The sequence below is a fragment of the Mizuhopecten yessoensis genome, unplaced genomic scaffold (assembly GCF_002113885.1).
Source record: "Mizuhopecten yessoensis strain PY_sf001 unplaced genomic scaffold, ASM211388v2 scaffold1579, whole genome shotgun sequence".
Classification (NCBI taxonomy): Eukaryota; Metazoa; Mollusca; class Bivalvia; order Pectinida; family Pectinidae; genus Mizuhopecten; species Mizuhopecten yessoensis.
The window spans coordinates 700,723-772,811 of NW_018404117.1; the positions used below are offsets into that span (position 1 = coordinate 700,723).

Consider the following 72,089-nt stretch of genomic DNA (forward strand, 5'->3'; position numbering starts at 1 on the left):
TAAAGTCTTTTAAATCTTCAAATCATCAAATATTGACGGACTGACATATTTTTTATATCATTGTGATCAGAAATGTCTCTAGATTTTGAAATCATAAAAATCACAAAATTGATTTGTTACTGCTTAAGGACCCTAATCCCAGCCGGCGGCTCATATATATCAGTATTTTCATATACATACATGCACGTGTCTATCCTGCCATATTTTAAAGATATGAATTCATGTACATGTACCTCATGTTACACATTTTCATGTGTCTTAGTGTTGGAAATAAAATCTGAAATCCGAAATCTGAGTAACACTTAATGTCCTTTTCATTATGCGTCGGAAACGTATGGTTGTGAGACATAGATAACAAAGGACTTAAAGGGATTAGGGGGTTAGATAAGTGTTTACTAATTTGAAGTTACGCTATAATTTTATCTGAATGTGCTTTATGTATTTTTTATCAACTTAATTCAAATGAAATTCAGATCACTAGTGCTGTAAAAGTTTAAAAAAAAATGTGTGGGGGAGGAGTTGGGCGGTCAGTATCTGACGAATGACGGCAACATTTCTTTTAAAACATTTCTTCTAGCATACATAATAGTTTTATTTTCTAGAAATTTCTTTCTTAAATCTGCAACAAAGAGTTTTTTTGATAGGAAATAAAATATATCATTTATATCTTATAATTGGCACAAATATGTCCAGTATAATATAACACCGTCCTTTTGTATGGTGACTATATGTAACTTCTTTCGGAGATACGATTAGCAACTGATACGTGTGTCAAGAAGTTGAATGAGTTTAGTATTCATTCCGAATTTCAAAAGCACAATTTAAATTTTCTTATTTTTTAATTTCTTTTATATCTCTAAGCACAAATTATTCTACTTAAAAATCATAAATTTATGTTTCTAGTTGTAGCTATTTTATGATAATTTCAGCAAAATCACAATGTTAATCCTAACGTATGAAGTCATCTTATATCAAATCCTTTTGCTAATTCACCTGGATATGTAAACCAGATCAGACCGGCGTGTTAGTTACGACGACCATGATCGCTATCAGGGGTGGCCTTAGCTCAGCGGGACTGCACTACCTCTCACCGGTACTTCACGTTTAGCCCCCTGGGCATCCCCATTTCAGTAAAGCCAGAGCACTCGCATGTACTGTTCTATCCTATAATATAGTAGTCTGCTATATATGTAGGTATGTCATGTATACAATGCTAAGCTATGTCATGTATGCTTTGTTATGATATGTATGAATGTTATGATTTGCTATGCTATGCAAATTATGTTTGTATGTGTGTAGGTAGGCTATTATATGCATTTATGTATGCTAATATATGTATGTAGGTATGTGAGCTATTATATGTATGTATTTATGCTATTATATGTGTGAATGCTATATGTATGTATGCATTCATGCTGTTATATGTATGTATGCTAATATATGTATGTTTGTATGCTATAATAGGTATGTATGTATGCTATTTTATGTATGTATGCTATATGTATGTATGTATTTATGCTGTTATATGTATGTATGCTATATGTATGTATTCATTTATGCTGTTATATGTATGTATCCTATATGTATGTATTCATTTATGCTGTTATATGTATGTATCCTATATGTATGTATGCATTTATGCTGTTATATTTATGTATGCTTATATATGTATGTGTGTATGCTATTATATATATGTATGCTATATGTATGTATGCATTTATGCTGTTATATGTATGTATGCTAATATATGTTTGTATGTATGTATATATGCTATTATATGTATGTATGCTATATGTATGTATGCTATTATATGTATGCATCTATGCTGTTTTATGTATGCATGTTTACTGTTATATGTATGCTGTTACATGTATGTAGGTATGCTATTATATGTACATTTGTATGCTTTTATATGTATGCATGTATGCTGTTATATGTATGTATGCTAATATATGTATGCATATATATATGCTATATGTATGTATGCTATTATATGTATGCATTTATGCTGTTATATGTATGCATGTTTACTGTTATATGTATGCTGTTACATGTATGTAGGTATGCTATTATATGTACGTTTGTATGCTATTATATGTATGCATGTATGCTGTTATATGAATGTAGGTATGTATGATGTTATATATTTGCATGTGTGCTGTTATATGTATGTATGTATGCTATAATATGTATGTTTGTATGCTATTATATGTATCTATGATGCTATATGTATGTATGATACTATATGTATGTATGGTACTATATGTATGCATGCTACGATTTGTTTAAAATTCACCAATCTTTCCAGTTAGATTGACCTCCTGTTACACACGAATTATGTGCCTGAAGTGATTAAAAAATCTTGAAAATCTTGGTAGGTCGTCTACTGTTTTCATTATGTCAAGGAACTGTGTGTCACTGTCCTGCATTAAGAACCCCTCTAAAACATCACAGGCTTGATTTCGCAAATTATATCTTAAATTACTGTACAGTTTGCACTCAATTATGAAATGTTTTTCGTCTTCGACTTTATCCATGTCACAATGGATACACTCTATCATGAAGTTGAATGGGCGGCCTGGCATATCTTCCAGTCTCCACTGCTAGCGGAAGACATCCGGCGCGAAACTGGGCTAGGTATCGCCTGTTGGTTCGTGGAATGTCCGATTTCACATAGTTCTCTGTGCCGATATCATTTTTGTATTGCCTATATGTTCTGAGTTTATTTCCGTTCACGTTATTATTGTCGTTCCATAGAACTCTTTGCCACTCTGTACTATCTGCAGCGCGTAATTAATTCACAAGATTTCTTATGACAAATTGTGTAGAAAAATTCACATTATTCACTAGATTGTCCGTATCTATATTGTTCCTAAAGTTGTTAACCGTGAAATACCATCCCTTCCGATATGTGGATGATCATCTCGTGATCCTACTGATTAGTTGACTGTCGTCGATTCTTTTGATTTTACACATCAGCCTTAAGCATGTAATCTTTTGTTTTGCATGATAACCATCCCATGTCTCCGCGGGTAGCTGCGTTAGATGCATATTTTCCAACAGCTAAAAAGAATCTGCAAGCNGCATGTGTGCTGTTATATGTATGTTTTCATGCTATTATATGTATCTATGATGCTATATGTATGTATGATACTATATGTATGTATGGTACTATATGTATGCATGCTACGATTTGTTTAAAATACACCAATCTTTCCAGTTGATCTGCCAATATAAATGTATTCGAAGATTGACCTCCTGTTACACACGAAATATGTGCCTGGAGTGATTAAAAAATCTTGAAAATGTTGGTTGGTCGTCTACTGTTTTCATTATGTTAAGGAACTGTGTGTCACTGTCCTGCATTAAAAAACCCTCTAAAACATCACAGGCTTGATTTCGCAAATTATATCTTAAATTACTGTACAGTTTGCACTCATTTATGAAATATTTTTCGTCTTCGACTTTATCCATGTCACAATGGATACACAGTCTATCATGAAGTTGAATGGGCACCCTGGCATATCTTCCAGTCTCCACTGCTAGCGGAAGACATCCGGCGCGAAACTTGGCTAGGTATCGCCTGTTGGTTCGTGGAATGTCCGATTTCACACAGTTCTTTGTGCCGATATCATTTTTGTATTGCCTATATGTTCTGAGTTTATTTCCGTTCACGTTATTATTGTCGTTCCATAGAACTCTTTGCCACTCTGCACTATCTGCAGCGCGTAATTAATTCACAAGATTTCTTATGACAAATTGTGTAGAAAAGTTCACATTATTCACTAGATTGTCCGTATCTAAATTATTCCTAAAGTTGTTAACCGTGAAATACCATCCCTTCCGATATGTGGATGATCATCTCATGATCCTACTGATTAGTTGACTGTCGTCGATTTTTTTGATTTTACACATCAGCCTTAAGCATGTAATCTTTTGTTTTGTATAGCATGATAACCATCCCATGTCTCCGCGTGTAGCTGTGTAAGTTGCATATTTTCCAACAGCTAAAAAGTATCTGCAAGCTTTGTTCTGTACCATATTTATTGCTGCATGTTCCTTGGTAACCCCAAATGGCACTTCCATACATAAGAACCGGTTTCACTACCGTGTTGTATAGTTTGGTGAATACATAAAATGACATTCCTCCCAGAGAGATATGTTTTCCAATGAGTGCACCAAGTGCTCTACTTGCAGATTTTGCGAGCTCTTTCACAGCTTTTTTCATATAAAAGTGCTCATCCATCCATATCCCCAGATACTTATAGGAGTCCACTATTTCCATGTCCTGTGCACCACAGTGAAACACAGCGTTTGTACAATTTACGCGGTATTGATGGATTTTGGAAATGGACTATCTTTGATTTGGCTGGTTTTACGTATAGTTTCCATTCGTTGCACCATTGAGAAACGATGACGAGTAAACGTTGAAGTTTGGCTTCGTCCGGCTCGATTACACATATATCATCTGCGTAGAGAAGTATACTAAGGATGACGTCATCCACTGGGATTCCACATCCTGCAACATTGATTTTTTTCAGCTAGATCATTGATATACACAGAAAATAAACTGGGCGAGATACTACAGCCCTGTTTCACGCCCGACTCCACATCCAACCATAGGGTATGGTCGTTATTTACTCTAACTGTACTTTTTAAGTTAGTATATAATGACTGAATCGCCGATAGAAACTTCCCATGTACTCCGGCACGACGTAGCTTATACCATAGGATATTACGTTCCACTGAGTCAAACGCTTTGCGCATGTCGATGAAGCATACATTTTCCTAGTGTTGATTACGGAAGATAGGGAGTGAAATGGCCCTCGCAGCTTCTCCCTTTCCTGAATCCATTCGTCGCATAAAACCTCACTCTGTTCCATCCAGGTGCTCAATCTGGCACTTAAAACATAACAATAAATCTTGCACGGTACTGAAATCAGAGCAATATATCTAGAACATACAAGATAGTGTTTCCTTCTTTGTTTAACTCGAGCGGTTGACATTTTATCTCCAGCGTTCTATTTATTTTCCCGAGCGGATATAACCGACGGAAAAAACCCGCCGTCTATATCCCCTGTAATCATGATTACGAACAATACATATTACGAAGCTTTATATGATAAACAATAATATGGAACGATCTGGACTACTTAAACATAAATTAAATATTCATTATTGAACAAATTCCTAAATTTCGTGTTTTTTTTTAAAAAGTAGACTAACATTGAAATATAGAAGAAATTTATTTGAAAAGAATTTTAAATGCAGGTTATCGAATACATAATGTTCTCATGACGAGCAATACTGTATATAACTGTTATACATGAACTGAAGCTTTGTCCACTCTTTCTAATTTACAAACTTCCATAGTATTTTATAGTAAAAAAAAAAAAAAATATTGAGAAAAAACTTGACGATTTTTATATGGATTTGTTTTTGAAAATCAAATACTTAAAGTAGGAAGCACAAACTTTAAGTAGGGTTTGGCTTTGGCATGAATTTTATATTTGTCATTTTTACGATTGTTAATCCATTTCAGATAACACAATGAACCAATAAGGAAAAAATTGACACATCGTTATAAACAGCCTGGAATTATATTAGTGCAAGTATAATCCTGCCATTTCCATGTTATACACGTAATTTAAATATAATCTAAATCCCCCTCCCCTGATTCAATAGCATTTAAGACCAATTTGGGTTTCCCTTGTTTTAGCCATAGCATATTCTATGAGTCGTAAAAGGACAAACCAGCTGTAAGGTGTAGTGTAATTAATTTTTGAATACCTGATCTATTTACAACAAATTCAAAGGTGTAATCACATGTGTGTCTTATTTCCATATTTCCCTTATGAAATAACCAGACAACTAGCAAATATAAGCATTAAATGAGATACATGAATGCAAAATTAAAAGCAAAGACAAAAACAAAGTACTGCAACTCTTAATTCGAGATTTTTGTTTTGGTTTGTTCAAAAAGGGGGTTCAGAGGGCCACCTAGCATTATTTTAAAGTAAATACTGAGATTATTTAATTACAAGAGCAATTGAAAAATATAGTCTTCACTAAACTTCGGACAGAGGAAAACTATTTTGTTTCAATATTCGCAAACAGAAGAATCACATAGAAATTATATTGTCCCTATACTTTCTAAATGAGTAAACAAACATAATTGTGGTGCCATTTCAAGATACATGAAGTAAAAATACATGTTAACGAAAGTACAAAACATATATAGAACCAAAGCAGTCTTATAAATGTCAGAGATGTTAATAAGATGCGACCGTTTTTTGTTGTTGATAAAATGCCTTTATTTCTTCTTCAAATCAGTGACGACAATAACAATATCTTTCCAAAACTAAGGCGTCTTTATGACGTGAAACACAATATGACTGTCCGGCATATTTGTTTAAGCGTAATATATCACCAAGCAGGATGAACTCTTGTTTAAAGTATTGAACATTTGCCTCGAATACAGCATTACTCGGGATAACCGTGACCTGTATCACAAACTCCTCCTTTGATGGAGAGTTTATAATTACTTTCCGAGAACTTTTGTAAAATGATCTCCACGCATGACGAATAGTGCTCAGAGTCAAATTGGAACATAAATGTGACACATTAACAAGATTTGTGTTGATTTTTTTGACTAGCCAATTTGACATATCCTTTACAATCTGTGATTTAGTTGAATAATTCTCAATTAGTGATTGACAGACACAGAAGTGACTCGGTATTTTAAGGTCACCACAAGTTCGGTTCGTACTAATATCTCTGAAAAGACTGGTGCCATATTTTCCGGCAACCCTCGGTGTCACGTGACCTCTGCCAAGTTCAATGACGTCATGGAGAGTGGCATAAACATCAACGTTACTGGTTAATTTATTTTTATTGGCTTTAAGGTTTTCATATAAATCACTATGTTCTTTACGAAACCAGTGTGGAAGAGAGACATAAAATGCAGGTAAATTTTCCTCCAGTCGACCCTGAAATGTATTCCTAATTGGCCCATATCTGCTGCCATGGTCACCGAATATCATCAGTACGGTATTATTGAGTAATCCACGTGTATTGAGATCAGTCAATGTCCTCATCAGTGGCAAGTCTACAACACCTAGCCCGTTAGGGTTATCATGCGTCGGATTACTTATAAACGTGAAAGTAAACTGAGGAACATCGTGGTAGGTTTCGATGAAATCAGTCAATTTATCAAATATTGACTGTAATACAAGAGTGTTCCCTGAGCAGAGATGACGGTTTACGTTGGTCCCCTCCAAGCTCCTTACGAACGGCCGCATGTAGTAGTCCACAGGGGCCCTTTTGAAACCCTTACGTAAATATTGAAATACTGCGGTCGAAGACGCATCCTGTCCCAGTAGGGTAACGTAGCCGGCTCTCATAAAGTCCTTCCAGATCAATGGATACTCGTCATAGAACCCTCGAGTGTCGTTCATTTGTTCTTTTGTAATTCCCAACAACATAGCAACTAGGTTCGGAAACGTATTCAGCCCTACTTTGTTATACCCTATCAGTTCCACGGCCGCCATTGCATTTTGAAGAAAATTCTTTGTAAAATTCATATGCCGGATGAAATTCAAGCGAGATGTGGATTCCAAACCAATCATTACCACATTCATTCGTCTTTTTGCTGATAGGTTCATTCCATCAGTGATATTACTGACCTCCTGTCTTAATCTTATTAAAGTTTCATTTCTGATCACAAACGCAAAATGTTGTTGTGTAAGCTTCGTGTCGTTCGTATCAACGCAAATTACCAAACAAAATTCATCAGTGACTTCAATGAATTCGGTAAAACTTAAAAATTTACCTTGCAAAAATTTCACTTTTCTGTCAGTACCAATCTGTTTTACGTAAGGCTGATATAAACACTTTGAAAATGTTTGATAATGTTTCTCGATAACGGTTCTGTTAACGGTAATTTTAAAATCTTTCTGGTACGTGATCAGATTCCAGTGTTGACACTGATGGTGCTTCTGTACTCTAATGAACTTTTTGACGGTAGGTCCGTAAGGATCCAAGTTGGGGACGCGACATGTCTCCTTAGTGACAGGGAAGACAGGGGAGGCGTCATTGCTAGCAGTAACATTACGCACCATGGATTTCACTTTGACCGAGACAATATCTGTATTGGTTTGTCTCTGGTTCGCAGGCAGAATATGTGTATGTCCTTGGTACATGTACATTACAAACGTTAGCAAGCTTCCAGTTAGTGTGACGTAGCCAAACAAACGGGTTCTTGATTTCGAACACGCCATCTTCAAAGTCAGTTTTACTGAAAAGAAACAAATTAAAATATATTAAATGCATTTTAAAGGCAAAAAACATGTATGTTCTCGTATTTTTTCATAATTGTTTTGAATATTCCAAATATTAAATTTCCACAGTCATTTTTTGTTATAGATATGTGTATATACTTATATATACATTGCTTGTAAGTGTAGATATACATATTCATATATAAATACTTTGATAGGGGCTGCCAGTATTATGATACTGGTGTCCTCACACAGGAGGGTTCTTATTTAACATAAATCATCCACTCTCTTCTGAATTTAGTTGATACTATAATGTTTCCATGATACATATTTGTACCGATTAGAAAAATAGGGAGACTGATTGGAAATAAAACATTTGCAATGGAACACAGGACAAGAACACAGAAATACTTCCTTAAAATCATATATAATATACAACATTTAATATGGCGCCCTATCTAGACAACATACGCCACTCTAAAGCGCTTTACAGTACATAGATATACAATTAATACAATTAGCGTAAACTCCACATACAAAATGATATCATAAACACTCATTTTTTTTAAAAAATAGACAGAATACTAGTGTACACGATTACATAATACACATGTTGATCTACACCTACACACATACACCCATACATACGTACACACATACAAACTAAATCGAACGTACGAACAGACTGACAGACAAACAGACAGACAGACAGACAGCTAAATATTCTCGAATATTCGAGGAGTCAACAAAAAACCCCAGACTTATCTAGACTTTACTTCTGTGCAAACCCGTCTAAACGACAACATAATTCTAAGTTAAATATCAACATCTTTCGTTTAAGTTTTTAATATCATAACAGTGAATCGACGTAAGTGTGAAAACAGCAACATTATGGCATGGTGCGGCGTCCGTCGCCCGTCCGTCGTCCATCCGTCGTCCGGCGTCAACTTTTTACTTTAAACAACTTCTTCACAGTAACCAAAAGGCCTAGGGTGATGATATTTGGCCAGAAGCATGCTGGCATGAAGGGCTACCAAGTTTGTCCAAATAAATGACCTTCATCAATTTTCAAGGTCATATATTAAAAATGGCTGCCATGTAAGACACACACACATGTTGGTGCTCTGACAAAAAAAGGATAAACTTATGCTGTTATTTACTAGCTACAGTGCTAACTTTTGGCAGAAATGTGTGTAAGTATTATGCCTACACATTGACTGGAAAAATAATTGGGAAAAATATCAACTTTGACAGATTTTGATATTTACATGTTTTGGACATTCTGGTGGAGTAAGTAGTATTCACATACCTGAGGTGGTTTCCCTGTATAGAGTGTTGGGGCATACCTGGACACCCGGCCAGTGAACACTACTTTGTACAACTCTGTATACTGGAGGACACATATTTCTTACAAAATGTCATCAGGAAAATTAACCTCATAAGTAAAACCTGCAACAGCAGCACGAGGTGACTCAAGTGCAAGAACGACGAGGAGTACCTCAAATGTTGAAGGGGTGGAAAATAGTGGAATGACAGAATTACGACAGAAGTTGACAGAGATAAAAGACACATTGTGCTCTATACTAAGTAAGAAAGACATCAAAGACCTGGTCACATAAATTGTTACATCTATTTTGGCTACCATTAAGAATGACATGTCCACACAAATTGAGGAGGAGGTATCACGGAAAACAGCTACGATGAGACAGGAGCTTGACTCGATGAACTTGCATAATCATAGACTACAGGAGTCAGTTCAATGTAAAGAAAAGAAAATCACAGAACTAGAAAATGGGATGGATGAGATGAAGAAGGAAATGGTAGACGCACAGAGGGATGTCGCACATAACAGAGATCTTTGCATGGAGGGACTAAGAATGGCAAATTAAAATGAACAATATAGTCGACGAAACAACATTAAGGTATTTGGCATGAAGGAACTGGGGGAGGAGGCAGAAAAAATAGAGACCTAACACAGGTCTTCTTTGATATTGTAAATAAAAAGGAGGGCATCAACATCAGTCCACAAGACATTTTAGCTGCACACAGAGTACCCAAAAAATCACTGGATGGGCCGAGGCCGATAATTGTGAAATTCCTGAGGAAAAATGTACGAAGGCAGGTGATGATGAAGCGAAAGGAGCTAAATGTGAGGTGTACAGACGATGTGACAAGTAGGAATGTGGGACTTATAAAGAGACTAGAAAAAAACAGAGACGTAGAGAAGGCCTGGTACTTTAATGGTAGTGTGTTTGCCAAAGTTGGAAACCTGACAACGAAAGTGAATCTTTTTGACAATGTTCATGAAGTGTTTGTGGACAAAACAGGAAATGGACAAAATAAAAGGTAAACATTTCACCTTATATTGCTACAGGGCAAAAGAAAAAACCAAAAACATTGATCTCTGACATATATCATACTAATGTAGCGTAATATTCAATTATGTTGATTGAATTTCTTGATTGATATAATTGCTGCATTTATATGTGCTTCATAAGCAAACAAACATGTACTATGTGCATAATATAAACTTGGTCATTTTTGGATAGAGTGCTTGCATGTAGCTGTGCTTACACTTTTTGGTATCTGTATGTTGGTGTGTGTGTTTGAGAGTGCTCGCATACCAGTGCATGTACTTCATTATTCAACATATTTTCAAATATCTGAAAGTAAAAACCCAATCTGCCATGTTAGATAATAATAATTTTTCATTAAAAATCAGCCATTAATAAATGAGATATGGCACTGAAGATGTCTATGTACACACCTGAAATATAACAAATAGGAAAGAAATGTGGTGTATGGAATAAAGGGTGTGTACAGAAAATAAAAAAAAAACCACATAATAATACTCAGGTACACTAAGTCGTTTGTTTTGTGATTATGCTGATACTCAGATTTGAGAATATAATGTATTATTATAGTCATTGCATTTTCAACCATATTCTTATTTATTTTGAGATATCTACAATGGAGAAGTGGAATCATATTTGTTCATTTGTATACATGGCTGCTCATGTGCACACGTACATGTGTACACATACCTATATACATGTAGTGTACATGTGCTACATGTACACCTGTATTTGTTTACGGACATGTTTACATGAGTGAGCTATATACCTATGTATAGTGTTAGAATAATAATGGTTGATTACTAACAACACGTGTATATATGTATATAAATGCTTGTTTGTATGTGTGTGTCTGTATGCATGTGTACATGTACACATGTTATATGTACACCTGTATTACCGGTAGTTCGATATATGGGATGGGAGCATGCATAAGTATAAATGTGTGGCTGGACTTGTGTCAATAGGTCAAATGTAAAAAGAGCAAGAGTACATGTTCATGGCTAATAGGTAATTATACACATGTGAACAAGAGCAGTATATGTGTTTGTTAATAAAAAAATATATCCTTGTATAATTCTGTTTTTGTGGGGGAGTGTTCGTACGCATGTGTACATATGATGTACACATACTATGTACACCTGTAATGTATCTGCGGATGGGTATGCATATGTACACATAGTTTACTTATCTGTCAATGTAAGAAGGTAATTACATGTATTTAAATTGATAGAGGTGTAGTTGATCGCTTATACTGGTGTTTATTGCTATATATATAGCTAATAGGTATGTATATTTACACATATGTGTACGTGTGTAACTACGTACTAACCTGTTTATGAATAAAATATAAACACAGTATGGATATATATATAAGGTCATATATGATGTACATATTTGTTATTCATTTGTAGACTGTAATATGTAATTGCAGGCATGCCACATGGGTTCATATATGTAAAATAAGATTAACATTTCAATATCATCAGGACTATATACAAACAATATCATGTGTAGCCAGTGAGTAGATATTTGTGTGTATCTTCTTCACACATGAATTAATAGAGTTGATATATGTATGATCTGTAAAAGCAGGTTCACATGTGCATATGGATATGGTTGGATCTATATGTATACAGGTAAAATGTAATAAGAGTGCATGTAAGTTGTAATTATTTAAATGTATGGTAAATAGATGTAAGAGGGTAGGTGTATGTACACATGTGTATATATATGTAGCCTGATCTTTGTAAATACTTTTAGGTATAAAGCGTACGTGTCAATTAACTTTTACCAGATAACTGTCTAAAAGGTAATTACACACATGTACACTATTGTCATGTTCATGTAACAATGTATTTTATTATTCTTATAATAAAAATACTGGAGCTTAGTGTAATATATACAATTGTTGTCAGAGCACCACACATGTTCTATCCCATGAGTAAGAATATGTGTGTTGCCAATACGCTATTTTTTCTCGCATCAAATTCATTTTATGTATTTTTTGTGTCTCTGTCTCTTGTAGGTACTTCTTGTACCAATGTTGTTTTGTTTTTGTTCTTTATATTTGTAGGTGTGTATATTTTTGTAACCATCTTGAAAGGTAGGAGTCTTAGTGTGAGTAATAATTTTTCCTTTTTGAGCCTTGGTCGTAGAAAGAACTAGAGTATTGTCCTTGAATTGTCAAGGTTTGGGTGATATCAATAAGCGTAAGGAGGTATTTTCATACCTGAGAACAAAACAATATAATATCTACTGTATTCAATATACACATTTCACAGAAAAAACAGAAAAATTGATTAGGGCAGAATGGGGATTTCACTGTTATTTTAATTCTTAAAAGTCTAATTCTAGAGGGGTAGCCTATTACTTAATAATAACTTTGATGTGAAAGTAACAAGAGAGAAACAGGATTTTTCAGGAAATTTTCTTGCATTAGATTTAGAGGTAGAAGGCTAAAGATAACACTGATTACATTATATGGTCCAAATATTGATACCCCAGTTTTTTATGATAAAATAGCAGAAACAATAAATGAATTTAATAATGAGTGTTTTCTCATATGTGGAGATTTTAATTTAGTACTTAATCCAAGAAAAGACTACGATGAAAATTACAGACAAATAAATAATCCTGAATCTAGAGATAAACTTCAGGAACTTATTGAGGAATTTAACATGGTAGATATCTATAGGGAAGTTCAATAACTCTTTACTACAGGAATTTGAAGACTTTGATTTTGTCAAAAAGTCTATAGAAGAAATTAAAGTGCAATGTGCTATTCCAGTGTACTCTTTACTACAGGAATTTGAAGACTTAGATTTTGTCAAAAAGTCTATAGAAGAAATTAAAGAGCAATGTGCTATTCCAGTGTACCAAATTGATAGCATTAATCTCATTCCTGATACAGATATCCAATTTATAGTTAATGAACAGCTGTTTTTAGAGACACTTTTGATGGATATAAGAGGCAAAACAATATCATACTCTTCATACAGGAAAAAACAACAAAACGTTCGAGAAAATAATCTTAAAGATGAGATAAAGAATATTGAAGATTCAGAAAGAATAGATTGGGAAATGTTAGAAAGGAAGAAAAGAGAACTAGAAAGTATTCGACTCCATAAACTAAAAGGAAGCATAATCAGGTCTAAAGCAAAATGGATAGAAGAAGGAGAAAAACCGACTAATTATTTTTTTAATTTAGAAAACAGAAATTTTACATCCAAAATTATACCAAGAATAGTCAAAGAAATGGCACTTTAATTTCTGATCAAGTAGACATTCTGAACGATTTTTTTTTTATATAAAAATTTGTATAATAATGATGATACCATAGAGGATGTTAACTTAGACAATCTATTTGAAAATATTGATATTCCAAAGTTAAATGTTACAGAATCTGAAAACTTAGAAGGTCCTATCTCTATAACTGAGGCATCAAAAACTCTTTATAATATGAAAAATAATAAAAGTCCTGGCTCAGATGGATTCACAGTCGAATTTTTTAAGTGCTTTTGGAAACAGTCAGGCATTTTTGTACTAAGATCTATTAACAATAGTTATGAAAATGGTGAATTATCTGCAACTCAAAAACAGGGCATAATTACTTGTTTACCAAAGGGAGATAAGCCACGTCAATTCCTAAAAAACTGGAGACCTTTTTCTCTTTTAAATATAGTATATAAAATAGCTTCTGGAACAATAGCAGGTAGAATAAAAACAGTCTTAGATAAATTTATTAATACTGATCAAACAGGTTTTATTTCTGGCGATCCATTGGGGAAAACACCAGGTTAATCTATGATATAATGCAATTTACAGAGGAAAATAATATACCAGGGATGTTACTTATGATAGATTTTGAAAAAGCTTTTGATTCTGTATCCTGGAAATTTATTGATGAAGTATTGGATTTCTTTAATTTTGGACATAGTATCAAAAAATGGGTAAAAACTTTTCAAAAAACTCTAATTCGGCAATTAATCAGGGGGGGAATCTGTCAAAATTCTTTGATATAAAAAGTGGTTGCCGACAAGGTGATCCGATATCACTTTATATTTTTATCCTCTGTTCGGAAATTTTGGCAATCAAAATAAGAAAAAACAAGAATATCAAAGGCTTAAAAGTACTTGAAGCTGAACAACCTATTTTACTTTCACAATATGCAGACGACATATCTTTAATTCTGGACGGATCAGAAACATCACTTAGAGAATCTATAAAAGAATTAAAATACTTTGAAAAAATATCCGGATTAAAAAATTAATTTGGGAAAAACCGAAGTAGTTTGGATAGGGAGTAAAAAATGTAGTGATGAGGTTATGGCTAATGAACGGAATTTACAGTGGGGGCGTACAAGGTTTACACTTCTGGGCATTGATTTTCATGTTGATCTACATCGTATTCCAAAAATAAATTTTGATAAAAAACTAGTAAAACTTAAAGCTTTGATGAAGACTTGGAGTAGGAGAATTCTAACACCAATAGGGAGAATAAATATAATAAAGTCTATCCTAATTTCTCAATTTAATCACTTATTTATCGCTTTACCAAATCCTGATAATACATTTGTCAAAAAGATAAATACAGAAATATATAACTTCCTCTGGAATAGTAAGATTGATAAAATTAAAAGAGATGTAATTATTAAAAACTTTTCTGATGGTGGTCTCAAAATGATTCATATTAAATCATTTATAGACTCATTAAAACTAACTTGGATAAGAAGATTACTCTCAACAACAGAAACATGGCAAATTATTTTTTATTCAACTATTGATAAAAACCTTCTTGTAAACTGTGGATCAGACTATATTTCCTTTTGTCATAATAACTGTAAAAATATTTTCTGGAAAGATGTCTTTCTTGCATGGAAAAATCTTACTATTCTTGAGGAAAAATATACAGATTCAAAACAGATCTCTGACATGCCTATACGGTTAAACGATTTTTTTTTAGATAATAATAGTGTTTTTTATAAGGATTGGTATAGGAAGGGAGTTGTAGTAGTTAATGACTTAAAAAAGGATAACAACAACTTCTTCAGTTTTTTTGAATTAAGAGAAATATATGGTGTTAAGGCAAATTTCTTACAATATCACGGAATTGTTACAGCTATAAAGGAGCTTTGCAGTCGGTGTAACTTGACCCATCCAAAAATAGACTATCCTTTTATTCCAAGAAAATTACAAATATTTGCTAAAAAACGGAAAGGTACAAAAAGATTTTTTATAATGTGCTTAGTAAAAATGATATAATTGCTAGTGGAACAAAAACATTGGATGAACAATTTGAATTTGATGAATGTGATTGGAAAATGATTTTTAAACTCCCTTTTTCTGTAACAAAAAATACAAAATTGCAATGGTTCCAATTTAGAGTTAATCACCATATTCTAACAACAAATTCGTATTTATTTAAAGTTGGGTTAGTAGACAGCCCTTATTGTTACATTTGTAAAACAGAAATTGAAACGATAGAGCATACGCTATGGAACTGTGAAAAAGTTCAAATTTTACTTGTTAACTTAGAAAATTTGTTGAATTCACTGTTCATTCCATTTGAATTTAATAAGAAATCTTTTCTTTTTGGTACATATCGTCAGAATGGAATAAACAGAAAAGTAGATAATATGATCATCTTTACAATAAAACAATATATCTACAAATCAAGGTGCCTCAAGAACGAACTCTGCATTATTGCCCTGAAAAATACACTAAAAGATACATATACATATACATTGCTAGAAGTAAGGAAGAAAGCTACTTAAACCAGTTTCAAAGAGAATGGGCTAAATGGCAAAAAGTTTTTTGAAACACCCAAACTTGAAATTACGACTGATTTACCATATCAATTTATAAATATAATTGTTATATTGAATAAATGTAAATATTGATTACGCTCACGCTGACAGCTAGCTTAGAAATTCAAAATGTAATACAAATTTTCAACAATCCTACCTTTCCTTTCTGATAATTGTATTGATGTTTGTATGATAATACATGCGTGTGTGTCTTTATATATATGTTTGTGTTATGTCATGTTATGTATATATATTGTAACTGTATTGTATACGAATGTAAAAATTTGATTTTTTTTTCTTTTTCTTTCAAGGTCACAGGGGTCAAATATGTTCAAATCTTTAAACAACTTCTTCTAAATAACCGAGAGGCCTAGAGTGATGATATTTAGCCAGTAACATGCTGGGGTAAAGGGCTACCAAGTTTGTTCAAATAAATGACCTTGATTTATATTCAAGGTCACAGGGGTAAAATATGTTAAAAACCTTTAAACAACTTCTTTTGAATAACCGAGAGGCCTAGGGTGATGATATTTGGCCAGTAACATGCTGAAATGAAGGGCTACCAAGTTTATTCAAATGAATGACCTTGATTTATTTTCAAGGTCACAGGGGTCAAATATGTTTAAAACCTTTAAACAACTTCTTTTGAATAACCGAGAGGCATAGGGTGATGATATTTGACCAGTGACATGCTGGATGAAGGGCTACCAAGTTTATTCAAATGAATGAACTTGACTTATATTCAAGGTCACAGGGGTCAAATATGTTAAAAACCTTTTAAACAACTTCTTCTTAATAACCAAGAGGCCTAGGGTGATGATATTTGGCCAGTAACATGCTTGGATGAGGGCTACCAAGTTTTTTTGAATAAATGACCTTGATTTATTTTCAAGGTCACAGGGGTCAAATATGTTAAAACAGTTAAACAACTTCTTCTGAATAACCAAGGGGCCTAGGGTGATGGCATTTGGCCATTAACATGCTGGAATGAAGGGTTACAAAGTTTGTTCAAATAAATAATCTTCGCCTATATTCAAGGTCACTGGGGTCAAATGTGTTTAAAACTTTAAATGATTTGTTATGTATGAACAAAAAATCCAGAGTAATGATATTTTGCTAGAAGCATGCTGGGTTGGAAGACTATAAACTCTGTTCAACCTAATGTCCTTGTTTGACATTCAAGGTCACGGGTGTCATATGCTTAAATATTTTAATTGGTTCTTATTAATCAAACACTGACATTCTGCCTTTAGTTGTATTTTAGTCCACTTTTAAGATAACAAATGTGAAATTAACACCAGGTGAGCGATTCAGGCCCATTGGGCCTCTTGTTTTAAAATCACTGCACGAAGCCCAAAATGATATGCATGTTTTTACATTTATATATCAATGTATAAACCTACAAACTTGATAGGCCAGCTAACAAATTTAAATGGATTGAGGAACTGTATCAAAAAGATGATTGTTGTGAAATGCTAACAACAGGAGCAAAGTAAAGTTGGACAGTTATTCGTTATTCGTTATTGAATAACGAATAACTGTCCAACTTTACTTCACGGGGGGCGGAAGTAAAGTTGGACAGTTATTCGTTATTCGTTATCCGTTTTTACTTTCCAGTTATTCGTTATTCGTTAACTTAACGTAAAAAGTGTATACAGGTGGTATCACAGCATTAATTTACACTGTGTTAAATTACCACCAACAGATGTCCATTTTGAATGTTGATAAATTGTTATCGCCACTTATGGTCTGTAGTTACGCATATCGAATTTGGGATCTGACATGAAAACAAAGATGGCCGATAGGCGGCTACATGTTTTTAGCTAACCTGGTCCGAAGGACCATGGTGAGCTTATGCCATACCGCAGCGTCCGTCGTCCGTCCGTCAACTTTCCCTAAAAATCGATACTAGTCATGAACGACTGAGCAGATTTTGACCAAATTTAGTCAGAAGCATCCTTGGGGAAAGAGGAACAAATTTTGTATAAATGGTGGTCTGGCCTCCCTGGGAGCTGAAGGGCGGGCCCCAATAGGGGATATATAGCATTTTTTTCTTTAAAATCCTTCTTCTTCTGTAGAAATTAAAAAGCTTTGTTCCATATTAGGTCAGAAGCATCCTTGTGGGAAGGGGAACCAATTTTGTATAAATGGTGGGTCTGTTCCTACGATATTTTTAGTACTCTCAGGGCTGTGGGAGTGGGGCCCATAGGGGAAATAGAGGTAAACCTTAAACATCCTTCTTCTTCCTGAGGTATTTAGGGATTTCGTTCCAATTTACTCTGGAGCATCATTGGGCCAAGGTAACTCAATCTTGTTAAAATGGTGGGTTTGGACCCCCTGGGGGAGAGGGGCGGCCCCAATATGGGCAATAGAGGTAAAACCTTTAAAACCCTGGTTCTACCGTAGGGATAAGGGTATTTTTTATCCGAATTTGGCCTGGAGTATCCTTGGGCAAAAAGGACTTGATCTTGTATAAACGGTGGGTGTGAACCCTTTGGAGGCAAAAGGGCGAAGCTCAAAAGGGAAAATGAGATTTAATTTAATCTTTAAAAATACCTTCTCCTTATGTACCATTATGTACCATTTGAGAGATTTTATCCGAATTTGGCCTGGAGTATCCTTGGGCAAAGGGGTTTTATTTATTTTTATAAATGATGGGTGTGGCCCCTTTGGGTGCAGATTTGCGGGGCTCAATAGGGGAATTTGAGGTTTATTTTTTTAAAATACTTCTTATGTACTATTGGACGGATTGTTTGTAATAGGAATAATTTCCAACGGTTGCTTTATTATTCAAGTGCCCTCTGGGCCTCTTGTTTTATTTTATCTCAACACCTTTGACTTAAAATGGTATACAAAGATATGTAGCACACACAGATTTAATGTATTAGCATGCGTGATTGTACAGAGGGATACAAGTATCATAGTAATAGAGGTGTACTGCAGTTACATATAATACATGTAGTCACTAATGATATTCGATGTTAAGTTTCCGAACAGATCTAAATCATGGTCTATCATTTGCTGAGTCATTTCAGGCCATAACAATTTCTGTTCTGATTTATAGACCACAATAAAAGACGTTTATTAAATATTTTAATCGTGTTCTTGAAGATGGGAACAAATGCCAACATTTTGCGCAAAATGGCTGCTGCAGACTTGCTTCTGATGAGTCGAAATTTATGCATTGTCGAATATACCTATGTAAAAGTGTACAAGGTCACTACGAACACTACTGCGATCTGCGTTGATTTTTTTTTATTTGACAAAATGTCCGTGTTAGGTCAAGTCCCGATTGGTTGACATTTACATATTGACCGATGCTATAGATTTGGTATGTAGATTATTATGTAGGGTTGTCATTGGTTAGCCGGTTAACCGGTTGCTCGGTTGAAAGACCACGAACCGGCTACCAAAATCCTTAACCGAAACGTCGGACATTTACTTACCCCTTTTGGGAGCCCCATGTTGCCCTGGCTTAGACCTACAAACTATCTGCATATGTATAGATGCGACCAAAATTGGATAGTTTTGTAATAAAAACAGTGTTCAGGGATTACATGTTAGTGTTAATTTTGTACTCTAATTTAAATACTGAAAAGTGATGACGCAAACACCATAAAAAAATCTGAACAGTTTTTAAAAGGAATATTAACTTTCTGAGATAGAACGTACCTTTACATGCGAGATGAAAAGGTAATCTAAAGAGTTTTTAAAAGGAAGCCAGAATACAAAGCTGAGAAATATTAACTTTCTGAGATAGAACGTGTCTTTACATGCGAGATGAAAAGGTAATAAACGATATTTATGCATATGATTTCGAGTACAGATAACTGTAATGGAATCCGTCTTACTGCATTCCTAGTTTCGATGTCCATAAAATATACTTACTGAGGTTACATGCAACTATTTCCTGTGTTAACCTTGAAATACACGAGTGAACTATCATGCTAATTAATATATACATGTATGTTTGTGGTGTAAATACGTTTTAAATAGAACATTTTCCAAACATATAATGTATTTGTTGCTGTTTATTATTTGACTACCAAATTGACTGATTAACCGGTCACTCGATCGGTAGAAGAGTAACCGGTTACAAAAATAAGACCGGTTGGACAACCCTAGTATTATGGCATTGCGATCATTTTCTGATGCATCACTTGTGGCTACTGGGTTAGTTTCGGCACCTTATGGTGTAACGGTTCTTGTTACGATTAGATATCGTTAAACTTTATAAAAAAAATGAAATGTATGTACCCTTCCAGAGCAATGATTTCACATCTGCTTTAGTAAGTTCATGTTGTGTAAAAATGCGTGTCCTTCGTTCCTTTGGCCAAAGAAAGGTGTCCTTTGTTACATATACTATACTCGCAAATTGTCTTTTGAAAACGTCTTTATATTTAGGATATTTAGTGGAATTAAAAATATAAGAATAATAGATAAATAGATAAATATAGGTACTGCCATCAAAAGAACATTTATATAGCGCCCTGTATAATTTGTAAAAATACTCTAAAGCGCTTTACATCATATGGATAATAGTATTATATATAATTAGTTATAATAAAAGGCTTACAATCACTTTTATACATTAAGCAAGCAGATAATCATCGCAATGTGCACATAAATGAATAAATGAAGGGGGTATTTACATTACATCTTTTGCAAAGAGCCTAAAATTCAGACATGAAGAGGTAAGTTTTGATGTCTTTCTTGAATTTGACCAGGGTATTTGACTTTCTAATAGCAGATGTTAAGCTATTCCACACATGGCCGAAACCTTCCCAAAGCACCGGTTTCCATAGTCAAAGTACGATATTTTGGGACACACAACAATGATTCTGACTCCGACCGCAGTGATCGTGGCGGCGATACAGTGTAACAATAGTTTGATTTTTTTCGTTCAGATTCTTTTAATAGCTCCTGTAGGTACTGGGGAACTTTTCCATTCAGTGCCTTGTATGTGTACACCAAAATTTTGTACTGCGACTTGTATCGTACAGGTAACCAGTGCAATGCATATAGCACAGGTGTGATGTACTCTCTCTTTCGAGTACGAGTAACCAGCAGTGCTGCAGTGTTCTGGACCCTCTAGATCTGCAGACGACTAGTTAATTTGTCAGATATACCACAGAGCAGGGCGTTAATATAATCCAAATGAGAGGTAAGAAGTGAAAGCACCAAAATATTGCATGTATCTGTAGTTATAAACTGCCGGTTACAGCCAATGTTCCTGATCCGGTAGTAACATGATTTGGCTATAGCGTTCACTTGTTTCTCCACGTTCAGTGAACTATCAAATTACAATTTTTTAACAGCTGGGACAGTCTCAATAGATTTGGCATCGACCTTGAGCTGGAGAGCCATTGTTTGCTGACACTTTGGGGAAAAGACGATTAGTTCAATCTTTTCCTGATTAAGCTTTAGCATGTTGGCGTTCATCCAGGTACTGATATCTGTCGTTGTTCACTTAGATAAGACTGTATCCAGCATAGTTCGGTATCAGTCACTCCATAAGAGTACTCCAGACGTTTCTAAAGTATGCCATAGTCGATGACGTCTAATGCAGCTGTCAAAACTAGCATGACAAGCACCGCTTTGCACTTGTTATACAATGCAGAAGCTATGTCATTATGAACACGTAGGTGGGCCGTCTCAGTAGTGTCCAGGGCGGTAGGCCGATTGCAGGTTGTCATGGAGACTGTTTGCATGGAGAGCCTTTAAACACCGGGACACAAGATCTTAGACCGGGACACAAGATCTCCAAGATCTTAGACAGAAAAGGCAGATTTGATAGTAGGCGGTAGTTCTTCAACTCCTCCTTGTCCATTCCAGGCTTCTTCAACAATGGTCTAACATGTGCCTTCCTGAAACACAATGGAACCTTTGATTCAGCCAATGATTTGTTCATGATTGATGTAATCAAAGGAAGCAGTGCTTCAATACATTGGTTTACTAGATCTGTATGCAGTGGATCAAGCTCACAGGACATCGATCGCGAGGTCATGATGATATTGCGCAACTCGTCCTGGGTTGTTGGTGAGAGCTTTTAAAATTAATTTAATGTCAGCAGTCATGACAAAGATATCATTGTCAGCATTAGAGTTCACTTCCGATATATTTTTTCTGATCGAGCTGATTTTATTCAGAAAGTAATCACTGAACTTGTTTGACAAGTCTTTCTCAGAATTACAGCTTGGTAGGATAATTTCACTTTTCTGACCCATTAAGTTTTTGGTGAGTCTGAAAAGCTGCCTATGGTCCTAACCACATTCTTCAAATCTTTCGAAATAATAAGCATTCTTTGACTGAATGAGACGTGAACCAACTAGTCGACATTGTTCCCTATAAATCTGTTGGTGAACGGTTAATTTGGTCCTTCGCCACTGTATCTGCTTTTCAACGGTTCTATTTTTCTACGCGGAGATTTTCATTATACCACGGGGCATTTGGGCACCGAGCGACAGTTTAAAACTAAATTCAGAGGAATAACTGATTTACAGTAACCAGCTGTTATTGGCTTGATGACATGTAGATTCTCGCACAATACTGATGTTGTCGATATCCGTGTTGAAGTCAATTTAGGTGAACCGGATTGCGTTTGAATGTGTTTAAGAAGGTGCGCGCACGTGGATTGTATGAATCGGGCAACAGTTTTTTTTTCATCGTCTCATTTAATCTGTGAAGATTTTTTAAGACTTCTGTTACGTATTTCAAAAGTAAATGGATAAATTATAGATTTATAAACTTTCGTGTGATAAGCAATTCCAGATAATTTGTGGCAGTCATTAATAAATAATTTTCATATTATAGCTCTAACGGGCCACCGTAAATGTCTACCGGTTTGTCGCCTCACTGAATCTTTGTGTGGTATGTTAAAAAATAAGGTTCCCTTTATCATAACAAAGCGTATCGGATTTCGTTTGCATCTGATTTGCAGCTAAAGCATTCTAGTGCATAAATAATTTAAAACAACAAGGTGACATTACGGCATGTATTACATAATATGATGTAAAATGCGTTTAACTTTCCGCATCACCTATCAGTCTCAGTAATTTTTGAACACATGTTTGTTTATACGTCTCTTCTTGGATCCTGTTGTGGTCTTTTTATATAGTTTCAGGTTACTTTGTTTTATTGTATATCAAATTCCTGCCTCGAAGTGTCTGTAATGCTATGCTGTGGTATCGTACGTCAGTAGTTTATCAACTATATTTATGTACCACCTGTGACAAGTAGTCTTAATATTTGACCACCAGATACCTTGAACGGTTGCGGAACACTTGACTTACTTTTAAGGTAACTGTGGTCTTAAATGTTAAACGTTTCAAACAACATTTTATAACAAAAAACACTTGTATATTATAAAGACCAGAAGTGCATTTATTTATATGGACAAAACCTTATAAATTTAGTCCAATAGTCATAGCAAAGAAACATAAAATGTAATTTTTACATGTTTTAGGGGTTTAGATCGACTTTCGGTAAAAAGCAATACATTATATATAATAGATAGATAGAAAAATCAATCAATAAATATTAGGCATCTTGTACATTTATCTATTACTCCTTTGAAATCATGTTAGCTCATCTATTACATGTACCCTTAGGCAAGTTTTAAGACATCACTGACAAATTCCATCCCTAATTGAGAGTTGGGGTGAGAAAACGTGTCACCTATGCCCATATGTTTTGCACGATTTCTCACCCGGGTGAGAAACGTGTCTAGGTGAGAAATCGTGCCGTAACAAGTGTCTATTCGCATGTCAGGGGCAACGGAAGCGCCATGCGAGTACGGCATGCTCTAGGTGTTTCCGTGGAGTACATGGATGCACTATGACTTGCACGACACAGATGCCGTCGTAAAGACTAAATAATATATACCTTTCATTATTTCTATGCATGTTTTGTGGTTTTTTGTTTGGACAAATTGGCATATGTAATGCGAAAAAAATCATTATTTCCAGGATTAATACCATTCAATGAGGGAGCTTTTGTAATAACACCTCAAGTTCGACAAATAGTACATGCTACATGTTATGTACACTTTGCTTGGTTGTACATTGACACATTTACCAACGAACACCGTTGAAAACAAATCCATTTTGTGACGGTTTTCATTCTAGAGACCTCAGGTTTACACAATGGCGTGACGCCATCGCCTGGCCCATTGTCATATGGCCCATGGAATATTAGAGATAGTGTTTTTCTCCTTCCCACACAACTCCAACAACCCAGGTGGAGTATAAAATGGTCTGGGGTGGGTGTTGCGGTATCTGTGCTGTAGCATTCAAGTGAGGTGGCACTATAAATGATAACGTTGGAAGCACGGTCCCACTACAAACAGAACACAATACATCTCCAGCACTCACACAGACATACACGCATATGGAGATATTAGCCAGGTGGCATAGGACTAGTAGTTAGCGCCTGATCAGGCAGCTCCTGCGAATTCCTCAATATTGTATTGATTAATATATATATGCTAATTGTATTGACTGTATAAAATTGTACATCTATCTACTGTAAAGCGCTTTAGAGTGGCTTATGTTAGCTAGATATGGCGCTATATCCAATGTTGTATATTATTTATTATTATTATTATTGTTCAATTGTTCTACGTCATATATTTTCAAATCACATTTTGATCAAAATTTGGCTTGGCACTCTCTAAGAAGATTCCTGTGGCACTCAAGGGGTTAGGTAACTGTTGCACTGTCTGTATTACCTTATTTAAATTTAACTTTTATAGTTTTTTATTTGATATAATTTATACTTTAAAGCCCAAAGTCTGTCAATAGTGTTCGATTTTGAGTAGCTCAGATGATACATTTTTTCATGCTTTTTAAAATAACGACTGGACTGCCAGCCATATATACATACATGTTGCATTTTAATCTGCATACTATGACGTTTAAATTGTATATATAAAGCATTACAATAAATTTAGGGAAAAATTCTTTAACTTGATTTCCCTTAAACGCCAATATCATATGGAAAGAAGCATAAGCAATTTCCTTAAGGTAAGGAAACGTTTATGAAACTGATGCCTGAATACTTGTTGAGGGTATTTCCAATTCTCACAATAAAAATATAAAAATATAGAAAAAGGATAAGTGAACAAAGTATATATGTATATTTATATTAATATAATTCCGTGATATATGTGCTTGAATTCCAACAGGTAAGTTTTACAGGTAGATTCACTTGTTGAAACTCAGACACTTTTCAAGAAAAAGACTATAATCCTTATCAAATCAAGTTGCCCTATAGGTAAATTAAAATGTTTACAGGGGTTGAGCGTCCGAGTCGTGTAGCGGCGGAGGAGGGGACACATTCTACTAGAAGCAATCCCTCGTATTCTGGGAAATCCTTTTAATATGATTTTTAAGAGTAAAACCCGACAATATAAAATGTTGTACTTCACTAAGTAGTTTTTGATTTACATAAACCTTCAAGAGTTTTCAATGTGTATAGACATAACAACACTTTTTTTATCAGAGGAAACAGTGAGAATGTAAATATATGGGAATGAACCCTTTTAATGTTTAGACAAAGAGGAACCCGGTAGTGTTTAGACGGGAATACATCTTTAATGTTTAGACGGGTATAAACCATTAAGAGTTAAGACGGGGATAAACCTTTTAGTGTTTAGACGGGGATACACCCTTTAGTGTTTAGATGGAGATAAACACTTTTAGTTTTAAACGAGAATAGGCCATTTAGAGTTTAATTGAGAATAAACCTTTTAATGTTAAGACGGGGATAAACCTTTTAATGTTGAGACGAGGATAAACATTTTAATGTTTAGACGGATAGAAACCCGGTAGTGTTTAGACAGGGATAAACCTTTTAATGGTTAGACGCGGATTAACCCTTTAATGTTTAGTCGGGGACAAATGTTTTAGTATTTGTATGTTACATAGTGTTTATATAAGAAACGTTATAATACATGTAGGAGACAAACCTTTAAGTGTTGATATGAGGACAACACTTCTAGCCGATATACGTGTACGAGGAGGAACGATTCTTAGTTTGGGACAAAACTGAGTACATGTATATGCAGCAAACACCTTTAAAACAGACCATGCAAATTTAAAAAAAAAAAGGTTTTATAAGAATACTTACACAATGTTTTTTGCACGGTTACTGATTCTGCCGAGTTTTGTCTCCAAATCACAATCTGTTTCTCACTCCTCTTGTATTAAACATGTATCCAGCTATATCCAGCGCTATTTGTACCTTTGCATCACGTTTGACAGTCTTAAGTACGCTCATAGTGTTTGGATGGCGTGTGTTTCACACGCTTAGAAAAGGGAAAAGTTTGGTGAAAAGTAGTAAACGGTCACACAAAAAACTCGTACACAACGCTGTATTTACAGGGTAGAATTGTTTACGTGTCGTGAAAACTTTCAACGCGGTGTAGAGTTTACCCCCTCTCCCGTTTGGGACAGTTCGACACGCTTACCGCACATTTATGTCATCTCTGAAACTGAGCAAATATACTAAAGCTAGCTTGCTGTTAGATCTTATATATTGGATTCAAATATCGAGTACGTACCCGGATGCTAAAGCATATAAGTCTGACAGGGAGCTGAAAGCTACATATATTTAAAGTGAAAAAACCTATGTTATTACGGTTATATACAAGAGGTGTTTTCAAAGCTCATGTCTCGTGTTTTAATTAGACTTGCAATAAAAACTTTCTTGGTGTCATATCTTTACAACAGAAAATAGTGTTATTTGTATGGCTACAGATAATTTCCTTTCTGCATACACTACATTTGTTTATGTAATATTTTGATTCTTTAAAGCCAAACTAAACTGTTATATATTTATATCATTTTTTTCTGACACAGCAAACCTACGGTTTTATTCTGAAATAAAATTAATTTCCTTCCATAAATATATGATTTGACTGATACCGGCATCAGAAAATTCATGTGCAATATTGTAAATGTGAATTGCATCATCAATATTAAGAAGATAATTTAGATACAAACCCTGTGAAATTGACAAAATAATTCTTTCAAATGATAGAAAAGTTTGTTGTAAAGTCGGTGATGTAACCATCAGTATATGTGCATTAATGTACATGTAATTGACATTGGAGAAAGTGTATCAAAATTGTTGCCGATGGTTTAGTTTTTTTCATGATGTTATATCTTGCATAGAAGCGTTGTTCCAAGATAGCTGGACTTCTCATGAGCAATTTTTGGAAACTTTTCTTACTGAAACGTCCTTACTTGGATACAATAGCATTAAACTCAACCCGGAAACACTATTCTGACAACTGGCTAACCATAGATGCTTACGGTGACATCGCCATAAAAAGGTATGTAGACGAGAACAGATCAAGTAAGTAAAGTTAAGTCGTTACGAATATCACAAAGAGCGTGTCACCGTTCAGCTAGGAATGCGTTTGTCTCTGTTTGTAACGTTTGTATGTATGTAGCGATAGCTGTGTGTTTCCGTTAAAAAATGTACACCCGAAACACACTACTTAATGCAAAAACTGTGATAAGGTATATACCCTTGAGGAATAATGAATTTCAGGTTGCTGTTAGATCTGATACATCAGGGTCTGATATATACTTTAGATTGTTAATAGGAAAACCTCTGTTAATACTGTTGGTAAACCGGATGAAACATACTTTGCTAAGACTGTACAGTCATGTAAAGCTAGAACCAAATCTCAGTGTTTTATGTATATGACTAAATATCAATGAGTAAGGTGTACTTCATTCAGTATTTAAATCATCACTTAAGTTTTCAAGTAACTGAACCATGGGTGTGTACTGAAATGCATTCTTGTACATATGTCTGCATTACATGTATATACAGTTGTGTGACCGCACAACGCACCAAAAATAGCGTGCGCAAGGTAACAGAACAGGTAAATAACAATTTGATAGGTGACCGGAGTTTTACCTGGCCTGTACCTGACACATAGAGCTGATATGCGATACGGTACGTTTAGTATTTGTTATTTGCATTCGGTTTGCCTACAGCTCCCCTTCACCTGGGTTTTTACACCTTTGGCCCTACCCGACGAAATACGTAAGCGCCCCGGGCGGGGTAAAACTACGATCCAGGTACACAATTTTTTTGTTTACACACGAAACCGTATATATTGTTAAGGCATTCCTCAATTTACACCAACCACGATTGTTATCGCACATCGTTCGTCCATCGTGCACACAAATGTGCTCAAGCAATGATCGTCCAACTTTTTATCGTTCGCACATCGTGCACACACCGTTCACACACCGTGCACACATCGTGCGCACACCGCACATCGTGTAACGTTGTGCGATCCCACAACTGTACATACTTCTCCCGACGTCTTACACACGACTTTAACCTACACCGGAGGATTGAGATGCACATTTAAAATACCCAGGAATGTTAATCCGTTACTCTGCTCATAATAAACGCAATACGTATATTTCCCTTCGTTTTATAATACTACATGTTATAGGCCCGTTCTCGTATGATATAACTCAAGCTGTCTGCTTTTTGTATCAATATCGTGTGAGTCATGTGATCATCTGGCTAGGTTTTACACGAATAATATAAAACAGGACATATTGCCGACTTTTTATCTTGAACTAGAAGGCGAAGTTAAAAAGGGTTGCAATTGTAACAAATACCTGGAACGGATGTCCGTACCCAACATTTAACAGGTTGTGCATACAAGGGGTGCCATATACATGTAGATCATTAACACTGAGTCTAATTAAGATTGAACGGATGCCCGTACCCAACATTTAACGGGTTCCGCATACAAGGGTGCCATATAGATCATTAATACTGAGTCTAATTAAGATTGAACGGATGCCCATACCCAACATTTAACAGGTTCCGCATACAAGGGTGCATTATAGATCATTAACACTGAGTCTAATTAAGATTGAACGGATGCCCGTACCCAACATTTAACAGGTTCCGCATACAAGGGGTGCCATATAGATCATTAACACTGAGTCTAATTATGATTGAACGGAAGCCCGTACCCAACATTTAACAGGTTCCGCAAACAAGGTTGCCATATAGATCATTAATACTGAGTCTAATTAAGATTGAACAGATGCCCATACCCAACATTTAACAGGTTCCGCACACAAGGGGTGCCATATAGATCATTAACACTGAGTCTAATTAAGATTGAACGGAAGCCCGTACCCAACATTTAACAGGTTCCGCAAACAAGGGTGCCATATAGATCATTAATACTGAGTCTAATTAAGATTGAACGGATGCCCATACCCAACATTTAACAGGTTCCGCATACAAGGGTGCCATATAGATCATTAACACTGAGTCTAATTAAGATTGAACGGTTGCCCGTACCCTACATTTAACAGGTACCGCATACAAGGGTGCCATATAGATCATTAACACTTAGTCTAATTAAGATTGAACCGATGCCCGTATCCAACATTTAACAGGTTCCGCATACAAGGGTGTCATATAGATCATTAACAATGAGTCTAATTAAGATTGAACGGATGCCCGTACCCAACATTTAAAAGGATCCGCATACAAGGGGTGCCATATAGATCATTAACACTGAGTCTAATTAAGATTGAACGGTTGCCCGTACCCTACATTTAACAGGTACCGCATACAAGGGTGTCATATAGATCATTAACAATGAGTCTAATTAAGATTGAACGGATGCCCGTACCCAACATTTAACAGGTTCCGCATACAAGGGTGTCATATAGCTCATTAACACTGAGTCGAATTAAGATTGAACGGATTCCCGTACCCAACATTTAACAGGTTCCGCATACAAGGGTGTCATATATATCATTAACACTGAGTCGAATTAGGATTGAACGGATTCCCGTATCCAACATTTAACAGGTTGTGCATACAAGGGGTGCCATATAGATCATTCACACTGAGTCTAATTAAGATTGAACGGATGCCCGTACCCAACATTTAACAGGTTCCGCATAGAAGGGTGTCTAATGAAGATTGAACGGATGCCCGTACCCAACATCTAACAGGTTCCGCATACAAGGGTGCCATATAGATCATTAACACTGAGGCTAATTAAGATTGAACGGCTGTCAGTACCCAACATTTAAAAGGTTCCGCATACAAGGGTGCCATACAGATAATTAACAATGAGTTTAATTAAGATTGAACGGATGCCCGCAACCAACATTTAACAGGTTCCGCATACAAGTGTGCCATATAGATCATTCACGGCGAGTCTAATTAAGCTTGAACAGATGTCGGTACCCAACATTTAACAGGTTCCGCACACAAGGGGGGCCATATAGATAATTAACACTGAGTCTAATGAAGATTGAACGTATGCCCGTACCCAACATTTAACAGGTTGCGCATACAAGGGGTGGCATATAGATAATTAAAACTGAGTCTAATGAAGATTGAACGGATGCCCGAACCCAACATTTAACAGGTTCCGCATACAAGTGTGCCATATAGATCATTCACGGCGAGTCTAATTAAGCTTGAACAGATGTCGGTACCCAACATTTAACAGGTTCCGCAAACAAGGGGTGCCATATAGATCATTAACTCTGAGTCTAATTAAGATTGAACGGATGCCCGTACCCAACATTTAACAGGTTCCGCATACAAGGGTGACATATAGATCATTAACACTGAGGCTAATTAAGATTGAACGGATGTCAGTACCCAACATTTAAAAGGTTCCGCATACAAGGGTGCCATATAGATAATTAACAATGAGTTTAATTAAGATTGAACGGATGCCCGCAACCAACATTTAACAGGTTCCGCATACAAGTGTGCCATATAGATCATTCACGGCGAGTCTAATTAAGATTGAACAGATGTCGGTACCCAACATTTAACAGGTTCCGCACACAAGGGGTGCCATATAGATCATTAACACTGGGTCTAATGAAGATTGAACGGATGCCCATAACCAACATTTAACAGGTTGCGCATATAAGGGTGCCATAAAGAAGGGTGCCATATAGATCATTAATACTGAGTCTAATTAAGATTGAACGGATGTCCGTACACAACATTTAACAGGTTCCGCATACAAGGGGTGGCATATAGATCATTAACACTGAGCCTAATTAAGATTGAACGGATGCTCGTACCCAACATTAAACAGGTTCCGCATACAAGGGGGGGCATATAGATCATTAACACTGAGTCTAATGAGATTGAACGGATGCCCGTAACCAACATTTAACAGGTTCCGCATACAAGTGTGCCATATAGGTACCCAACATTTAACAGGTTCCGCATACAAGGGTGCCATATAGATCATTAACACTGAGGCTAATTAAGATTGAACGGATGTCAGTACCCAACATTTAAAAGGTTCCGCATACAAGGGTGCCATACAGATCATTAACACTGAGTCTAATGAAGATTGAACGGATGCCCGTAACCAACATTTAACAGGTTGCGCATATAAGGGTGCCATAAAGATCATTCACGGCGAGTCTAATTAAGATTGAACGGATGCCCGTACCCAACATTTAACAGGTTCTGCATACATGGGGTGGTATATAGATCATTAACACTGAGTCTAATTAAGATTGAACGGATGCCCGTACCCAACATTTAACAGGTTCCGCATACAAGGGTTCCATATAGATCATTAACACTGAGTCTAATGAAGATTGAACGGATGCCCGTACCCAACCAACATTTAACAGGTTCCGCATATAAGGGTGCCATATAGATCATTAACACTGTGTCTAATGAAGATTGAACGGATGCCCGTAACCAACATTTAACAGGTTGCGCATATAAGGGTGCCATAAAGATCATTCACGGCGAGTCTAATGAAGATTGAACGGATGCCCGAATCCAACATTTAACAGGTTCCGCATGCAAGGGTGCCATATAGATCATTCACACCGAGTCTAATTAAGATTGAACGGATGACCGTACCCAACATTTAACAGGTTCTGCATAGAAGGAGTGGCATATAGATGGGTGTCTAATGAAGATTGAACGGATGCCCGTATCCAACATTTCACAGGTTCCGCATACAATGGTGCCATATAGATCATTAACACTGAGGCTAATTAAGATTGAACGGATGTCTGTACAGAACATTTAACAGGTTCCGCATACAAGTGGTGCCATATAGATCATTAACACTGAGGCTAATTAAGATTGAACGGATGTCTGTACAGAACATTTAACAGGTTCCGCATACAAGGGTGCCAAATAGATCATTAACACTGAGTCTAATTAATATTGAACGGATGCCCGTACCCAACCAACATTTAACAGGTTCCGCATCCACGGGTGCCATATAGATCATTAACACTGTGTCTAATGAAGATTGAACGGATGCTCGTATCCAACATTTAACAGGTTCCGCATGCAAGGGTGCCATATAGATCATTCACGGCGAGTCTAATTAAGATTGAACGGATGCCCGTACCCAACATTTAACAGGTTCTGCATACAAGGAGTGGCATATAGATCATTAACACTGAGTCTAATTAAGATTGAACGGATGCCCATACCCAACATTTAACGGGTTCTGCATACAAGGGATGGCATATAGATCATTAACACTGAGTCTAATGAAGATTGAACGGATGCCCGTATCCAACATTTAACAGGTTCCGCATACAATGGTGCCATATAGATCATTAACACTGAGTCTAATTAAGATTGAACGGATGTCCGTACAGAACATTTAACAGGTTCCGCATACAAGGGTGCCATGAAGATCATTAACACTGAGTCTAATTAAGATTGAACGGATGCCCGTACCCAACATTTAAAAGGTTCCGCATACAAGGGTGCCATATAGATCATTAACACTGAGTTTAATTAAGATTGAAATAGGCATTCAGTCAAGACTATGAACATGGAAATCTAATTTATAACAAATACCAAGTATAGAGTCCCAAGGGGTGTAGAACCTCCGAAGCCCGACTTTTGAAATGTCCCAAAACATCTTCATGTATCATCATTATATCGAAAATATTCCTGCGTCCATTACCTTCCTAAAATCATCTTAACAAGGCATATGTTGTGTGGTATGCAAACGTGGGGATGAACTGAAATAATCTGGTTCGTCATATAAATATTTTGATTCATATCGAAAACCCTCCTGTCAGTTTGGTCATTCACTGTGGAGGTAATGACGTCTTACTATGTGTTTAAGGATTGTCAAAATACAGAATTCGTCGATGCTAAGAACCTTGCAATCCATGCTGCCTGACAGAAGACTATTCTAGTCAGCAATTTTACCGCGTTTAAAATATACTTGGTGGGGGGATATGTTGTCTTTATTGTTCTCCAACACTCGTTTGTCATCTGCTCAAGGTGAATTTGGTCCCTTGGTTTTGTGCTAGAGGTTATTTACTATGTATTTGGTGTATATATTCAGCATGGCAAATGGCCCTGTAAGTTTAACTTTGGTACTGCGTTGGGTATCGATGAAAGATTGTTTTTATCGGGGAAAATCAAATAAGTGGTATAAGCATTTATTGTACTTCTCGTGAATAAAATCCAGACTGTTTTATTTATTCTTTAGTGTTATTTTATCGTCAGGTATGTCTGTCAGACAATCTATACAAGATGGATCAATCTGCTGTTGTGTATATGTGCTCCATTTGATCAATATTTAATATAAAGGCGTCATATCGGACATTTCATATCACCAAGGTAAAGACAAACTGTCCTCACTAATAAGTATTGAATGCTAGGCAGTAGAGATTGACAGTATCATCAGTTCTGTCGTTACTAAAACACAAGATAGTCACTGATAGTCTAACAAAAGATGCATCTTATTTGTGTAGTAACATAATAACTAGAAATACTCAATTATGCTGAAAAGATTATATTTTATATACAAATCAGGAATCTAACAACATTAAAACTTCACATATATCGACAGAACAGACCATTGGTTATTCGCATTATTAATTTAGCTTTGGCGTCTGGATGAATGCATCGAGGTGTGTCGCATGAAATTGCCAGACAGATTGGACGAGATAGAAAATCCAGTCACGTAGTATTACGTTAGATTTCCCTGTCTGAGGTCCAATAAATGGTCTAATAAAGTCATTATAAGTTAATGTTGTTGATTAACCTGATACAACATAGTTTAATACTAAATGTACAATGTATATTTTTCATAAAAAAACCTATGTCAATGGTATTAGTAAAAAGGATAAAACAGACTTTGTAAAGACTGTACAGCCCTGTATAGCTAGAACCAAGCCAGTGCTTGATGTACATTGTACATGGCTACATCTTTTCTACGAGAGTAATGTGTACTACATCCATTTTCAACGCATTACTGAAGTTGCCAAGTTACTAAACCATGAAGGTGAGTGTAAACGTTATGTATTCTCTATACCTGTAGCCACCAATGTAAAAGGTCCCAGTCAATATAAAAGGTCCCAGTCCATATAAAAGGTACCAGTCCATATAAAAGGTCCCTTTATTAGGAATATGAGGTACGAAAGGTCCCAGTCCGTGTAAAAGGTCCCTGTCCATGTAAAAGGTCCAAGTCCATGTAAAAGGTCCCAGTTTATCTTAGTTTCCTTTGTTAGGAGTTTAAGGTAACAAAAGGTCCCTTTGTTAGGTAATAAAAGGTCCCAGTCAATGTGTGTAGGTCCATGACTATCTTAGGTCCCTTGGTTAGGGGTATAATTTATTAAAATGTACCGGTCCCTGTATATAAGGTCTCCTGTGTGTAGGTCCCTTTTGTTAGGTAATAAAAGGTCCCCCATGTGAAGGTTCCTATGTATAGGTCCGTTTTTTAGGGGTTCGGTCTAAATCCCAGTCCCTATGTAATGGTCCTTTTTTTTAGGGATATCTAGATATATATATATATTGACTGAGGAGAATGTTCGACACATTCAATGTCTCAGATCAAGAAAGAACGAAATAGACTTTTTTGTTTGTTTGTTAAACCTCTTTTAGTTTTACAATCGAACCCATCCTTTCAAATAAAGAAGGCATCCTGCCGAAGGAAAAAACATTACATTAAGATTATTTGGTAAGCCATACACTGAACACTCGAACCGTATATATACATGTATCTCCCATGTTGCAGGGTCGAGCAGATGGTAGCTCGAGGGAGTAGGAATATTTTTTTCATTTAGATGGAAGTATTTGATAAGACGTACCTGAATCAATCACACCGTAGTAGCTCGGTGGTTCGATCCGACTCCCATTAATATTATTAAGATGAAAGCATGTAATAAAATGTACATCACACCTTAGTAACCTGATCACACTCCCGTCAATATTTGTCATTCATGAGATGAAAAAAATTGATAAGTGAAGATATTCCGTATCCTTACTGATATACTTTATAGGGCACACAGGTTTAAAGTAACACACATAGCCACAATTCATCCACTTTCTACACGACGATGGACGGTAGAAGTACCCAACCATCATCTTTCTCTGTCGTAAATTAGGACTGCACCATGAGGCAGCCCTATACATGTATGCAGAGCTCAAACTCTGTGTGGCAACACACAGAGAAGTGATAAACGCTCCCTATAATGAAAGGGAACATCACTTTCTAGTGGAGACGGTAGCGAGAAGGCAAATGCTTTCTCCTACGATGGTTTCGGAGACACGTAGTTGGGTAGAGTAGACGTGTCTCAGAGACAACTTTTCTCATGGGGAAGCGGTTGAACTCCTGTTAATACGCACGGTTAACAGGAGTGACAAATTACGGACGGACGGTAGACTCTAATCCAGCCTGGCATTATACGTCAGATAGTCAAAAACCTCTAAAATCACAACCGTCAATCACCCAAGTTTCGTCTATGACTTGACTGGTAGCTGTGATAAATGGAGATGGAAGTCAAAAGACATGTTCACACATTTCTCTTGTTTACATTAAAGTTATTAAATTCATACTCTCCTAGAAATTGTTATAATGAGAGAACGAAGTTGATTTGTTGTTCATGTAACGCTATCCAACACTTTCACCGGGAGGCGTCATTAAATGATCTTAGCTGATGTTCAATCAGCTAAGATGTTAAGCAATAAAAAAACAACAACATGAGAACAAGAATATTTTTTTACAAATATCATCACCTTTAGTTTCACCCATATCAGCAATACCTGTAAATAAAATGCTGTTTCAGCACGACATTTCAACAGACACATCTAAGATATCTAATAAAGAAAATCATGTGATATAAACAATAATTTCTTCAGTGTATAACGTTTTTCATCATCTGATTTAAACATATTTTATTGTCGAAACAGACAAATGGATGAGAGACAAGTTCTGACAACTTACAAGCTCTTCTCCACGAATACAGCATATGAATTACATTTAAATCACGTGGCGTACTATGTACACAGAGATAAATTTACAAGATAATAATAAGGTAGATGTATTTTTTGTCTAAATCTACTTTATCACAAAAAGTAGAGGGGGATTGGAAGAGAAAGTAGATGAAAGACGGGAAAGGAAGTCGAGAGGGAGCAGATTTGATGCCGATTGTAAAAGGTTGGTTCAGGTAGTATCAAAACGCTTTGTTGTATTCAAAAAAGTCTGTACCGATTTAACTATATTGATGTTTGTTTCATAGGAGTAAGTGTCACTATTTCCCCATTAAAATCTACATTTAAATCGCGCAATGTATCAAATAAGACACGTCTTTGAATAACACAATTTGAACATGTAAAGAAGTAGTGATTCGCATCTTCCACACCGTCACCGCACAAACAATTTGGGGACCGACAAATTACTACTCTAAATAAATCTGACCGTAAACTACTACAACGATGCATTATACGGCCATGTACAATGTAGGACAGAAAGATAGCGATTTCCAGTATGCAGATAATCAGGCACAGATGGAGGTACACGATAAATTTTACTCTTAAAAGTCTGAAGAGAAACACCGGATTTTATGTCGTTATCTAAATTATTCCATAAATGTATAGACGACGGAACAAAATTTTTATTTGTAATTTCAGGACGACAACGGGATGCCTGATAATTGTCTGGGTTTCTTAACTCCCTGTTTAAATCGCGCCTGCTTGGTGGGATAAGGTGTTCTAATTAAGCTAGGGCACGTTTATAGTGAATATTATAAAAAATACACAGTTTCTGCTCTTCTCTTCTCTTTTTAAGTGGTTTCCATCCAGTTTCTAAATATAATGCCTCGCGTGAAGCAATGGTCGTAAGACCGGAGATGACCCTAGCTGCTTCCAATTGTACTTTTTCCAAAGAGTCGGACAAATGTTCAGAGCAGCCGTCCCCAACACTAGAAGCATATTCTAGCACAGGTCGAATAAATAATATATATAGAGTATTAAGAGTAGATTTACTTACTTTGTATTTCAGTTTTTTTAAAGCTGTAACTTTTTAAGAAGAAGATTTTATTAATTGGTTTACGTGGTCAGCCCATTTGTAGTTACCACTAAGAGTGACCCCTAAATGACGATGCGAGTCAGTGAACTCGATAGATTCATCGTTGCATACCAAGTTTGGTTTATCAGGGACATTTCTAGAAGAGAAAAGGATCGCTTTAGTCTTTGCAGGATTAAATTTTATAAGCCATTGGTCAGACCAGTTCTGAAGACATAGTAAATCATGATTCAATGCTTGTTCAATTTCATAAAGATTGGAGGAAGTTTTCTGAAGAGATGAATCGTCCTCGAAAAGTCTGACAAAAGTTTCCATGTGATCAGCGAGGTCATTTATATAAAAGAGAAATAACAGGGGCCCAAGTACAGAACCCTGGGGAACTCCTGCTGTAACTGATTTTAATGATGAGACGCCATTACCACATATAACAGATTGTTGTCTGTTGCTTAAATAATTCGACACCCAAGATGGCAGTTCACCCCCTATGCCATACTGACGAAGTTTAAAAAGTAGACCTCTATGCCAGACTTTGTCAAATGCCTTTGACAAGTCACAGAATACAGTACAAGAATAATCTTTTCTATCAGCAGCAGTGACAATGTTATGGTACAGTTCTATTAAATGGTAAACGGTGGAATGAGCGGGAAGGAACCCAGATTGGTATTTATAAAAACATATCATTCTCTCTTGCAAAGTTAAAATATACTTAAAAACACACCTTTCCATAATTTTTGACAGACAGCTAAGTAAAGACATAGGTCGATAGTTGGAAGGAAGTTGTGCATTTCCTTTTTTTGAATAACGGCAAGACATAATCCTTTTTCCATTCGGAAGGGAAAACAGCTTCTCTGATAGATCGATTGAACAACATAGTGAGAGGCTGTGAAATTGATCTGGCTGTAGCCTTCAGCATACGGTGGCAGATCTTAGCAGGGCCAACTGCCTTTCTAATATCTAGAATTGATAAAATATCAAACACTTCATTTGCATGTATAGCAATATTAGTGAGAGAGTTTTGACATTTTCTATGAAAACCAGGTAGAGTGACATTGGATTCACCAGTACATGAAATTGAAGCGAAATTATTGTTTAGAACTTCAGCTTTTTCTTGGTCACTGTATGCCACTTTTGATCAGTCATTAACTGAATAATCCTAAGGAGGAATAGATCTGGCAGGAGAAGAGAAAAAAGTTTTTAAAATTTTCCAGCATTCACGAGGATTTTCATTTTTCGATTTATTGATTCGAGATTACTGAAAAAGTCAGCCTTAGCTTTCTTTTTCATATTATTAACTTTATTTCGTATGCTCTTATATTTTGACCAATCATCCGGGCGCTTTGAACTTAATGCTTTGTACTTCATTTGGTCACGTATACGACAGTGTTTCCGTAAGACAGTATCAAACCAAGGTTTATCTGAGGGGCGAACAATTATTTTAGAATTTGGGATACATGTACTAGCTAGTTCTAGGTATTTTGCTGTAAAGTTTTCTACTGCACAGTCAATAGAAGGTGCATTACAAATCAGGTATTGCCAGTTTACTGCCATTATCAAATCATTAAAATTAAAATTGTCTGCTCTATTGTAGTTCCAAATAAGTCTTTCATCAGATGTCTTGCAACAATAAGAAAAAGATAAATGAGCTTTGTGATCGCTTATTGTATTATCCACATCAAAAATTCCGCTATCCAAACACTTTATGTTGGTAGTAATACATATAGGATCAAGAAGTGTAGCTGTATCGGCAGTTACACGAGTAACCTCTGTAATAGTGTTAAATAGGTTATAGTTAGATGTTAAGACCTCTAATTTGCTATTGCAACGTTTCAAATCGACATTAAAATCACTAAGAATAACTACAACAGAACAATAATCGCATAAGTTTCATAACCCCTAGTTATGCTAACCAAAGTTGTATTACCCATATTTGTGTTAACCATTGTTTTATTACCAACACACGTGTTACCCAACGTGTTGTTACCTATACACGTGTTACCAAGACTTGTGTTTCCGACACATGTATTACCAATAGTTTTAATATCTGTAGTTGTATAACCCATGCATGTGCTATCCATAGCTGTGTTACCGATAAATGTGTTACTATACCCATTGTTGTATCATCCATACATGTAATACCGGTCCATTTATATCATAATCATTAATGTCTTATTAGTTTTTGTTAATACAGTTGTAAGACTGCACAACTCATTTAAAATACAGCGGAATATCGTATGATTTAATAATCGTTCGCCCCGTTTTGCGCTAATGTCCGCTCAATTGTGCGATCTATTGCAATTGGTTGATTATTATTACAGAATGAAAAACAGTTTTACAGAGACGATAAAACTCTCAGGAATGGAGCCCGATTCCTAGGTAACTAATCAACTAAATCATTTACTATGTGTTGTTACCAAACGTTTTAGCTAATGACTTTAATATTTGAAGTTCAAAACCAGTGACAACTGTATAGATTCATAAATATATACCTTGCAAAGGCTAAAAAATGACCTTTTTGGTAGGTTTAGTGGCATATTGGAGTTTCACATCGCCAAGAAGTTGACAACGGGAAGTTTACAAGCAGAACCGGTGACCCAAAACAGAAACGCCCCTAGACATTTTGCACCTGTACAAATCGGCACACAGACATGGAAATATACCAAAAGTATACATTTTTCAAAAGTTAAATACCCGAACATTTCATTTATCTAAAAATGTGTCATCAGTTCCTTATTAAACTCCTTCAGTGGCCCAGTAATTAGCCGGAACATATTTTAGATAGGAACTACAAACGTTATAGCTGATTAAGTTGTGTGAGTCCTAAACAGTAGCAAAACAGAGAATTAACATATACATGAGTCTATGGGTGGCGGTTCGGGCCAAAAACGATATACAGTAACGCGTTAAAAGTGCATTTAACGCTTTAAAGTCACTTCTAACGCGTTAAAATTCATTGCTAACGCGGTACAATGGTAAATGCACTGGCCAATCAGAAAAATCGTTTCATAGATGATGCTTTTGATATTTAAAATAAATAAAAATGTTATAACTATTTATATTGAAAAAACCCAGGCAATAACCCATTTCCACATCATGTTTTTCTTCTCAGTAATGCGGAAATGGGTTGTTGTCTGTATTTTTTTTCAATATTAATAAACAAATCTTCATTTGATTTAATAAAATATGACAGTTTTGATATTTGAATAAAATTTCCAGAGCCTTGAAAGTGGTGTCGGAACGCAATTTATAATTTTTATAATTCATTTTCAGGTTATGTCCTATTTTTTGGGAACTTTAAAAAGTCATTTTTGCTTTCCCGTTTCTTCATTAAACAATTCCTGTATGAACATAAAATTATCACATAAAAGGAACATAAAAATTGTTTGGAGTCCTTAAAGGAATGAGAATGATAATGTATAAGAAAGAGGTAGGAACAGCAGATAAGTGTGTATCATTGCGATAATGAATGATGTTGCATGCAAGTATTAAAGTTGCCAGGTTCACGCGGATGTTGAACAACATGTATTGTATATTATATAAGTGTGAAATCTGGTGATTATCATTATAAATTAGGTGGTTTAGTAAGGTATCCACTGGTTCAATACGTGTATGAAATCCACGATTTGTCCTTCACAGATCTCAATAAATATTCATATGTAATATTTATGAAGTGCAGCGTTTCCAGAGTGATTTTCTGTTTAGTTGTAAGGTATATTTTTTTTTGTATTTAAAAATGGTCATTTGTATATATATATATGTTTCTAGTCATTGTCATAAATTGTTAAGATTCTATTCAACGTTGACATGATTGATAGTTTGTTGTTCTTTTTATTGTAATTAATAAGTTGGGCTTGAAGTCTATTCAATACATAATTAGTGTTTTACGGACTAGTACAGACATGGGGAATGAGACAGAAATGGCAGGAAAAGAGAAAGAACCTACATTGGTGGAAAATGATGGGATCCTGAGTATTTCTCCTGATAAAGGTAGAGTATATTGCACAGGTAATGCATGTCTTCATAAAAACGGCTGCATTGACAAGAAAGAGTGTTTCAAATGTTCTTCATAAGGTCCTGAAAACTGATGTTTTACTTTTCAGGCGGGCCCATTATGCAATGTAGTCGCCTTGGATTTTATCAGGCATTACCAATTCCCTCAGGTGGCCGTTTAGGCCCATACACCTCTTGTGTCTACACACGATCGGATTGACGGTACATAATTACCGGTTGAATTATAGTTGCTTCGGAATAATTGACTACTCGTGCGTTTTCATGTTCATATCAATGCTAATATTATGCATGTGAAAGTTGCAGCACACACACTGCACATGTACATCCAAAATGCTGTGCCAAATGACATTCGTCCCTGTCGGCCGATTCGATTACTAGTGTTTGTATGCGACGTTTTCGTGTTTTCAAGTTTCCTGCTGTTGGGATAGCATAGAAAGTGGCCAGGGAAGAACATAGTAGAGATGAGAATTGATTCGGGGAGGAATTAAAGAGCATTTTATACCTCGTATAGAACTAATTATAATTATTAAACATGACTTTATATTTCAAAATTATTTCCAAGTATGAAATAATCAATGTTTAATGTGTGCCTGGATCATCCGAGCTGTTTTTCCACATCAGAAGACATGTCTTTCAAAATTAGAAATCAGAAATAATCTGCATCCTCCACGGCGATTAAATTCCCAACAGCCCGCCTTGTCTCTTTCTAGACAAATAATTCTGTGGAAAATATGAAGATTATATTGGTGCTGATTTTATCCATTAATAACGGTTATTTGGACATTTGATCTTATTCCGTGGTGTAATGTCCGTCATCTTTTCCGTAAACTTTTGTTTTAAATGTAATTTTCAACAGTCAATAAACTTATTTTAACCAAACATTGTAGTGAAGTAGCCATGGGTTCATAGGTGTTTGTATTTACCTAACGAAGGCATTTAAGGAAATCGGAAAATAAATAAAAAGAATTATGACTTTTTGAAGTTCCCCCAAAATAGGGCATTTCCTGAAAATCAATTATAAAAATTCTAAATTGCGTTCCGACACCACTTTTAAGGCTCTGGAAATTTTTATTTATATATCAAAACTGTCATATTTTATTCCAATTGAATGAAGATTTGTCTATTAATATTGAAAAAAAAACCCAAACAATAACCTATTTCCACATTACTTAGAAGAAACATATCATGTGGAAATGGGGTATTGTCTGGGTTTTTTAATATAATTTGTCATAACATTTTTATTTGTTTAGGTATCAAAAGCATCATCTATGAAACGATTGCTCTGATTGACCAGTGCATTTACCATTGTAACGCGTTAGAAGTGACGTTTAACGCGCTAAATGCACTTCTAACGCGTTAAAAGTCAGTTCCAACGCGTTAAAAGTCACTTCTAACGCGTTACTTTTTTAACGCGTTACTGTATATCGTTTTTGGCCCGAACTGCCACCCATATGAGTCACGGAAAGTTTTACCCGCATGTTGATCCTGTATGACAACCGAACCTTGTTTGTTTGTTTATTTCATGCATATGGATTATTGCGTCTCTCTGTTTGGAAACTAGCATGTTAACACCGCGATAGACATGTGGTTAATGTGCCTGACCGTCTTGATCCCTCCGCCACTGGGTCGCGGGTTGGAGGCCTACGTGGAGCAGGCCACAAGTCGTTGGTTTTTCTCCGGAAACTCTGGCTTTATTTCACCACCAAACCTTGCACGTCCTTAATGACTACACAAGTAGCTACAAGCACAAACAAACACTTCGGCGAGTGAATTGCCACTGGTTACGAGACACCGTGTCCAAGTACAATGCAGCGATGTTTATCTTTATACATGTACACCGTATGTGTACGAGACACCGTGTCCAAGTACAATGCAGCGATGTTTATCTTTATACATGTACACCGTATGCGTACGAGACCGTGTCTGATGTATGGTGTACAGGTGTTTATTTCTTACTTCTTTGTTTATAATTTCATCAATAATGTCATGTACCTTTATATTTATATCTGAATCGGTATTGTTTGACCTTCTTGTTTATAATTTCATCAGTATTGTCAAGTACCTTTAGGTTCATATCTGAATCGGTTTTGTCTTAATATCTTAATAATTATTTCTGACCATTTTGTTTATATTGTAACAAGAAAACTTACCTTTGTCTGTTTATACACCGGCGAACTAGCCTCCGTAAGATACCCACCTATACGATGTGTCTCAAACAGAACTTTACCTTATCGAACATATCTATTCGTGAGCGTTCACATTATTGTATGAAACCTGTGGAGAACTTACATATTTAATCTTCATAAGTAAATTAACATGTCAATTGACGTTCGTGGTCACCAACGGAGTTCCGTGTGATCCAATCGTAGTCGTTTAAACATACAGTTATGAAAGCAATATCTCATACACAAACATTTTTATCTGCAACAAAATTGTTCAGTATTCGTCAACCAGTTCACAGTATCCGATAACAAGTTAAAACTAAAACATGAGCTGCATATCAACAGCAGAAGGGAACAGATGTTATTGTTGTATAGTCACGCACATAGATTTCTACGCCTCTTGTTAAACATAGCTTGCCACTTCGCCTTTTGATCAATATAACATGCCTGATATCCGCCATTGAATCATTGTTTTTCTTGTTTCCATTAAGACGAAGTGTAACAGTTTTATTTATAGATGGAGGAACCTTGAAACATTTATAAGAACTTTTTAACTGTAACTAGGGAACGAAACTTTCAGCGTTTAAGATGACGAACCTGTTATTGTTTATATGACAACAATAGTTTTTGCATTTATATGGACAAACATTTTTGTGTTTTGATGGGGACAAACATATTAGTGTTTAGACGATGACAAACATTTTAGTGTTTAGATGGGGGCAAATCTTTTAGTGTTTAGACGGGGACAAACATTTAAGTGTTTAGATGGGAAAACATCTTCAAGTGTTAAGTTGGGGACAAATCTTAAACTGTTTAGTTGGGGACTAATACTTTAGTGTTTATATTGGCGCTTAAAATTAGTTTAGGGGGTAATATGGCCGCTTCCTGTTGATTTACGCCGTCGCTTCGTATGTTCAAAGTCGAATCACTTAACAAGGACTCACTTATATCTGTTCAATGAATATTTTGGAGCAATTACATTTTACATCTATACTAGTTCACCCTACGTCTATACTTGTCCACCCTATGTCTATACTTGTCCTCCCTACGTTTATACTTGTCCACCCTACGTCTATACTTAGTCCACCCTACGTCTATACTTGCCCACCCTACGTCTATACTTGTCCTGCTTACGTCTATACTTGTCCACCCTACGTCTATACCTGTCCACCCTACGTCTATACTTGTCCACCCTCCGTCTATACTTGTCCACCCTACGTCTATACCTGTCCACCCTACGTCTATACTTGTCCACCCTCCGTCTATCCTTGTCCACCCTACGTCTATACCTGTCCACCCTACGTCTATACTTGTCCTCCCTACGTCTATTCTTGTCCTCCCTACGTCTATACTTGTCCACCCTACGTCTCTACTTGTCCACCCTACGTCTATACTTGTCCCACTCTAGGTCTATACTTGTCCACCCTACGTCTATACTTGTCCTCCCTACGTCTATACTTGTCCACCCTACGTCTATACTTGTCCTGCTTACGTCTATACTTGTCCTGCCTACGTCTATACTTGTCCACCCTACGTCTATACTTGTCCACCCTACGTCTATACTTGTCCACCCTACGTCTATACTTGTCCACCCTACGTCTATACTTGTCCACCCTACGTCTATACTTGTCCACCCTACGTCTATACTTGTCCACCCTACGTCTATACTTGTCCACCCTACGTCTATACTTGTCCACCCTACGTCTATACTTGTCCACCCTACGTCTATACTTGTCCACCCTACGTCTATACTTGTCCACCCTACGTCTATACTTGTCCACCCTACGTCTATACTTGTCCACCCTACGTCTATACTTGTCCACCCTACGTCTATACTTGTCCACCCTACGTCTATACTTGTCCACCCTACGTCTATACTTGTCCACCCTACGTCTATACTTGTCCACCCTACGTCTATACTTGTCCACCCTACGTCTATACTTGTCCACCCTACGTCTATACTTGTCCACCCTACGTCTATACTTGTCCACCCTACGTCTATACTTGTCCACCCTACGTCTATACTTGTCCACCCTACGTCTATACTTGTCCACCCTACGTCTATACTTGTCCACCCTACGTCTATACTTGTCCACCCTACGTCTATACTTGTCCACCCTACGTCTATACTTGTCCACCCTACGTCTATACTTGTCCACCCTACGTCTATACTTGTCCACCCTACGTCTATACTTGTCCACCCTACGTCTATACTTGTCCACCCTACGTCTATACTTGTCCACCCTACGTCTATACTTGTCCACCCTACGTCTATACTTGTCCACCCTACGTCTATACTTGTCCACCCTACGTCTATACTTGTCCACCCTACGTCTATACTTGTCCACCCTACGTCTATACTTGTCCACCCTACGTCTATACTTGTCCACCCTACGTCTATACTTGTCCACCCTACGTCTATACTTATCCACCCTATGTCTATACTTGTCCACCCTACGTCTATACTTGTCCACCCTACGTCTATACTTGTCCACCCTTCGTCTATACTTGTCCACCCTACGTCTATACTTGTCCACCTTACTCCTACAATCAGTATACACCGAGACACTGTGAGACACCTCTAGATACGTTTTATAATCAACATATTAGAAGTCCCTACAGTCATACATGCATTGACCCTACATTTTACTTAAACTCCAAAGTTGAGCTTTATATCTCTGTTACACAAATTTATCCTCAATGAAGAATTTAAAAGATTGGCAAGTATAATTAAGTTATAACAGGTTTCATAATCAAATACCATAAAAGTCAAACTATCTCCTCTTATTATTTTACTAATTCTTTAGGACGTAATTATAACTGTTCCTATATTTTTAGACATGTCGATGTAATTTCAGACAGTAAAATAAAACAAATAAAAAATAATAAACACCAGTGTTTCTGAGTTTGAGATTATAGCTGGACCTGTTGTAGAGATGTGTAGTGTTCTAAAAACAGCAGTTGCATAGAAATAAACAGAGAAAAATAAATTTTCTTTGACTCAAATATCAAACCTGTAACTCGGCTTGGGCCCATTTTTATAAAACTGTTCTCCTGCTCAAACATGTACTCTGTGCTCAAGCCAGCTTTCTTGTACCTCCCGAATTCATGTAGAATGTTCAGAAGTGTAAACACCTAAACAGTTTTTGAGCTTTTAGTCTTTCCAAAATGTCTTCCATATCATTTGATAAATGTCATTTTTATGCCCCCGCCATCAGAGTACATCATCAACTGATTCGATTTAAACACTTAGAAACTTCATTCAATATGTTATTGAGATGGTAATTACATACATATGAATATTAAAATCAACTTATCAACTTTAAGTGTAGTACCTTTGGTGTGTGCATGTTTCAGGGTATCAAGATCAAAGTGCATGGTTGTAACTTTTAATAGAACACTGAAACTAATTTCACATGGCAGCGGGGGCATTTATGTCTTACAGACATGTTCTAGTTGTATATATTTATATATATATATATATATATATATATATGGGAAGAAGAGATTGAGCAAAAAATCCGAGTTTGAGCATGATAACGTTTTTTTATTTTGACTCACAAATTATGTTGTTGTTTCCTTACAAAATTTGGAACATCTTGGTAACTTAAAACTTTTGCCCTGGACCAATCAAGTTTGAGTAAGTGGAATTTTACTATCCAGTTTTAGTAACATTTCCCCATGCATTAGATAACACACGCATTCTGATAAATACAGGTCAAAGTTCAAAACGGAATCCTCTCTCTAATGTAATGTTACCTTCAAAATATTCTTGAAAAAGACATAATTAATAATATTAAATACAGTTATTTAGAATATGTTCGTAAGTGCATGTTCCTGTATCTATTTTGTATACATTGTATTGAACTTTGACCCGTATTTATTAGTTTCTTTCTAAGTATTATACATAAGCCAGCATGTTAGAGAGAAAAGAAAAATCACATAAAAAGTATAATAATATGACAGGCAAACAAAAGAAATAAAAAAGACGTCCTTACTATCTACTGTCACATACTGATATCCTACTTCCTGGCTGCCGGTGTCACAGCGGGGTCTGCATCGGTAGTTCACCGATTTGGACGTCAGTCTCACAGGTGTTGTGGTTGTTTCGTTAATTGCTATGGTTAGTGTCGAATCAGTTTGGATAAAAATAGTGTTTTCAACTTCTTCCTCTTTTCCATCATCGGGCCTCGTCAAAAATATCAGCATTAAATTTTTAGGGAGCTCTCTAGTGGACACGGTGCAGTTAAGGTCAATGTGCTGACCGAAATACACAAACGGGTCGTCGGGAGTGACACCATTCTCTGAAACACGCATCAAGTGGACTTCTATTGATACAAACCATATATCATTATCATTTTTGAACTAATGAAGGCTTTTCTCTTCATGTTTTTTTTAAGTAGCGAGAGGCCAAAATGTGGGTTTTCTGTTACCTGTAGTCATATAATGACTAAAAGGCTTTAATCATGACACTGAAAAGAAGACTCAAAGGAAATTTGATGTGAGAAGTTTATCATTACAGGTGGTCACTCATAACAGGCGATCTCTAAGGGAAGGCTTGCTGTCTACATACTGTATACAATGTACCTGGAAAATCACTGCACTTTAGTTTTTGCCTTTTTGACCTCCGTGATGAGGGCAAATTTATCATAACAACGAATATAAATAAACAGGATAATATGCATAGTAATTAGATGTCAAGGGTGTAATTAACAAGGGGTGAAAATTGATTTCACGGGCGAGGACCAATGTTCAACTTGGCGAAAATGTATATATACATGTATACATAAAGGCAAATAAAAAGATGAATACAATAATGATAAAAATTAACATTACCAAACCTGTCCTGTCTGACAACTTTCAGGAGGTGGTCACCAGACTAGACAAATTGAGGTTCAGCTGCCCATAACAAAGCATGTCATATATCATATAGCCATGCAGATTGAGAAGCTAGACATTGAACCATAAGCCCACAGTATGAAGTTTAATACAACATCTTGTTCAGATCATATTCTGACAACCTTGATCTATTATGCAGATGTAACGGAAACAGAGTTCTTTCTAACACAAACTAGTCTAGGTGATTCTCAGAAAACAACTAAGGGAGGGGAGGAACAAGAAATGGAACTTCATTGCAACAAATTTAGCTTTTTGGGGTTTCTACTGATTTTCAGTATTTCAAAGTATCGATATCATACTTTTATTATGGTTCGAAATTAAAATGGTCAAACGCTATAATATGGGTTGTAGGCTTTGAGACCTCAAAATCTCTTTGTGTATAGATAAAACATGCATCTACCTTTCAAGCAAGAGATCCAAAGGGCCTCTATGGTGCACCTATTCATAAACATATTTCACATCTGTGACTTTCAATACGGGTCAAGGTCAAACTTTTTACAACCCTGATAGCAAGCAAGCTGCAAGGTAATACTACAGCCAAATTGTCAATACTTTATGGATCTAAGTTGGAAGATTTAACTTATTTCACTCTAAGGACTTTCTGTTGGTTGAGGTAATTTATTTCAATTAACATAATAATTTGCATCTAGACAACTACAGACCAAAAGTCATCAGTTTAGGTATTTAGGACCTTTAGATTTTTAGATTTTTTTTACTCATTAGGGTCAAACGTCAAAAGATTTTAACACATTATACACTAGTGACTTTGAAAGGAGGTCAAATTAATTTATTCAAAAAGTTAATAGCCCTTTATTCCAACTAGCATTTTAGAAAAATACTGTTACTCTAGGCCCTATTAATTTGAGGACATTTTGCTTGAAGTCTTAACACTTTCAACCACTATAAACTTGAAAATGAGCTAACTGGAACACAGTTTATATTCTTTCATCCCAGCATGTTAATAGCTAAAAATCATATAACTATGTCTTTTTGAGACTTTATAAAGTTTTTAATATATTTGGCCCATATGAACTCAAAAGTGGGTCAAGGTCATGCATTTGAACAATCTTTATGAACTTTATAGCCCTTTATCCAAGCATGCTACTGGCCAAATATCAATACTGTAGGCCTTTCAAAAATACCATGACCTCAAAAGAATTTGATTAAAAACATACACCAGACAGACAAAGGATGCTGAGCCAGCCTAAGGTCACTGGCCCTTTTAATTCTGTAAGGTGAGCTAAAAGGGCATCCCAAGTTTTACCTGATCCAAGATACAGTCAAGGTGGCTCCACACTTTCGCAATTAACCAGCAAAATTTAAATTTTCGTCAATTTTAATATTTTCCTTTTTTTGTGTTGCATTGTTCGGAACAATAACAACAATAATAAGATGAAAAGAAGCATTTCTAATTAACCCTACATTTATTTTTATTTATCGCAAAATATGTAACACATGTTACACAAAGTGTTTTTTATTGAATTTGTACGGATAAAAGTGATTATCTACAATTAAGCTAAAAGCAAACAGGACACAAAGATCTATACATATAGAATGGGAAATTGAACAAAATATAGACAATGGCTTTATAATTAATTTATTTTACATTTTACAATTACTTTGATCCGGGTGAGAGTTATCTTCCTTGAAAAAAATCGGAACTTTTTGCAGAGGGATGACATTTACACAATGACAGTTGTCTCTGTTTACATATTACAAAAATGATGGAAATAAATCAAAAATACAATATCAAAATTATTAATTTATTGTTCTTTAATGGAACCAAATTACCCTCAGTTATGTACACTTTGGACATCATTCCACAGTCCGCTAACTCATTTATAATTACATGTCAGGTACATATGTGACCAAAGGCTATCGCATGGTATGCCGTTCTCACGTGCACTCACACATGCATTTCATAGGTATCTTGATATTTTACAAAACATTTTTTTCACAGAGTAAGTAGACTTCATTTGTAAACACGATTTAATCGACAGAGCGAAACTCCCTCAACAGCGAAAATTGTAATAACCTCAAGCTTATGAACTCGTGTAGGCACGTGATATGCACATGTGAGGTCGGTACGTCTGCATTCTATGTGTTTCCTATATGACCTTCTTGAGGTCATCTGGTCTCATGTCACTGTCTTCCCGTGAGTCTGTTTATGTCTATGAATTGGAAAGCTTAATTCCTGAAGTACGTGTGCTTATACATTTCCCGGTAAAATCTCGATATCGAGTGTTGACATATCATCGGCACGCACATGTACTATTGTTTACCAGGGGCCTGCTCGTTAATGCGGAACAACCGGTTTGACCGTTTAAAAATGTAACAATTTCGGGTATAAATCCTGGCGGACCTGCAATTGTGTATGTAAGACTTGCAAGGCTTTCTCAAGGCTCGCCTAAAAGCAGCATCAGATAACTATAGGTCCGACCTTATTTAATAAACGAACAACAGTGGTCCGATCGGTGTGACCGTTTAAACAAAAACAGCCCAGGTGTTACTATAATTTGCACTACGATATTGAATGCCCGATACGCAATACGGAAATGACGACACGGTGTACATGCACATTTCGATCAGGATAATTGAGTCCGAGCTATACTTTTTCCGGAAGTACGTCACGAAAATGGACGCTGATGACGATGTGTGGAGCCACCTTAACAGAAATGTTAAACATCATAAATAACTTTTCAGTTTATCAAATAAATAAAACAATAGTGTTGCAGGTGGAAGTTGTTTAATTGCTAAATGACCGCCACTTTAATGAAGTTGTTTAATTGCTATATGACCGCCACTTTAATGAAGTTGTTTAATTTCGCTGGTGACACTTAAATGAAGTTGTTTAATTGCTATATGACCGCCACTTTAATGAAGTTGTTTAATTGCTATATGACCGCCACTTTAATGAAGTTGTTTAATTGCTATATGACACTTTAACGTAAAACTTTCTTCTTTTTTGTTCACTTGCATTTCGCTGGTGAAATTTAGAAAAAGTTGAGATTTCTTTTTCACACTGGGAAATTAACTATAAAGCTTTTATATCTGTCAAAAAGTGAAATATTGCTGAAAATGTGTAGGGCCCCATCTCTAAGGAGGCATGGCCCAATGCCTAATTCAACCATAAATCTATTTGACATAGTTCTTTGTAACATATGTTACCCTTTGAATTTGACAGTAATTACACCCTTGACAATTTAGTTTGTAATTATTGTTATATTTGGATGGGTGAGGGCACTCTTACAGAAAAAACCTACTTCAAAGTTATAAACTCATATTTCAGTCATTTTAAACCAATCGGAAATTAAATATCAATAAAACATCAATAACTTTGTCATTTCCATTATATTTCACCGATTTCGGCCACTTAATTATTTCAAGGTAATCAATATGTTTATTTTGTAATTACACGGGACAAGCCTACTTAAAGTAACATAAAGTTCCATTTTATAGGCAAAGGACACTTCAGCGACATAAGCAGAATAATTGGAAGCTTATCCTTCCACTAATGTTATACCTGTGGATTAATTCGCAGAAAAAATGTTAAAACAGCTTTGTGAGGTATATGGAATGTTACTGTGTGATATCTATCTCCTTTGAAACAGAGTTCCATGTTTAGTTAGCAGTAAGTATCTATAATAACTGTGGCCAGTAGGACAGGTACGTTGTGTAACTGGTGCATCATAAGTATCTATAATAACTGTGGCCAGTAGGACAGGTACATTGTGTAACTGGTACATCATAAGTATCTATAATAACTCTGGCCAGTAGGACAGGTACGTTGTGTAACTGGTACATCATAAGTATCTATAATAACTGTGGCCAGTAGGACAGGTACGTTGTGTAACTGGTGCATCATAAGTATCTATAATAACTCTGGCCAGTAGGACAGGTACATTGTGTAACTGGTTCATGTACCTGCTATAGGTGACGTCAGGGATTATATCTGAAAGCGTCTCGACGATCCAGTTTGTTGACACAAATGGCTCGTGTCGGGCAGACGACCCGATTAAACATTGAAGAAAAAGGGAGGAAAATCCATGCAGAAAGACTTTACAGAGCAATTACCAGACATGAAAGTTGTTTCGACAATATTTGATTGAAAAGAAACAGGATCCAGAAATTAAAAACTAAGAAAATAGCATGTCAGACGAGACCTTGCTACATTTGTATGTGGACGCGAGGAAAACTAACAGAACTTTATAGAAAACGACTACGCTCAAGGGTCTACGCCATGCACCGGTTCTGAAGGGACCCCCTAATATTATCTGTCACAGTGTATTACAAAATCCGACAGACAGAAATTATACTCATCCTTATATCTGTCGACCAAAAGCCCGTCAGGATAGTACATTTCCAGTGGACACTGCTCCAAACACCGGACTTGAATTCATTGAGAAAGCTCAGGATAAGCTAACCGAAAATCACAGAGGCAACGTCAAAGAATCTACCTCGGGAGTGATGCCAGAAGCTCCAGAAGAAACGTGTTGTAAAAAAGTAATCATTTTGACATTTATGTGTAACTCCCCTAATTGTGAGAAGAAATTGAAGTCATTTATGACTGAACTTAGTTTGGTATGCAATCTAAGCCAAAAACACGTAAAGCTGGAGGATTTCTGGATGTCTCATCAAAAACGAATGTTTCAAATGTCACCAACACAAATCTTCAGCAGGGACTTCAGGTGTAACCATAATACAAAATCTTAGTGTTACTGAGTAAAATGTGACACTTAATAAATAAGTGTAGCTAGTTTAATACATGTACCTTTATACTTCATGAACACAATGATTGGTATTTGAATGGATAAACAAGGACCTCGGTACTGGCGTACTACGGAACATTAGAGGGGTAACAAACCATATAACTTATAATAAAATGTTTATATAGGACAAAGCTTTCAGTATTTTCACTATGACAAAAATATAATGTAAATACTTGGACAAAGCTTTAAATGTTTACATAAGGACAAACTTTTTAGTGTTTAGACGTAGGGGAACATTTTAGTGTTTAGACGGAGGGGAACATTTTAGTGTTTAGACGGGGATACATCCTTTTAGTGTTTAGACGGGGATTAACCCTTTCAATGTTTAGACAGAGAGGAACCCGATAGTGTTTAGACGGGGATAAATCTTTAATGTTTAGACGGGTATAAACCATTAAGAGTTAAGACGGGGATAAACATTTTAGTGTTTAGACGGGGATAAACCCTTTAGTGTTTAGACGGGGATACACCCTTTAGTGTTTAGATGGAGATAAACACTTTTAGTTTTAAACGAGAATAGGCCATTTAGAGTTTAAGCGAGAATAAACCTTTTAATGTTTAGACGGGGTTAAACCTTTTAATGTTGAGACGGGGATAAACAGTTTAATGTTTAGACGTAGAGAAACCCGGTAGTGTTTAGACAGGGATAAACCTTTTAATGGTTAGACGGGGATTAACCCTTTAATGTTTAGTCGGGGACAAATGTTTTAGTATTTGTATGTAACATTTGTGTTCAAACTTGGACAAAGCGTTAAGTGTTTATATAAGAAACGTTATAATACATGTAGGAGACAAGCCTTTAAGTGTTGGTATGAGGACAACACTTCTAGTCGATATACGTGTACGAGAAGGAACGATTCTTAGTTTGGGACAAAACTGAAGTACATGTATTTATGCAGCAAACACCTTTAAAACAGACCATGCAAATTAAAAAAAAAGTTACATAAGAATACTTACACAATGTTTATTGCATGATTCCTGATTCTGCCGAGTTTTGTCTCCAAAACACAATCTGTTTCTCACTCGTCTTGTATTAAACATGTATCCAGCTATATCCAGCGCTATTTACCTTAGCATCACGTTTACAGTCTTAAGTACGCTCATAGTGTTGGGATGGCGTGTGTTTCACACGTTTAGAAAAGAAGGGAAAAGTTTGGTGAGAAGTATTAAACGGTCACACAGACAGCTCGTACACAACGCTGTATTTACAGGGTAGAACTGTTTACGTGTCGTGAAAACTTTCAACGCGGTGTAGAGTTTACCCCCTCTCCCGTTTGGGACAGTTCGACACGCTTACCGCACATTTATGTCATCTCTGAAACCGAGCAAAGATACCAAAGCTAGTTTGCTGTTAGGTCTTATATAGGATTCAAAATAGTAATGGCGACTTTATTGTGTTGTTTATGTCATGTATGACTGACGTACCCATCAAGATAAATCTTGATCAAATATCACAATATTAAAGATGTACTCTATACTATGAATGTTGATCTTAACATATGGCTATAACAACAAAGTTGGGGTAAAAAATCGGCCCTGATACCCGTATTCAAACATGGACATCGACCGATACGCTTACCGCACATCGCTTCTTTTAAAAGAATTTATTCGATACCAATATATGTAGACCGCGTATCGTATAGGTATATTAAGTAATAACGACAGTTTGATCCAATAAAGGTACTTGATCCAGATAGATATTAATGGATGTGCATTTCATAGACAATTATTATGCAAATGAATAATAGCGACAGTACGGTAAAAAATAAATTTGTCACATTTTCGAGTTAATTTGTGCCATTGTCAAACGCGAAACAGTTGCACGTAAAAATATAACAGAGACACCGTTACATGTAGCATGAAACAATTACATGAAATGAATCATAAAGCAGAGGAAAACAAGTCCTATCGAGTACGTACCTGGATGCTTAAGCATATAAGGCTGACCGGGAGCTGAAAGCTACATATATTTAAAGTGAAAAAATCTATGTTATTACGGTTATATACAAGAGGTGTTTTCAAAGCTCATGTCTCTTGTTTTAATTAGACTTGCAATAAACACTTTCTTGGTGTCATAAATAGTGTAAGGTGACATTGATTTCACGACTTATTTGTATGGCTACAGATAATTTCCTTTCTGTATACACTACATTTGTTTATGTAATATTTTGGTTTCTATAAAGCCAAACTAAACAGTTATATATGTATATCATTTTTTCTGACACAGCAAACCTACGGTTTTATTCTGAAATAAAATTAAGTATAATAGGGAATTAAACCCAATGGATGGGGTGATAGTTATTTTCGTTCCTTCCATAAATATATGATTTGACTGATACCGGCATCAGAAAATTCATGTGCAATATTGTAAATGTGAATTGCATCATCAATATTAAGAAGATAATTTAGATACAAACCCTGTAAAATTGACAAAATAATTCTTTCAAATGATAGAAAAGTTTGTTGTAAAGTCGGTGATGTAACCATCAGTATATGTGCATTAATGTACATGTAATTGACATTGGAGAAAGTGTATCAAAATTGTTGCCGATGGTTTAGTTTTTTTCCATGATGTTATATCTTGCATAGAAGCGTTGTTCCAAGATAGTTGGACTTCTCATGAGCAATTTTTGGAAACTTTTCTTACTGAAACGTCATTACTTGGATACAATAGCATTAAACTCAACCCGGAAACACTATTCTGACAACTGGCTAACCATAGATGCTTACGGTGACATCGCCATAAAAAGGTATGTAGACGAGAACAGATCAAGTAAGTAAAGGGAAGTCGTTACGAATATCACAAAGAGCGTGTCACCGTTCAGCTAGGAATGCGTTTGTCTCTGTTTGTAACGTTTGTCTGTATGTAGCGATAGCTGTGTGTTTCCGTTAAAAAATGTACACCCGAAACACACTACTTAATGCAAAAACTGTGATAAGGTATATACCCTTGAGGAATAATGAATTTCAGGTTGCTGTTAGATCTGATACATCAGGGTCTGATATATACTTTAGATTGTTAATAGCAAAACATCGGGGGTTTGTCAAACGTCTGTAAAAGATAACACTGAGCTGTGCTCTTTGTTTTTAAACATTTGACAACCGGTGATGACACTTAAATGCCCTTTTACCTAATTTTACTTAGAGGTGTCACTTCAGTAGAACATCTGAAATAGTCCTTAATAGCAGCTACTACTTGAAAAATAACATAGATGATTACAAAATCAATACTTTACTTCACAATATAACCTTTTGGTCTATTTGCGACATATCAAAGTGTAAAAAAAAATGAAAAATCCATTTACATGTGTCTGAAAAGTGTTTTGAAATATTTGTAGAAATACAGGACAAAATGAAAGGAAATATGCTAACATCAAGGACTGATAGTCCAACAAAAGATGCATCTTCTTTGTGTAGTAACATAATAACTAGAAATACTCAATTATGCTGAAAAGATTATATTTTATATACAAATCAGGAATCTAACAACATTAAAACTTCACATATATCGACAGAACAGACCATTGGTTATTCGGATTATTAATTTAGCTTTGGTGTCTGGATGAATGCATCGAGTTGTGTCGCATGAAATTGCCAGACAGATTGGACGAGATAGAAAATCCAGTCACGTAGTATTACGTTAGATTTCCCTGTCTGAGGTCCAATAAATTATATTTATCAAAAACCAAGTTAATGTTGTTGATTAACCTGATACAACATAGTTTAATACTAAATGTACAATGTATATTTTTCATAAAAAAACCTTTGTCAATGGTATTAGTAAAAAGGATAAAACAGACTTTGTAAAGACTGTACAGCCCTGTATAGCTAGAACCAAGCCAGTGCTTGATGTACATTGTACATGGCTACATCTTTTCTACGAGAGTAATGTGTACTACATCCATTTTTAACGCATTACTGAAGTTGCCAAGTTACTTAAGGAATGATTTTTATTTTTTCAACATTTATGAGGTCATAACAACAATGGGTTTATGGACATATTGAATGAATCGCGTTAGCGATTCATGTAAAATATGTCCAAAAACCCATTGTTGTTATGACCTCATAAATGTTGAAAAAATAAATATCATTCCTTATATTTACATTGACGAATCCTTTCAGTGGATCGATATAACAACGAATAAAACAAATAAACAGGGTTTGTTCCTGCTTATACACGGGTGCAACGCAGTGGCGAGAACAGTGTTTTTTCGCGGGGAAATGTGACACTATCGTGAGAGATCTTAGCAACCGTCAACAACAATAACACAACAAAATGTAGTTCCATATTCAATGTTTATTTGTAGCACAGGACACGTGAATACGTGGATATTTCACCAAGCACAATTCAATAATATCTTAAGATGTAAGAATTAAGCATCTAGGTCGGTCGTTCCGAGTGAGTTGTTTTTGTAGTATATTATTACGCAGTGTGATCAGGTTACTATCAGTTCCCACGTGCTGAGATTCTATGAACACATGTGTTATGCATTTATGAATGTAATTTTTGTCAATGGGTCTAAGCATACAGAATGTAAATATTAAACCATGAAGGTGAGTGTAAACGTTATGTATTCTCTATACCTGTAGCCACCAATGTAAAAGGTCCCAGTCAATATAAAAGGTCCCAGTCAATATAAAAGGTACCAGTCCATATAAAAGGTACCAGTCCATATAAAAGGTCCCTTTATTAGGAATATGAGGTACGAAAGGTCCCAGTCCGTGTAAAAGGTCCCTGTCCATGTAAAAGGTCCAAGTCCATGTAAAAGGTCCCAGTTTATCTTAGTTTCCTTTGTTAGGAGTATAAGGTAACAAAAGGTCCCTTTGTTAGGTAATAAAAGGTCCCAGTCAATGGGTGTTGGTCCATGTCTATCTTAGATCCCTTAGTTAGGGGTATAATTTATTAAAATGTACCGGTCCCTGTATATACGGTCTGCTGTGTGTAGGTCTCTTTTGTTAGTAATAAAAGGTCCCCCATGTGAAGGTCCCTATACATAGGTCCGCTTTTTAGGGGTTCGGTCTAAATCACAGTCCCTATGTAATGGTCCCTTTTTTAGGGATATCTATATATATATATATATATTGACTGAGGAGAATGTTCGACACATTCAATGTCTCTTTTAGTTTTACAATCGAACCCATCCTTTCAAATAAAGAAGGCATCCTGCCGAAGGAAAAAACATTCCATTAAGATTATTTGGTAAGCCATACACTGAAAACTCGAACCGTATATATACATATATTTACATTTGCATGGCATTGTCACTATATAGCCTCTTTGAAAGCTGTGTCGTTGATGGGACTTAAATTACCATGCATCACGAGACACAATTCTTAGCGTATTAATACAACACTGACCGGAACTACAATATCCAATATAAATAAACATGACGGCAGCTGAAATATCGCTGGGCATTGTGAGATTTGACAATGTCATTGTAAATTTATGTGCAAAATAAAAAATAAAATAAAAAAACACTTTTATTACAACGATAACAAGACCAAGGTCTGCAATATCGTACAAAATGCACATCGGTTGAAATCACCAATGCCGGCAACGGAAACAATTTTAACGGAATGCAATTTATCAGAAATAACGTCTTTTACACTGCACTGATCAACAGGGGTTCGTTACAAATGTCTGAAATACACATATTCTATAGACCTACTGACACATATGTTACAGACCTACTGATATGAGTCACAGCACACATAAACATTTCAGACATTTGTAACTCACTTCAAATGCTATCGGTTTCACGCGTCTCGCATCCACGGTTCCTCAGTTCCTCAGTTTCAGACGACATGTCAAATAACGACGCTGTTATAGAATCTACCGACTGTTGTCAGGTTCCCATACAATCAACAAATAAATTCACGCCTGGACTCTTCACAAAATGAGCAAAGAGAAAAGTTCGAATTAATTCCAAAAATAACTCCCTCGTGGAGGGCAAGGTCGGATTTACGGTGTTCACTGTATTTGTCCATGCGCGAAATTTGCTCCGGGGGAAAATCGTAACAATTTCAAATCTAACTTTCAGCTCAGAGTGCTATTGATAAACTTAAATCACCCTATAGACATATCATACGCAATTGTATTGATACTAAATTGTGGAATAAAATTGAAGTGTTTGTTAAAATTTCAAAGTACTACTTCGTTTGCCAATCAGCACGCGACAATACGCTGTTCAAACGATTGAACGAAATTGTGTGGACTGTCGATAAGGCGGGCATTTTTAACTTTAAATATAAATTATAAGTTAAAAAAGAACATAAGAGGCAGAAAAAACGTAAATATAAGTATTGAACTGTTTTTGTATGGTATTTATGATCTATTTGAATGACACAGCTTTGCAAGAAAACAAATCATAATGCGCTAGCGCGCATTATGTTGTTTGCTTGCAAAGCTGTGTCATTCAAAAAGATCATAAATACCATACAAAAACAGTTCAATGCTGAAGTATCTCCCATGTTGCAGGGTCATGCAGATGGTAGCTCGAGGGAGTAGGAATATTTTTTTCATTTAGATGGAAGTATTTGATAAGACGTACCTGAATCAATCACACCGTAATAGCTCGGTGGTTCGATCCGACTCCCATTAATATTATTAAGATGAAAGCATGTAATAAAATGTACATCACACCTTAGTAACCTGATCACACTCCCGTCAATATTTGTCATTCATGAGATGAATTTTTTTTTATAAGTGAAGATATTCCGTATCCATACTTATATACTTTATAGGGCACACAGGTTTAAAGTAACATACATAGCCACAATTCATCCACTTTCTACACGATGATGGACGGTAGAAGTACCCAACCATTATCTTTCTCTGTCGTAAATTAGGACTGCACCATGAGGCAGCCCTATATATGTATGCAGAGCTCAAACTCTGTGTGGCAACACACAGAGAAGTGATAAACGCTCCCAAAATGAAAGGGAACATCACTTTCTAGTGGAGAGGGTAGCGAGAAGGCAAATGCTTTCTCCTACGATGGTTTCGGAGACACGTAGTTGGGTGGAGTAGACGTGTCTCGGAGACAACTTTTCTGATGGGGAAGTGGTTGAACTCCTGTTAATACGGCACGGTTAACAGGAGTGACGGATGACGGACGGACGGTAGACTCTAATCCAGCCTGACATTATACGTCAGACAGTCCAAAACCTCTAAAATCACAACCGTCAAGCACCCAAGCTTCGTCTATGACTTGATTGGTAGCTGTGATAAATGGAGATGGCAGTCAAAAGACATTTTCACACATTTCTCTTGTTTACATTTAAGTTATTAAAGTCCATACTCTCCTGGAAATTGTTGTAATGAGAGAACAAAGTTGATTTGTTGTTAATGTAACGCTATCCAACAATTTCACCGGGAGGCCGTCCTCAAATGATCTTAGCTGATGGAACGTTAAGCAATAAAAAAAACACCATGAGAACAAGAATATTTTTTTTATAAATATCACCTTTAGTTTCACCCATATATATCAGCAATACCTGTAAATAGAATGCTGTTTCAGCACGGCATTTCAACAGACACATCTAAGATATCTAATAAAGAAAATCATGTGATATAAACGATAATTTCTTCAGTGTATAACGTTTTTCATCACCTGAACCTTACTGATGACATTGATATTCGAGAGAGCAGAGTTGTGTTATTGATGACAGAATGTAAAGTCAACAGAGGGTGACATCTTTATTGGTTTTGATAGAGCGCGGTTGATAACGGTTGAGTTCTTCAAAAAAATGATCAATTAACGCTTATATAGTACACGGTAAAGTTAGTAACAAAATTAAGTGCGTGAATCATTTTCATACAGCTAACCCTTGTGTATGGTGGCTTATATATGACATTTCGTCTTTTCGGTTTGTCGTCCGCGAAATAATGCCAAGCGAAATAACGAAATAACGAAAATACGAAAACCTGCCAAAGCGAAATAACGAAATAACGCCTAAACGCCAAAGCTCAATAACGAAAAGACGAAAAAGCGCCAACGCGAAATAACGAAATAACGCCAAAAAGAGGAAGAAAATACGCCATTTTTGGCGTTATTTTCACTTCGGTTTGGCGTTTTTGCGGGCGACAAAGCGAACCCTCTGACATACACACGACATCAAAACTTACTAAAGGATCCATTTGGTAAAAAGCTACATACGTATATGTCACTGTCTAATACTATTATAGGGCTGGGAGTCCTAAACGTATATGTCACTGTCTAAGACTATAAACGGGCTGGAAGTCCTAACAGTATATGCCACTGACTAACACTATTAAATGGCTGGGAGTCCTAAACGTATATGTCACTGTCTAAGACTATAAACGGGCTGGAAGTCCTAACAGTATATGTCACTGTCTAAGACTATTATAGGGCTGGGAGTCCTAACAGTATATGCCACTGACTAACACTATTAAAGGGCTGGGAGTCCTAAACGTATATGTCACTGTCTAATACTATTAAAGGGCTGGGGTCCTAAAAGTATATGCCACTGACTAACACTATTAAAGGGCTGGGAGTCCTAAACATATATGTCACTGACTAATACTATTAAAGGGCTGGGAGTCATAAAAGTATATGCCACTGACTAACACTATTAAAGGGCTGGGAGTCCTAAAAGTATATGTCATTGTCTAATACTATTAAAGGGCTGGGAGTCCTAAACGTATATGTCACTGTCTAATACTATTAAAGGGCTGGGGTCCTAAAAGTATATGCCACTGACTAACACTATTAAAGGGCTGGGAGTCCTAAAAGTATATGCCACTGACTAATACTATTAAAAGGCTGGAAGTCCTAACAGTATATGTCACTGTCTAATACTATTAAAGGGCTGGGAGTCATAATAGTATATGCCACTGACTAACACTATTAAAGGGCTGGGAGTCCTAAAAGTATATGCCATTGACTAATACTATTAAAAGGCTGGGAGTCCTAAACGAATATGTCAATGTCTAATACTATTAAAGGGCTGGGGGTCCTAAAAGGATATGCCACTGACTAATACTATTAAAGGGATTGGAGTCCTAAACGTATATGTCACTGTCTAATACTATTAAAGGGGTGGAAGTCCTTATATATACGTCACTGAATCGCATGAGCAGACCCTATTCTTAAAAGTTGCATTAAAATAATAAAAAACAACAGTTTTCAAATTTAAACATTTATTTAGTACAGTAAATAAAATCCGGAGTGTTAGAGTCCTGAGAGGTCGGAGTGGTGGAGTCCTGAGTGTCTGGAGTGGTGGTGTCCGGAGAGTCCGGAGTGTTAGAGTCCTGAGTGGTCGGAGTGGTGGAGTCCTGAGAGTCTGGAGTGGTGGTGTCCTGAGAGTTCGGAATGGTGGAGTCCGGAGAGTCCGGAGTGGTGGTGTCCTGAAAGGTTGGAGTGGTGGTGTCCTGAGAGGTCAGAGTGGTGGAGTCCGGAGAGTCCGGAGTGTTAGAGTCCTGAGTGGTCGGAGTGGTGGAGTCCTGAGAGTCTGGAGTGGTGGTGTCCTGAGAGTTCGAAATGGTGGAGTCCAGAGAGTCCGGAGTGTGGTGTCCGGAGAATGTGGAGTGGTGGTGTCCTGAAAAGCCGGAGTGGTGGAGTCCGGAGAGTCCGGAGTGGTTGTGTCCTCAGAGTCTGGAGTGGTGGAGTCCTGAGAGTCTGGAGTAATGGTGTCCTGATAGTTTGGAATGGTGGAGTCCGGAGAGTCCGGAGGGGTTGTGTCCTCAGAGTCTGGAGTGGTGGGGTCCTGAGAGTCTGGAGTAATGGTGTCCTGATAGTTTGGAATGGTGGGGTCCGGAGATTCCGGAGTGGTGGTGTCCGGAGAGTGTGGGGTGGGGGTGTCCTGAAAGGCCGGAGTGGTAGTGGTTGTGTCCTCAGAGTCTGGAGTGGTAGAGTCCTGAGAGTCTGGAGTAATGGTGTCCTGATAGTTTGGAATGGTTGAGTCCGGAGAGTCCGGAGTGGTGGTGTCCGAAGAGTCTGGAGTGGTGGTGTCCTGAGAGTTCGGAATGGTGGAGTCCGGAGAGTCCGGAGTGGTGGTGTCCGAAGAGTCTGGAGTGATGGTGTCCTGATAGTTTGGAATGGTGGAGTCCGGAGATTCCGGAGTGGTGGTGTCCGGAGAGTGTGGAGTGGTGGTGTCCTGAAAGGCCGGAGTGGTAGAGTCCGGAGAGTCTGGAGTGGTGGTGTCCTGAAAGGTCGGAGTGGTGGAGTCCTGAATGGTCGGAGTGGTGGAGTCCGGAGAGTCTGGAGTGGTGGATTCCTGAGAGTCTGGAGTGGTGGAGTCCGGAGAGTCTGGACTGGTGGTGTCCTGAAAGGTCGAAGTGGTGGAGTACGGAGAGTCTGGAGTTGTGGTGTCCTGAAAGGTCGGAGTGGTGGTGTCCGTAGAGTCTGGTGTGGTGGTGTCCTGAATGGTCGGAGTGGTGGTGTCCGGAGAGTTCGGAATGGTGGAGTCCGGAGAGTCCGGAGTGGTGGTGTCCGGAGAGTGTGGAGTGGTGGTGTCCTAAAAGGCCGGAGTGGTAGAGTCCTGAAAGGTCGGAGTGGTGGAGTCCTGAGAGTCCGGAGTGGTGGGGTCCTGAGAGTCTCTGGAGTGGTGGTGTCCTGAGAGTTTGGAATGGTGGAGTCCGGAGAGTGTGGAGGGGTGGTGTCCTGAAAGGTCGGGGTGGTGGAGTCCTGAGAGTCTGGAGGGGTGGTGTCCTAAGAGTTCGAAATGGTCGAGTCCGGAGGGTCCGGAGTGTGGTGTCCGGAGAATGTGGAGTGGTGGTGTCCTGAAAGGTCGGCGTGGTGGTGTCCTGACAAATTGGAATGGTGGAGTCCAGAGAGTCCGGAGTGGTGGTGTCCTGAGAGTTTGGAGTGGTTGAGTCCGGAGAGTCTGGGGTGCTGGTGTCCTGAAAGGTCAGAGAGGTGGAGTCCGGAGAGTCCGGAGTGGTGGTGTCCTGAGAGTCTGGAGTGGTTGAGTCCGGAGAGTCTGGAGTGCTGGTGTCCTGAAAGGTCAGAGTGGTGGAGTCCGGAGAGTCCGGAGTGTTAGAGTCCTGAGTGGTCGGAGTGGTGGAGTCCTGAGAGTCTGGAGTGGTGGTGTCCTAAGAGTTCGAAATGGTCGAGTCCGGAGGGTCCGGAGTGTGGTGTCCGGAGAATGTGGAGTGGTGGTGTCCTGAAAGGCCGAAGTGGTGGAGTCCGGAGACTCCGGAGTGGTTGTGTCCTCAGAGTCTGGAGTGGTGGAGTCCTGAGAGTCTGGAGTGATGGTGTCCTGATAGTTTGGAATGGTGGAGTCCGGAGAGTCCGGAATGGTGGTGTCCAGAGAGTATGGAGTGGTGGTGTCCTGAAAGGCCGGAGTGGTAGAGTGCGGAGAGTCTGGAGTGTTGGTGTCCTGATAGTTTGGAATGGTGGAGGCCGGAGAGTCCGGAATGGTGGGGTCCAGAGAGTCCAGAGGGGTGGGGTCCTGAGAGTCTGGAGTGGTTGAGTCCGAGGAGTCTAGAATGGCGGATTCCTGAGAGTCTGGAGTGGTTGAGTCCGAGGAGTCTAGAATGGCGGATTCCTGAGAGTCTGGAGTGGCAGAGTCCGAGGTGGCTGGAGTGGGGGTGACCTTAAAGGTCGAAGTAATGGAGTCCGGAGAGTCTGGAGCGGTGGATTCCTGAGAGTCTGGAGTGGTGGAGTCCGGAGAGTCTGGGCTGGTGGTGTCCTGAAAGGTCGAAGCGGTGGTGTCCGGAGAGTCTGGTGTGGTGGTGTCCTGAATGGCCGGAGTGGTGGTGTCCAGAGAGTTCGGAATGGTGGAGTCCGGAGAGCCCGGAGTGGTGGTGTCCGGAGGGTGTGGAGTGGTGGTGTCCTGAAAGGCCGGAGGGGTAGAGTCCGGAGAGTCTGGAGTGATGGTGTCCTGAAAGGTCGAAGTGGTGGTGTCCGGAGCGTCTGGTGGGGGGGGGTCCTGAATGGTCGGAGTGGTGGTGTCCAGAGAGTTCGGCATGGTGGAGTCCGGAGAGTCCGGGGTGGTGGGGTCCGGAGAGTCTGGAGTGATGGTGTCCTGATAGTTCGGAATGGTGGAGTCCGGAGACTCCGGAGTGGCTGTGTCCTCAGAGTCTGGAGTGGGGGAGTCCTGAGAGTCTGGAGGGGGGGTGTCCTGAAAGGTCGGAGTGGTGGTGTCCGGAGAGTCTGGAGTGGTGGATTCCTGAGAGTCTGGAGTGGTAGAGTCCGAGGAGTCTAGAATGGTGGATTCCTGAGAGTCTGGAGTGGTAGAGTCCGAGGAGTCTGGAGTGGTGGTGACCTTAAAGGTCGAAGTAATGGAGTACGGAGAGTCTGGAGTGGTGGTGTCCTGAAAGGTCGGAGTGGTGGTGTCCGGAGAGTGTGGAGTGGTGGTGTCCTGAGAGTTTGGAATGGTGGAGTCCGGAGAGTCCGGAGTGGTGGTGTCCTGAGAGTCTGGAGTGGTTGAGTCCGGAGAGTCTGGAGTGTCGGTGTCCTGAAAGGTCGGAGTGGTGGAGTCCGGAGAGTCCGGAGTGTTAGAGTCCTGAGTGGTCGGAGTGGTGGAGTCCTGAGAGTCTGGAGTGGTGGTGTCCTGAGAGTTCGAAATGGTTGAGTCCGGAGAGTCCGGAGTGTGGTGTCCGGAGAATGTGGAGTGGTGGAGTCCGGGGAGTCTGGAGTGGTGGATTCCTGAGAGTCTGGAGTAGTGGAGTCCGGAGAGTCCGGACTGGTGGTGTCCTGAAAGGTCGAAGTAGTGGAGTACGGAGAGTCTGGAGTTGTGGTGTCCTGAAAGGTCGGAGTGGTGTTGTCCAGAAAGTCTGGTGTGGTGGTGTCCTGAATGGTCGGAGTGGTGGTGTCCGGAGAATTCGGAATGGTGGAGTCCGGAGAGTCAGGAGTGATGGTGTCCGGAGAGTCTGGAGTGGTGGTGTCCTGAGAGTCTGGAGTGGTGGTGTCCTGAGAGGTTGGAATGGTGGAGTCCGGAGAGTCCGGAGTGGTGGTGTCCTGAGAGGTTGGAATGGTGGAGTCCGGAGAGTCCGGAGTGGTGGTGTCCGGAGAGTGTGGAGTGGTGGTGTCCTGAGAGTTTGGAATGGTGGAGTCCGGAGAGTCCGGAGTGGTGGTGTCCTGAGAGTTTGGAATGGTGGAGTCCGGAGCGTCCGGAGTGGTGGTGTCCGGAGAGTGTGGAGTGGTGGTGTCCTGAAAGTTTGGAATGGTGGAGTCCGGAGAGTCCGGAGTGGTGGTGTCCGGAGAGTGTGGAGTGGTGGTGTCCTGAAAGGTCGGAGTGGTGGTGTCCTGAATGGTCGGAGTGGTGGAGTCCGGAGAGTCTGGAGTGGTTGATTCCTGAGAGTCTGGAGTGGTGGAGTCCGGAGAGTCTGGAGTGGTGGTGTCCTGAAAGGCCGGAGTGGTAGAGTCCTGAAAGGTCGGTGTGGTGGAGTCCGGAGAGTCCGGAGTGGTGGGGTCCTGAGAGTCTGGAGTGGTGGTGTCCCGAGAGTTTGGAATGGTTGAGTCCGGAGAGTCCGGAGTGGTGGTGTCCGGAGAGTCTGGAGTGATGGTGTCCTGATAGTTCGGAATGGTGGAGTCCGGAGAGTCCGGAGTGGTGGCGTCCGGAGAGTCTGGAGTGATGGTGTCCTGATAGTTCGGAGTGGTGGAGTCCGGAGAGTCCGGAGTGGTGGTGTCCTGAAAGGTCGGGAAAGTCCAGAGTGGTGGTGTCCTGAGAGTCTGGAGTGGTTGAGTCCGGAGAGTCTGCAGTGGTGGTGTCCTGAAAGGTCGGAGTGGTGGAGTACGGAGAGTCTGGAGTTGTGGCATCATGAAAGGTCGGAGTGGTGGTATCCGGAGAGTCTGGTGTGGTGGTGTCCTGAATGGTCAGAGTGGTGGTGTCCGGAGATTTCGGAATGGTGGAGTCCGGAGAGTCCGGAGTGGTGGGGTCCGGAGAGTCTGGAGTGATGGTGTCCTGATAGTTCGGAGTGGTGGAGTCCGGAGAGTCCGGAGTGGTGGTGTCCGGAGAGTGTGGAGTGGTGGTGTCCTGAAAGGTCGGAGTGGTGGAGTCCTGAATGGTCGGAGTGGTGGAGTCCGGAGAGTCTAGAGTGGTGGTGTTCTGAAAGGTCGGAGTGGTGGTGTCCTGACAGTTTGGAATGGTGGAGTCCAGAAAGTCCAGAGTGGTGGTGTCCTGAGAGTCTGGAGTGGTTGAGTCCGGAGAGTCTGCAGTGGTGGTGTCCTGAAAGGTCGGAGTGGTGGAGTCCGGAGAGTCCGGAGTGGTGGTGTCCGGAGAGTGTGGAGTGGTGGTGTCCTGAAAGGCCGGAGTGGTAGAGTCCGGAAAGTCTGGAGTGGTGGTGTCCTGAAAGGTCGGAGTGGTAGAGTCCGAGGAGTCTGGAGTGTTGGATTCCTGAGAGTCTGGAGTGGTAGAGTCCGAGTAGTCTGGAGTGGTGGTGACCTGAAAGGTCGAAGTAATGGAGTACGGAGAGTCTGGAGTGGTGGTGTCCTGAAAGGTCGGAGTGGTGGTGTCCTGACAAACTGGAATGGTGGAGTCCAGAGAGTCCAGAGTGGTGGTGTCCTGAGAGTCTGGAGTGGTCGAGTCCGGAGAGTCTGGAGTGGTGGTGTCCTGAAAGGCCGGAGTGGTAGAGTCCGGAAAGTCTGGAGTGGTGGTGTCCTGAAAGGTCGGAGTGATGGAGTCCGGAGAGTCTGGAGTGGTGGTGTCCTGAAAGGCCGGAGTGGTGGAGTCCGGAGAGTCTGGAGTGGTTATGTCCTCAGAGTCTGGAGTGGTGGAGTCCTGAGAATCTGGAGTGATGGTTTACTGATAGTTTGGAATGGTGGAGTCCGGAGAGTCCGGAGTGGTGGTGTCCGGAGAGGGTGGAGTGGTGGTGTCCTGAAAGGCCGGAGTGGTAGAGTCCGGAGAGTCTGGAGTGGTGGATTCCTAAGAGTCTGGAGTAGTGGAGTCCGGAGAGTCTGGACTGGTGGTGTCCTGACAGGTCGAAGTGGTGGAGTACTGAGAGTCTGGAGTTGTGGTGTCCTGAAAGGTCGGAGTGGTGGTGTCCGGAGAGTCTGGTGTGGTGGTGTCCTGAATGGTCGGAGTGCTGGTGTCCGGAGAGTTCGGATTGGTGGAGTCCGGAGAGTCCGGAGTGGTGGTGTCCGGAGAGTCTGGAGTGATGGTGTCCTGATAGTTTGGAATGGTGGAGTCCGGAGAGGCCGGAGTGGTTGTGTCCTGAAAGGCCGGAGTGTAAGAGTCCTGAAAGGTCGGAGTGGTGGAGTCCGGAGAGTCCGGAGTCGTGGGGTCCTGAGAGTCTGGAGTGGTGGGGTCCTGAATGGTCGGAGTGGTGGTATCCGGAGAGTTCGGATTGGTGGAGTCCGGATAGTCCGGAGTGGGGGTGTCCGGAGAGTCTGGTGTGGTGGTGTCCAGAATGGTCGGAGTGGTGGTGTCCGGAGAGGTCGGATTGGTGGAGTCCGGAGAGTCCGGAGTGGTGGTGTCCGGAGAGTCGGGAGTGATGGTGTCCTGATAGTTTGGAATGGTGGAGTCCGGAGAGTCTGGGGTGGTGGTGTCCTGAATGGTCGGAGTGGTGGTGTCCGGAGAGTTCGGATTGGTGGAGTCCGGATAGTCCGGAGTGGTGGTGTCCGGAGAGTCTGGAGTGATGGTGTCCTGATAGTTTGGAATGGTGGAGTCCGGAGAGTCCGGAGTGGTGGTGTCCTGAAAGGCCGGAGTGTAAGAGTCCTGAAAGGTCGGAGTGGTGGAGTCAGGAGAGTCCGGAGTGGTGGTGTCCTGAGACTCTGGAGTGGTGGTGTCCTGAGAGTTTGGAATGGTGGAGTCCGGAGAGTCCGGAGTGGTGGTGTCCTGAAAGGTCGGAGTGGTGGAGTCCGGAGAGTCTGGAGTGGTGGTGTCCGGAGAGTGTGGAGTGGTGGTGTCCTGAAAGGCCGGAGTGGTAGAGTCCGGAGAGTCTGAATCGGTGGAGGCCTGAAAGGTCGGAGTGGTGGAGTCCTGAATGGTCGGAGTGGTGGAGTCCGGAGGGTCTGGAGTGGTGGATTCCTGAGAGTCTGGAGTGGTAGAGTCCGGAGAGTCTGGAGTGGTGGTGTCCTGAAAGGCCGGAGTGGTAGAGTCCGGAGAGTCTGAATCGGTGGTGTCCTGAAAGGTCGGAGTGGTGGAGTCCTGAATGGTCGGAGTGGTGGAGTCCGGGGAGTCTGGAGTGGTGGATTCCTGAGAGTCTGGAGTGGTGGAGTCCTGAAAGGTCGAAGTGGTGGAGTACGGAGAGTCTGGAGTTGTGGTGTCCTGAAAGGTCGGAGTGGTGGTGTCCGTAGACTCTGGTGTGGTCGTGTGATGAATGGTCGGAGTGGTGGTGTCTGGAGAGTTCGGAATGGTGGAGTCCGGAGAGTCCGGAGTGGTGGTGTCCTGAAAGGTCGGAGTGGTGGAGTCCGGAGAGTCTGGAGTGGTGGGGAGGGGTAGAGTCCGAAGAGTCTGGAGGGGTGGTGTCCTGAAAGTAGAGTCCTGAAGGTCGGAGTGGTGGAGTCCTGAAAGATCAAAATGATGGAGTCCGGAGAGTCTGGAGTGGTGGATTCCTGAGAGTCTGGAGGGGTAGAGTCCGAAGAGTCTGGAGGGGTGGTGTCCTGAAAGGTCGGAGTGGTTGAGTCTTGAAAGGTCAAAGTGATGGAGGCCGGAGAGTCTGGAGTGGTGGATTCCTGAGAGTCGGGAGTGGTAGAGTCCGAAGAGTCTGGAGTGGTGGTGTCCTGAAAGGACGGAGTGGTTGAGTCTTGAAAGGTCAAAGGGATGGAGTCCGGAGAGTCTGGAGTGGTGGATTCCTGAGAGTCTGGAGTGGTAGAGTCCAAAGAGTCTGGAGTGGTGGTGTCCTGAAAGGGCGGAGTGGTGGTGTCCTGAGAGTCTGGTGTGGTGGTGTCCTGAATGGTCGGAGTGGTGGTGTCTGGAGAGTTCGGAATGGTGGAGTCCGGAGAGTCCGGAGTGGCGGTGTCCGGAGAGTGTGGAGTGGTGGTGTCATGAAAGGCCGGAGTGGTAGAGTCCTGAAGGGCGGAGTGGTGGAGTCCTGAAAGATCAAAATGATGGACTCCGGAGAGTGGTGGTGTCCGGAGAGTGTGGAGTGGCGGTGTCCTGAAAGGCCGGAGTGGTAGAGTCCAGAGAGTCTGGAGTGGTGGTGTCCTGAAAGGTCGAAGTGGTGGAGTCCGGAGAGTCCGGAGTGGTACAGTCCGGAGAGTCTGGAGTGGTGGTGTCCTGAAAGGTCGGAGTGGTTGAGTCTTGAAAGGTCAAAGTGATGGAGTCCGGAGAGTCTGGAGTGGTGGATTCCTGAGAGTCTGGAGTGGTAGAGTCCGAAGAGTCTGGAGTGGTGGTGTCCTGAAAGGTCGAAGTGGTGGAGTACGGAGAGTCTGGAGTGGTGGTGTCCTGAAAGGTCGGAGTGGTGGAGTCCTGAATGGTCGGAGTGGTGGAGTCCGGAGAGTCTGGAGTGGTGGTGTCCTGAAAGGTCGGAGTGGTGGAGTCCTGAAAGGTCAAAGTGATGGAGTCCGGAGAGTCTGGAGTGGTGGATTCCTGAGAGTCTGGAGTGGTAGAGTCCGAAGAGTCTGGAGTGGTGGTGTCCTGAAAGGTCGAAGTGGTGGAGTACGGAGAGTCTGGAGTGGTGGTGTCCTGAAAGGTCGGAGTGGTGGAGTCCTGAATGGTCGGAGTGGTGGAGTCCGGAGAGTCTGGAGTGGTGGTGTCCTGAAAGGTCGGAGTGGTGGAGTCCTGAAAGGTCGGAGTGGTGGAGTCCGGAGAGTCTAGAGTGGTGGTGTCCTGAAAGGTCGGAGTGGTGGTGTCCTGACAGTTTGGAATGGTGGAGTCCAGAGAGTCCAGAGTGGTGGTGTCCTGAGAGTCTGGAGTGGTTGAGTCCGGAGAGTCTGGAGTGGTGGTGTCCTGAAAGGCCGCAGTGGTGAAGTCCGAAGAGTCTGAAGTGGTGGTGTCCTGAAATTTCGGAGTGGTGGAGTACGGAGAGTCTGGAGTTGTGGTGTTCTGAAAGGTCGGAGTGGTGGTGTCCTGAGAGTTTGGAATGGTGGAGTCCTGAGAGTCCGGAGTGGTGGTGTCCTGAGAGTCTGGAGTGGTTGAGTCCGGAAAGTCTGGAGTGGTGGTGTCCTGAAAGGTCGGAGTGGTGGAGTCCGGAGTGTCCGGAGTGGTGGTGTCCTGAGAGGTCAGAGTGGTGGAGTCCGGAACCACGGACAGATTTATCGTTTGGAAAGAACAGTGTCTTAGCTGTACTTATCAATTCTTCCATTCAATTGTTTGCTTACAGTTGTTTGTCTAGTACCATATCCTGTTTATTCTTTACTTGTTTTGCCTTCCTTTCTGTTGTCACTGTACATCCAGCCAAGCTCTATTCGTCCTGTCGATTTTAGTGCATTTGTATTTCGTTTCATCTCCAAATCTTGAAGAACTGCTTCTTTGTCTGACGTCTGAATGCTTTAATCTCAATCGGCCCCTTATTTCAGTAAACAGATTGGTTTTTCTTGCCTCTTTCGACGTATTTCCATTATGGCGCCTGCAAAAATCTTTGACTGCAAGTCTGTCCCCATACTCTGGA

The 72,089-nt window shown here is 38.7% G+C and overlaps 2 protein-coding genes across 3 annotated transcripts in view; both read right to left on the reverse strand.

Annotated features, from left to right (window-relative positions):
• Positions 1–5,509: 5,509 nt before the first annotated feature.
• Positions 5,510–44,062, reverse strand: LOC110465364. 2 transcript variants are annotated; one of them, XM_021521139.1, is made up of 2 exons: positions 43,950–44,062; positions 5,510–8,296 (listed from the first exon to the last, which is right to left on the reverse strand). In XM_021521139.1, the coding sequence occupies exon 2, from the start codon at positions 8,277–8,279 to the stop codon at positions 6,330–6,332; it is 1,950 nt and encodes a 649-aa protein (XP_021376814.1). In that variant the 5' UTR covers positions 8,280–8,296; positions 43,950–44,062; the 3' UTR covers positions 5,510–6,329. The 2 variants fall into 2 exon arrangements, with proteins under 2 accessions (XP_021376814.1, XP_021376806.1); XM_021521131.1 differs by lacking the exon at positions 43,950–44,062 and adding an exon at positions 26,571–26,956.
• An 18,969-nt stretch (positions 44,063–63,031) lies between these two features.
• The window catches only part of LOC110465307 (mucin-12-like), a 13,814-nt gene continuing 4,756 nt past the window's right edge, over positions 63,032–72,089 (reverse strand). The window contains exons 3-9 of the mRNA XM_021521031.1: positions 72,020–72,089; positions 70,594–71,761; positions 68,515–70,260; positions 67,298–68,325; positions 66,317–67,227; positions 64,766–66,227; positions 63,032–64,108 (exon numbers count right to left, since the gene is read on the reverse strand). The exon at positions 72,020–72,089 is cut by the window's right edge and continues 53 nt beyond it. Coding sequence (XP_021376706.1) covers positions 63,032–64,108; positions 64,766–66,227; positions 66,317–67,227; positions 67,298–68,325; positions 68,515–70,260; positions 70,594–71,761; positions 72,020–72,089 — 7,462 coding nt within the window. The remainder of the gene's footprint in view (positions 64,109–64,765; positions 66,228–66,316; positions 67,228–67,297; positions 68,326–68,514; positions 70,261–70,593; positions 71,762–72,019) is intronic.

What these genes read in the sequence shown, in the direction of transcription:
- LOC110465364 (XM_021521139.1), bottom strand. Translation starts at nt 8,279, where the DNA reads ATGGCGTGTTCGAAATCAAGAACCCGTTTGTTTGGCTACGTCACACTA.